Below are 52,865 nucleotides of genomic sequence, written 5' to 3' on the forward strand. Positions count from 1 at the left end.
ATTTTTTTAATCAGGTTTACATTTGAAATTACTTTTCTTTTTTTTAAGCTTGATTACTTTAAGTAATCTCTACACCCAACATAGGGCTGGCATTCACAACCCCCAAAGATCAAGAGTTTCACACCCTTCCAGTGAGCCAGCCAGGCACCCCAACATTTGAAATTACTTTTCATTTGCATTGATGACCCGTTTTCCAAGAGGTAATATTTAAACTGATAGGTAGGGGCGCCTGGGTGGCGCAGTCGGTTAAGCGTCCGACTTCAGCCAGGTCATGATCTCGCGGTCCGTGAGTTCGAGCCCCGCGTCAGGCTCTGGGCTGATGGCTCGGAGCCTGGAGCCTGTTTCCGATTCTGTGTCTCCCTCTCTCTCTGCCCCTCCCCCGTTCATGCTCTGTCTCTCTCTGTCCCAAAAATAAATAAACGTTGAAAAAAAAAAAATTTAAAAAAAAAAAACTGATAGGTAAAGGAATCTAGAAACACCTTGAGAAACAAAAACAGATAACTGAGTTTACTGACACCCCAGAACTTCTAATAAGATTTGGTAAAGACCTAATTCATTAAAATTTGAGTGTTATTTTAAATATTTTGTGTGGAGAGAGAGAGAGAGAGAGGGAGTGTATGTGAGTGAGTGAGTGAGTGAGTGTGAGTGTGAACGCACATACATATAATTGCTTTCAACATTAATTCATTTCTGATAATAAAAACTTAAGGAGAGGGGCGCCTGGGTGGCGCAGTCGGTTAAGCGTCCGACTTCAGCCAGGTCACGATCTCGCAGTCCGTGAGTTCGAGCCCCGCGTCGGGCTCTGGACTGATGGCTCAGAGCCTGGAGCCTGTTTCCGATTCTGTGTCTCCCTCTCTCTCTGCCCCTCCCCCGTTCATGCTCTGTCTCTCTCTGTCCCAAAAATAAATAAACGTTAAAAAAAAAAAAAAAAAAAAAAAAAAAAAACTTAAGGAGATAGATTACTTTTACAGTGTATTACCTTAAAAATCGTTTTTCTAATAAAATATTAACTAATGCACCCTGAGACAGTGTAATTTTTTTTGACCTGGCAGTCTATTTATAAAAAATTAATTACCCATTTACTGGGGCGCCTGGGTGGCTCAGTAGGTTAAGCGTCCGACTTCGGCTCAGGTCATGATCTCACAGTCCGTGAGTTCGAGCCCCGCATCAGGCTCTGTGCTGACAGCTCAGAGCCTGGAGCCTGCTTCAGATTCTGTGTCTCCCTCTCTCTCTCTGCCCCTCCCCTGCTCATGATCTGTCTCTCTCTGTCTCAAAAATAAATAAAAACATTAAAAATTTAAAAAGAAAATTTTAACAAAAGTTTTACACCAAAAACTAAAAAAAAGATGATGAAAGAAATAGAGGAAGATATAAATAAATGGTGACATATACCATGGATAGAGAAATACATCATGGGTTGCAAGATTTGATATTATTAAGATATCACGTGTGCCCTATCAAAATCCCAACAGGTTTTTTTTTTTTATAGAGAATGACAAGTTTATTTAAAAATCTATATGGAGGGGTGCCTGGGTGGTTCAGTCAGTTAAGCGTCCGACTTCAGCTCAGGTCACGATCTCGCGGTCCGTGAGTTCGAGCCCCACGTCGGGCTCTGTGCTGACAGCTCGGAGCCTGGAGCCTGTTTCAGATTCTGTGTCTCCCTCTCTCTCTGCCCCTCCCCTGCTCATGCTCTGTCTCTCTCTGTCTCAAAAATAAATAAAAACATTTAAAAAATTACCCATTTATAACACAATTTACGGTAACCATTAATAATTATCTTTAAAATGTTTATCTCAGAGGTAGTATCTTTGACTTTTGTTTTAGTCAGATGCTTTTAAATTGTTCCAGGCTAACTGTTCTTACCAAAATTCTTAGGCTCATTTTTTAGAATTGTCTTTATTTCTGTAGTCATCTAATCCATTCAACTTTTTCCAAGGAAATGTTTCATTTCTGAGCACATGTCAATATAAAAATCACTAATAGGTTCTTTGACTACACATTTTGTTTGATTTTTAGTTTAAACATTATCCTCTGGGAGTAAGAGTAAGGTGATGGGAAAAAACGGGTAAGGTTATAAAAGTCTGCTTGAAAATGAGATTTTAAATACATTGGTATTCATTATAAAGGAAAATCTATAAATCCTTGATTCTCATAAAAATCTCCCTTGCTCAGAGTGTCTCAAAAATGCATTTGGCGTTTGCCATAAACATCTCTGGAGAGCATTATAATCTTGAGGGGAAGCACTTCAGTAGACACAAAGGCTCTCCTTATCTTTTCATGAGTTAAGCAAGCTTCCCAGTGAGGGAAGAGAAAAAGAGCAAAACCCAACACCATCACTTGAAAAAAAGGAATTCTTTTCTCAGAAAAGAAATAGATAATCTGCGTCAAAACATGCTCTGTATGTTACCAAAAAAGTAATACTGAATATTGTCAAACTAACACTATATTTTCCATGTACATTTAAAAATACGTAAACTTAATAGAAAAAGTCTAGCGTAAACTGAGGACATTGACTATGAGGATGGAGGGCGGTCAGAAGGAATGTTAGCCTTATTTGCTGTGCTTATTTTTTTTATATAAAGGAGATTATAGTTTTGTACAGTTAAAAAATCATAATCAGCTGAGACTAGACTTCAGAATAAGAAATAAGAACTGTTCTTGCAGTTCAGTTTGTGACTGCCATACACCTTTCATTTCTAAGATGCGGACTCAGTGTTAAGGAGGTTGAGTGGAATTCATTTACTCTTTGGTAGCATATCTGATTTCCGAGGTAGCATGAGAGGGAAGTAAATGTCTGCAAAACTGTGTGATGTTTAGGACAGTGAAAAATTTTAATAAGAAAATGGAACGCTATGCAACCTTATGAAAATGATGCTGCAGCCCATAGCTTCACAACTACAGCCCGTGGGCTAAATCCCGTGCAGCACGGCGTAGTTTGTGCATTTTTAAATGATTGGAAAATCACAAGATAATTTGGTGACGTGAAAATTACATGAAATTTAGATTTCTGTATCCTTAAAGTTTTTTCAGAATACAGCCATATATGCTTTCATGCTACAACTGCAGTTGAGTAGGTGGAACAGACTGTATGGCTCGCAGAGTCTAAAACATTTCTCCTCTGGCCCTTTCTAAAAAAGTTTGCTGACTTCTACTTTACAAGAATACAGAATAAATGAAAATAATTATAGTGCAGCATACACTTATTTTGCTTCTTATAGTCTCCACTATATAAATTCCCAGCAGTAGCCTTGCTGGGTCACATCATATTTAAAAACTTAAATGCCCCCTTATTGTTTTTTTCTTCACCAATCTCACCTCTTTGGGGTTTTTTTAGTCAATCTGTGTTCATCCTGGGCATTGCTATCTCTCTGAGACTATTGTTTTTATTTGATGAAAGTATGATCGAGTTACTTGAGTGAATATCATGAATGATTACAAATTGGCATCTTAACACCTAATTTTTTTTTAAGAAACATGACAATGGACCAGATTGATTTTGATGAGGATCGAACCATTTAAACCTTTATTATTCAAAGGGTTAATGAAAAGACTTCATGGGCCACCAATCTGCTTCAGATAAACTGTTATATTACTTTTTTAAACTAAATACTTCCTGAATTTATACACCCTTGGCAAGTAAAAATATTTGGATATTTGGATAAATTCCAAAAGAAATTTCATATCAGAAAGTCTGTGAAACGTGAAAAAAGTAAGATGTTGAGTTTTCCCAAAGTAAATTGTAAGGTAAACATTTTAATCTTGGTCCCTTCGCTGTCTAAAGACTTAAAGACACGTCTATTGACAGCCATAGTCCTGCTGAGACTGTCTAACCCCTCCATCGCATGAGGGGTCAGCCACAGGCCCCAGCAACATTACCAACCACTGTACAGGGACAACCTAGCCACATTAGAATCAGTAAGGTTAGGTGTCAGGCATGGGAGCCCTGCTGCAGTTGTGGGGACCTATTTGCACTGAAGGCTTCTTAACGCAGAAATGACTGCCTACTCAAATTAGCTGCTCGATTTGCTGTCTCACCGTGCACTCCTTCCCTTTCTATTGCTCTACCTGGTTCCTGGAGCCTCCCTGGGGCTCGGACAGCTCCTGTCTTTACTTCACCCTTTTCTTGGTATGTTGCGGAGATGACAGGTAAGCCAAATAGTATTTCTAGAGTTTTTTTACAGTTTCTAGGCCATTGCCATCTTCCCGGTGTTACCATAGATTTGCTGCTTTACCCCGTTCCTGGCATTTCTCAAGGAGAGTGGCAAATTCAGTGCTTTATTTTTCTCTCTTGAATTAGGAGTCAGAAAAGCACACTTCTAAAAGTTTTTATGGTATGTCTAATATCTTTATCTTTTAGGTGTATTTGAAAATTCGTTTTAGCTAAAACAATTCCTGATGTGGCCACTAGAGGGTCCCCCAAATCAGAGCACTGTGTATGGAAATTAAAGAATTAGAAATTTAACAACAATCTAGAAAATATGTTCACTCACTTAAAAGTTGCAATCTCATAGACTGGTTTGACAGAGAAAAAGATCTACAGGAGATGCACAGAGCAAGAAGCAAAATGGAGTTGTGAAGGCATGACATTGGAAGTGGGTCAGAGCCATCACACCCAAGAAACCTCTTAGTTTCTTATTTGAGCTGAGGAGGGATGGAGGGATAGTGAGCACACTAGGAAGAGGAAATAAGTACTGTGTAACCCTGAAATGGTTGCAAATCAAGCACTATATGACTTGGGAATACCTTCAGAAATCTCATAGTAATTTAATGCCTTTTCAAAGAAAAGGGAGCTATATTCTTAGAGCCCTGAAAGACTTAGCAAAACAGAGCTGCTTACATTTTACACTCTGAGGCAAAATTACTTCCAGGCACACTTTTGTTTATTTTTCTTTTTTTGTTTTTGTTTTGTTTTTTAGTTATTTATTTTTAATTTACATCCAAGTTAGCATATAGTGCAACAATGATTTCAGGAGTAGATTCCTTAGTGCCCCTTACCCATTTGGCCGATCCCCCCTCCCACAACCCCCCCAGTAACCCTCTGTTCTCCATATTTAAGAGTCTCTTATGTTTTGTCCCCCTCCCTCTTTTTCTATTATTTTTGCTTCCCTTCCCTTATGTTCATCTGTTTTGTCTCTTAAAGTCCTCATATAAGTGAAGTCATATGATATTTGTCTTTCTCTGACTAATTTTGCTTAGCATAATACCCTCTAGTTCCCCCATGTAGTTGCAAATGGCAATATTTCATTCTTTTTGATTGCCAAGTAATACTCCATTGTATATGTATACCACATCTTTTTAAAAAAAAATTTTTTAATGTTTATTTATTATTGAGAGACAGAGCATGAGCATGGGAGGAGCAGAGAGAGGAGATGACAGAATTCGAAGCAGGCTTCAGGCTCCGAGTCATCAGCACAGAGCCTGACACAGAGCTCGAACCCACAAACCGCGAGATCACAATCTGAGCCGAAGCCAGATGCTTAACCCACTGAGCCACCCAGGCGCCTCTATACCACATCTTCTTTATCCATTCATCGATTGGTGGTAATTTGAGTTCTTTCCATACTTTGGCTATTGTTGATAGTGCTGCTCTAGACATTGGGGTGCATGTGGCCCTTTGAAACAGCACACCTGTATCCCTTGGATGAATACCTGGTAGTGCAATTGCTGGGTCCTAGGGTAGTTCTATTTTTAATTTTTTGAGGAACCTGCATACTGTTTTCCAGAGTGGCTGCACCAGTTTGCATTCCCACCAGCAGTGCAAAAGAGATCCTCTTTCTCCGCATCCTTGCCAACATCTGTCATTGCCTGAGTTGTTAATGTTAGCCATTCTGACCGGTGTGAGGTGGTATCTCATTGTGGTTTTGATTTGTATTTCCGTGATGATGAGTGATGTTGAGCATTTTTTCATGTGTCAGTTGGCCATCTGGATGTCTTCTTTGGAGAAGTGTCTATTCATGTCTTTTGCCCATTTCTTCATTAGGTTATTTGTTTTTTGGGTGTTGAGTTTGATAAGTTCTTTATAAATTTTGGATACTAACCTTTTATCTGATAATGTCATTTGCAAATATCTTCTCCCATTCTTTAGGTCACCTTTCAGTTTTGCTGATTGTTTCCTTCACCATGCAGAAGCTTTTTATTTTGATGAGGTCCCAATAGTTCATTTTTGCTTTTGTTTCCCTTGCCTCCAGAGACGTGTTGAGTAAGAAGCTGCTGTGGACAACGTCAAAGAGGTTTTTGCCTACTTTCTCCTCAAGGATTTTGATGACTTCCCAAGTTTTATTTTTCTATGTTCAATTGAAGCTAAACAGGTCAAATCCTAGAATTGTGACATCACCAGAGACAATCTTTTATGGTGCCCAGCCTGTTTTGTTTTTGCATCCTTCCCTCACCCCATTAGACATCTGGCACCCACTTAAAGGACCTGAAGTTTCTAGCTTGTGCTTCCTCTCCCAATCCCCTACTCGTATAATGGAGACAGTCCACGCATATATATTATTTTTGAAATAATATGTTTGGATTTTAAATACTGGCAATGAAAGACTTTCTCAAGGAATTTAGATAGAGTTTGGTAATATTGGTGATGGTGAAGAAGTGATACTCCCAGGGCATAGAAGTAATGGGCCCCAGTGCAAAATAAAAATGTATTCTTCATTCAAAAATAAGAATTACAAGACCGTGATGGTAAAGTGTTAAGCCAAGTGCAGTCCCCCCAGTTTTTTAAGTAAAGTTTTGCCCCCAGCGTGGGATGAACTTAACAACCCTAAGATCAAGAGACACGTGCTCTATCGACTGAGCCAGCCAGGTGCCCCATGTACAGGCCCTTGTAAGCACTGAGTCCTGTGAAATGGACTCACCCATGAAGCCAGCCTTCCATAGAAGCTACTGGATTCCAACTCTGTCTGATCTGAAGAGTCTACTCTGTTCACAAATATCCTCCTGCTCCCTGAAGGAGGAAGAGGTAATGTCTGACCCTAGCAAGAGTGCTATGGTATTTGGATTGACAGCTGTTGAAGAAAGGAAGATTTTTTTGGAAACATTTTTTAGAACAGTTTTAGGTTCACATCAAAATTGTGCTGAAGGTACAGAGATTTCCCACATACACCCTGCCCCCACACATCCATAGCCGCCCCCACTGTTAACATCCCCCACCAGAGTAGTATACTTGTTACAACTGATGAATACGTTGACACATGATCACCCAAAGTCCACAGTTTATGTGAGGTTTCACTCTTGGTGTTGTGCATTCTATGGGTTTGGACAAATGTATAATGACATGATCCATCATTATAGTCTCATACAGAATTTCACTGTTCTAAAAGTCTTCTGTGCTCTGCCTATGCATTTCCCCACTCATGCACCTGACAATTGGTGATCCTACTGTCTCCATACTTTTGACTTTTGCAGAATGCCATATATTGGAATCATACAGTATACAGCCTTTTTAGATTGGCTTAATTCCCTCAGTAATATGCATTGAAGTTTCCTCCATGTTTTTCATGGCTTGATAGTTACTGCTGAATAATATTCAACTCTCTGGATGTACCACAGTTTATTTATCCATTCACCTACTGGAGAACATCTTGGTTATCTCCCAAGTTTTAGCAATTGTGAATAAATTTGCTATAAACATTAGCATGCAGGTTTTGTGTGGACCTAAGTTTTATCCTAGGCCTCTTGCTATCACCCCTCCCTGGTACTGAGGACTGGCCTTGATTCCCAACTTGCTGGCCTGAACAGCTTGCTAGCCAGGATTATTCCAACCATCTAATGGCCTCCCAGACACTGATAGTCTATTATCTGAACTTCCATGTAATGTCTGTGAATACTTCTTTTTTTTTTTTAATGTTCATTTACTTAATGTCTGTATTTTTAAATGTTTTATTTATTGGGCGTGCTCACGCGAGTAGGGGAAAGGCAGATAGGGAGAGAATCTCAAGCAGGCTCTGTGCCACCAGTGCCGGAGCCCAAAGCGGGGCTCAAACTAACAAACCATGAGATCATGGCCTGAGCCAAAGCCGAGGTGGATGCTTAACTGACTCAGCCACCCAGGCAGTCCTGTCTATATTTCTATGGTTAAGACTTGAGGTTAGAAAATCTGAGCCAGGCTTAGGGAGAGAAAGAAGATACATGGCTCTCAGAGTTCTTGACTTGCAAGCAAGAGGAATGGACTCTAACTTAGGGGGAAGTAAATAGTGGCAAAGTATGTAATAACTCACAGATTCAAGTGAAAAAATATAGAATGAGGCCCTGGAGGTGAGAGAAACCTGAATAGTTTGGGGTCTAGAACTGTTCTCAGGGTTCTATTATCAGAATTAATCAACTTCAGTAGTTTTGGGCTTTGGATATTGGCACAGCTCTGGCTGGGGAAGCTTTGGGGCATCTTAATTGACAAGACTGTGTACAGTGGGGTCAAGCTAGTCCCCTGAAGAGAAACAAGTACTTTTACCAGAAGAAGAGGAGTCAATGTTCGGGAGCATTTCAACAATATATCCACTTTATTAATATTATGAAGAAGCCCCCACAAGATAACTTGCTGATCAAGTAAATTTTGTACAGGGTACTTTATTTCTTACTTACCTTTGACCTTGAAATGGATACATTTGGTCCAAATACTGTTTCTCCATACAAGCTATGTTCTCTAGCTAATTTTTTTTTTTAAGTTTATTCATTTATTCTGAGAGACACAGAGACAGTGCGATTTGGGGGGGGGGGGGGGGGGGGAGGGGGGAGATAGAGAATCCCAAGCAGGCTCCGTGCTGTCAGCACAGAGCCCAATGCAAGGCACAAACTCACTAAACAGATAATGACCTGAGCTGAAACCAAGGTTTGGATGCTTAAACAACTGAGCCACCCAGGCACCCCCCGCAGCTAATGTTTTTAAATTCAATTTTAGCTGGTTATATTAATTTACCTTGCATCTAATGCTTTTAATTGAGGCCTCAAGAATTTGATATATTAACCATACATTTGCCTGCCACATGCATTTAAATGATTCCCAAATACGTATGTGCACATTCTCTCCAGTCCCGTGCTACCAGTTACCTCCAGCATGATTTCACTTGGACATCCAGCCAAAAGTTGAAATTTAACATGTTGACAACCAAATTCTTTTACTGCTTGCCAATTTCCCCATTACTATTCATTGCAATAAAAGCTCAAGTAACTTCCATGCTCAGAGCAATTTTCTGGGCTCTCTGAGGAATTGAAGACATGTAAGACCTCCCTTTGAACTCTTAAGAGACCTCAAGTCTAATGCACTGGACTTGGCTGCATGGTGGATTCATGGTGGATTCTTCCTGAAGAAACTTAAATATACGGATGCTCAGGCCCCATCCTAGACCAACTAAATCAAGAGCACCTGAGGGGCATCTGGGTGGCTCAATTGGTTAAACATCCGATCCTTGATTTGGGCTCAGGTCATGATCTCACAGTTTGTGAGATCCAGCCACTGTACTGACAGTGCAGAGCCTGCTTGGGATTGTCTCTCTCTGCCTCTGTCTGCCCCTCCCCTGCTTGCACACTCTCTCTCTCTCTCTTTCTCTCAAAATAAATAAAGAAACATTTAAAAAAGAAAGAAAAGAACCTGAGCTAGAGATGTAATTATTGAATCTTCACGGTCTTAGCTTGGGCTGCTATAACAACATACCGTAGACTGGGGTAAACAGCTGATATTTATTTCTCAGAGTTCTGGAGGCTGGGAAGTCTAAGATCAAGGTGCCAGCAGACTTGGTTCTTGATGAGGACCCTCTTCTGGGCTAGCAGACCACAGCCATCTTACTAAGTGCTCACATGACCCCTTTTTGTGTGTGCATGTTGGGGGGGGGGGTCCCACTGTCATGACCCAACCTAAACCTGGTTACCTTGCAAAGGCTCCACCTTCAAATACCATTACTTTGGGGGTTAGGACTTCCATATATACATTTTAGGAGGAACACTGAACATTTGGTCCATAATATTTACTCTAGACCACACGTTGGCAGTCAATCACCAAATAAGCCAATATTTCCTCTGGAAAAAATCTCTTCCTTTTTCTTGACATTTATCATCCCCTATTCAAAGCCCTTACTACTTTAGAGAAACAATAATAACTATCACTACCTGAGGAACCAGGCTACAGATTTTACATATATCGTTGTATTTGCTCTAATCCTTATTAAAACTGTAGGGAAACACACAACGATACAGTTAGCAAGAGAGAAGGAGGATCAGGCTCCAAAACCAGCGATGGCCATCACCTTTATGCTCTACTTTCTCCATCCTTTCTTTTTTCCAGTCCATCTTGTACTAAATCCCCCAAATGATGTTCCTCAGAAACCTGCAGCGCTTTCCTACTCTGCTGAAGAACCTGTATTACCTGCGGCTGCTGAATTTGCTCTCTGGTTTTCAGTGTAGCTTTCAAGGGCATCAATCTTCAGACCCTTCCTCATACTGCTAATTGTATTAATTGTATTCTCCAAGCAAATTCCCTCAGGCCAGCTATACTGAACTTTTTATGGATGTAGGCTACTTGTTTGAAATAGAAGAGTAAGAAAAATTCATAACCTGAACTACCAGCCTCTGAGAATAAATGGAGTACATTATTAATACCAGCTCATTCATATATTACAGACTCATTGGTCCTACATGCAGATCCATATAATGCCTGCCTCCCACTCCAAGTACAGCCTAGGCCCCAAGTGATGTCTGACTTCTGTTTGGTAAAGGAATTCACTCTTATCAGGTGTTGCCATTTCATTCACTCACACCACAGGTCTTCTAATGAACATGGCCTCTGCTCTGCTCTGCTGGACACCACGCCCCCTGCTGGCACACCTAGGCTACTCCACTGTGCCCGAGTTTGTCAATATCTGGACACATTCAGCATAGCACACCCCTGATGTGCTAAAGCCCTTAAGGTGCCTTTAGTCTGTGTCCCTGGATAAGATGGAGAATGCCTCTCTTCTGTGCATTACATTCTTTTGTTGGAGAACTTCTGGGGTTCCAATGTTGCGCTTCATTTTAAGACTCTTCCGCCTGTCAATTTTTTGAGTCTAGTTGAGTTGGGATGAGGAGGCAATATGAGTGCCAGTCACTATGCTCGAGTTGGGATCATCTTTCCTCCAGAGACCACTGCTCTGTTACGGACTGGGCTCTTGTTCTTTGGCCTCTTCTCTTAAAATGCGTGTTTTCCGGGAGCATTCATTCCATGTTCCCCCAACCTCCACCCAGGTATACATCTGTCTGCCCACCACACCCACCTATCTGAGCTGGAAAACTTCTAGGCTTAATGAGAGTCCCCACTTACCTAATTTGCATATATTTTTTTAAGTTTTACTTTTATTTAAGTAGATCTCTATACCCAATGTGGGGCGCAAACTCACAACCCCAAGATCGAGAGTCACATGCTCTTCTGACTGAGCCAGCCAGGTGCCTCTACTTTTGAACATCTTATTGGTCCCATTTGAAATATTTTCTTACCCAATAATGATCTTCATTATGACCAAGAACCCACCAAGTCTAATTATTCCTTGTGCCCTGGTTTTGCACTATTCCTGGTGGTTTACAGTAACTGTTCTGTGGTAACTTTCTCACTGTTGTAGATGACTCCCTCCCTTTTAGACATTTCTTACTTCAATCTATTCACATACAGTTATTACATCAGTCTTCTGAAGATAATTCTTTGATAATGCCAGCAATCTTTAATTGCTCCCATTATTTATTATTTGTTTTTTTGAAATTTATAGTTTGAGAGAGAGAGAGAGAATCCCAAGCAGGCTTTGCACTGTCAGCACAGAACCCAATGCAGGGCTGGATCTCACAAACCATGAGATCATGACCTGACCCCAAACCAAGAGTCAGATGCTTAACCCACTGAGCCACTCAGTTGCCCCAAGGAAATTTCCTTCTAAGTCACTGAGAATTTTTATAAGTGAATTGAATTTTTACCAAATTCTATTGAAATGATCATATGATATATCTTCTCTAATCCATTATTGCAAAGGATTCCAATAGATTTCTTAATTAAAAAAAAATTTTGTACTCTGAAATTGTCTCCACTTTCTCACGATTTATTTCTTAACACATGAATTTAAATCTATTTCTTTCTCCTATTGCAAAATTTCCATTCTCATTGATACCAATATAATCACTCACTTGCTTTTTCCACATTACATGCAACAGTCTTAGAATCATAATATGAACAAAATAGTATCACCATCAATGTGATTACTGAAAAAAGTTTATGATTTTGTTTTTGCAGTTCCTTTTGTCCTAAGATATATAAAATTCACAATTGTTACTTAAAGCCTGAGTAAGCTGAAATTGACAGCTGTGAAATGTTTTCAGACTTTCATTGCACCCTTAGATTAAAAAAATTTTTTGATCATGTGCTACATTTGAGCTATTGGATATAAGAAACTATGGGCACACATTTATTGAGAACTTCCTATTTCACTGTTTCTCAAACTCATATTTGATGTATTTCATTAATGAAATGTCTGGGATAAATGATCCAGAATGACCCATATTTATGAATACTGAGACTTTAAAAAGTATGACCAGGAGACTGTTATGCTAAGTGAAATAAGTCATGCAGAGAAAGACAGATACCATATGTTTTCACTCTTATGTGGATCCTGAGAAACTTAATAGAAGACCATGGGGGAGGGGAAGGAAGGAAAAAAAAAAGAGAGGGAGAGAGCAAAACCATAAAAGACTCTTAAAAACTGAGAATAAACTGGGGGTTGATGGGAGGTGGGAGGCAGAGGAGGTGGGGGATGGGCACTGAGGATGTCACCTGTTGGGATGAGCACTGGGTGTTGTACGGAAACCAATTTGACAATAAATTTCATATTAAAAACTAAATAAATAAAATAAAAAGTATGACCAAATTTTCCACTGCTACCCCAACAATTTTCCCCAAATCATCCAATCAAAGAACATATACTATAATAGAGTCTTTCTAAGACCATTTTTCTGAGACTTCCCTTAGCTCCCCGTGGTGTGTGTTCCCTTTTGCTGCAATAAATGGTAAATGAAACTTCTCAATTCTTGGTATATTCTTGGTTTTAAACATTCTGACAGAAACTAAAAGATGTATCAACCAATGGCAATGGATTATATTTTGGTCCTGATTTTAGGAAAATTAATATCTATTAAGACAGAAGAAATTTGAACACTGGATATTTGGTATTAAGGAATTGCTTTTTTTTTTTTTTAAGGTTAAATAACGTTATTGTGGCCAGTGTTTTTCTTTTTTCCCCCAAAGACTAGTTGTTGTTGTTTTTTTCCTAGAGATACATGCTTAAATACCTACAAATGAAATAAATATTATGTCTGATATTTGCATCCCTGGGGGAAGAAGAGGTTAGAGCTATAGACAATCGAGACTGCCAAAATGTCACCAATTGTTAAAGGTTGTTAATGAGTAAGGTAATTATTCTACTCCTCTACATGATGGAAATTTTACAAAAGTCTTTAAAAAAAATAAATTTTTTTAGGAGTGTGCAATATTGTAAGATCAAAGAAAAAGCCATGGCATGGCACCCCAAGGTGAAGCATTAACTGTTCAGAAAGCTCGGGCTTTCTCTTTTATCCTCCACACCAGCATTGAGGCTGCTAAATAGGTGCTCCTAAGAGTCTCAGGCAGATTAATGTCTGAATTAAGTGAAATTGTATGTAGAACCCACACGTGCAGGGAGCTATGATTAACAGGCGCCTTTGACATCATCCCATCAGCTACTTCGTTCCCTCCCTACTCATCGAACTCCATCCCCGAGTCTCAGCACACATCCAAGATGGTGGGTCATGACAGTGAAACAGGTCAGCGATGCCTCCCAGAGCGTGAGTTGGCGCCGCGCTGCGCAGGCGCATTTCTGCTTCCCTCCCCGACCTTGGCGGATCGCGCCTGCGCGGTGGGGAGCTGCTCGCGGCTCCCGCTCGGCCTTGGGCTGGCTGCAGTCTCAGTTTGAGGGCGGCCGAAGTGGCTGGCTCGATTAAGATGAGGTTTCTGCTAGTTCTCCTGGTGGCGGCGTCGGCGGTGATCCGGAGCGATGCCTCGGCCAACCTGGGCGGCGTGCCTAGCAAAAGATTAAAGATGCAGTACGCCACGGGGCCGCTGCTCAAGTTCCAGATTTGGTGAGTATGTGCGCCGGGCCCCGGCAGTGCCGCCGCGCCTCTGCTCGGCCTCTGTCGCCAGGCGAGGCCCCGGCTCTGCGGCCTAGCGGGCTGAACCTCCCCCTTGGCCCGGAAGAACGGCGCCAGCAGCCTTCCGCAGCTTGCCTTCTCAGAGGGCCTTCCTGGGACTGTCAGGCTGCCCTTCTTTTCTCCAAGTATAACCGCTCACTTCGCTCAGTTCTTTTTTGCCTCCTAGAATGGTGGGAGTGGGGAAGGAGGGCAAGGGAAGGTTAAATACTGAAAGGCGAAGAGGTGGGGACAGTTGTCAGTACGGAGGACCGGTTGGCGGCGTCACGCCATGGCCACCCTGGCTGCTTGCGGAGGTGGGCACGAGTTGGCGCAGCGTCGGTGGAGGAGCTCCAGCGTTTGCCACCCGGTTCCCTTTTCCTCTCCCCTTTCTCGGGGTTCTGCCGGGCGCCGTCGCTGCGCCGCTGGGCGAAGGTTAATTCGGGTCGTTGGAGGAGACCCACGAGGGATAGACGCCTTTTCTGCTGGACCTTCCCCGGTCGACTGTTGAGTGAGGGAGTGGGGATTCTGACAGCTGGAGGGCGAGGAGAGGTCCTGGGAGGCTGATTCTCAGTTTGCAATTTCCAAAAGGTCTTTGAAAAGGAGCACGTTGCTCTTCTGACAACGGTCACTCCCAAACAACTCTTATCTTTCTCCCCCATTCCTCTACAGCCCCCTCCCTGGAGTTGCCTGACCTGGCATGTCTTTCTACCTTTCTATCTTATGCATTCAGATAAATAGAAAAACAAAACAAAACAAAAAAACAAAAGCAAAAACAAAACCCTGAACCAGAAAAAAAACCTGGCATTTGTCGACGTTGTTCTTTCTGTGATTTTGTTGTTACCTAGTTAAGTTAGAACTTGAGCGATAATGCATGTAATAAGGTAACTGGGTTGGGGGAGACTGAAAGGCTAAACTAAAATAGTAAAATTGTAGAAATTAGAATCCTGTATCACAAAAGATTGTATTTTCTTCAGGATAGGATGGTTAGGTAAGTAAATTTTCAGAGTCATGGTACTTTGGAGTGTTGGTGTTGGCCATAATGCAGTTAAAATTGGCTTTTTAAAACTTTATTAATGTAAGTGTATTAAAGGTTAGATTTTCTGCTTACCCAGCCGTTTTTTGTTTTTTGTTGTTTTTTTTTTTTTTGCTTAATCTTTAAAGAGTACGCAAATACTTAAAATTTTAAAATTCAGTTTAAGTGACCCATAGAGTCTGAAAGTGAGATGTTGAGACTTTATTTTGGAGTGAAAACTATAAAAACCTAGAAGTTTGTTGATTAAAAACAACAACAAACTCCTTGAACTGTTTACTGTGTGGCCAGCATATATCATTTTCTGTAACGTACTGTAAAAACTGTAAATGGAAGTTATGGCTTGACCATTCCAACTTTTTCCATAATTTTTAAAAATTAGAGAGTGGCAGTCATTTTTACTATCTGTAATTATTGTTAAGGATTAAGTGTGAAACTTTGGATGTAAGTAGTTTAAAAAAGAGTGCAGTTTCCAAGTTATGTAATTTTTCTCTTTCCTACTTTTGCATCTCTTGGTTTCACTTGTACTTTTCCAAAATACTCTTCTTTTACAATTGCTTCTGTTGGGATACTTGTCACAATAATTTTAAATTTTTTTTTAAATGTTTATTTTTGAGACAGAGAGAGACACAGCATGAGCAGGGAAGGGGCAGAGAGAGAGGGAGACACAGAATGTGAAGCAGGCTCCAGGCTCTGAGCTGTCAGCACAGAGCCCGACGCGGGGCTCGAACTCACGAACTGTGAGATCGTGACCTGAGCTGAAGTCGGACGCCCAACCGACTGAGCCGCCCACGCGCCCCTTTGTCACAATAATTTAACAAGTGCACCTTCCACTGAGGATGTTCATAGCAAAGTTTTCAAAATGTTCTGGGAAGGGCATCCAGTTCTTCCTCTCAACTTTTTAAAAATTTTAGGTACTTCATTTGAATTTGTGATGCATAATTTTTTTCATTCTTTTTCTTTCTTTTAAAGTACAAACTTGTCCCAAAAGTCTAATAAGAGTTTTCTTTTTCAGTAACCCAGAGCATGTTATGTATGGAAATCAGTTTTGTTTGGTTTTAGTCATACATGGGAAACAATTTTATTAGTATGCCCTCCATATACAGGTAAATTAGCTTGTTGTTTGTTACTTTTTCCCCAAGAGGTTAATCTGTGTATAGTAAATTGAATATTGGGTTTCTTGTTTTGGCAAAATCTCTTGGACATTCATTTGCAGTTTTGGGAGAGGAGAGGAAGCTAAAACGATTGAGGCTAAATCTGTGAAAATTCTTTGAATTCTTGAAATTTAAGTGCTGTAAAAGGCAATTTTTCACTAATTACCACTATTAACAAAGGAGAGAACTATTTTTACCTTACTTTCAATTGCTTTTGTCCTCCTTTATATTTATTATGAGTACTCTCTCTTTTAACTGTAGCTCAGTATATCATCCGTTAATTGTACCACTTTTATAATTGCTAAAGAACAAAACAGCACAACACATAAGTGAAATTAAAGGGAGAGAGATCAGTGTGCGGAATAGCTTAAAACAAAGTTTACTATTCTACATTCATGTACTTTTTCAGTAAATATTCATTCAAGACTTGTTTGTACCAGGGCTAAATATACCATGGTGAACAATATAGATGTGATCCCTCATGAAACTTCCAGAAATGCGCAGTATTACTTTATATACATAAGTCTTCAGTTTATGTTAATTGACGGAGTGACAGAATTAGATAAGTTTGATGACAACTGATTTCTTATTTTGGGAGAAAACTTATCTTGCTTATTTGGATGTTTAAACATTGAACGTAAAAAAAGAAAGTTCTCTAATCAGAGCTTAAAATAAAGTTCCCTTGTAACATTTTCCTTGTGACTTTTATGAATAAATGCATTCTGTATGTGAATGTATTCTGACAGGTACCGTTTGGCATGATGTTTTTATATGCATGCTTTATTTTTTTCATATTTGAGATTTAACATGTAGTCAGACCTACAACATCTAATCACTTGTAATTTAAAGAGCTTACTGGCTACAACTCTTTACAGTTAATACTTATCTGAGTATTTGACAACTGATTCACTAAGAATAGTAGATTAAATAAAGCTGAGATTTCAAAGTGTAAGCAGAGTGCAGCAGAATTTTATAATTTTGGTTAATTTAAGAATCCACTGCTATAATTTTAGGACAACCAACACAAAGTATTTTTTAGAGGTAAATGAAACAACTACTACAAGAACAGATTTGTATTTAAATTTATACCAACTCAGCCTTTGCTTTCATGGTATGGAGGCAAGAAAATAAAGCCCTAAGACTGATTTGGATGTTGATACTTACTAAGATTAGTAAAAGGCTGAATTGAAGAAATCGGAGAAATTGTGAGTCCTACAGATCGTGAGTTACCTTGGACCTAATATTTGCATATTCAACAAATATTTGAGCACCTCCTCTGTGCAGGCACTTTGTTGCTGAGAATTCGGTTTTCTCATAGACATCTTAGGCAAGAATGGAAGGCAGTCATTAATCCATGGACAACACATAAAATTCTAATTGTGCTAACTGCTATAAAGGAATAGTTGTGTGAGACAACTAGTCAGAGGATCAGGGAAGGTTTTCATGAGGAAACCTACTTTGAACTGAGATCTAAAGGGTAAGATTTATTGCCAGAGAGCTTTCAAGCAATGGGAATAACAGGTTCACTGGCTTTGTAGTAAAGAGAACATAATTGCTTGAAGCCAAGGCTGCTGACCTCAAAGACCAAAAAGAAGGTGGCACAAACCCAGGAAGGTCTGGCAGGCCATGTTAAGAAAAGCTCAGGATCATTGTGGAAAAGACATTATAGGGGACAAAGAATAAGTATGGGGAAACCATTTAAGGGGACTGTTGGGAGTTGCCCAGGTGAGAGATGATGGAGCTTGGAATACAATGGTGGTGGTAGAAATAGAATGTAAAGGGACAGGTTAAGATCTTTACGAGATGCAGTTTTTCATGATAAGTTACATATTTGGGGGGAAGGAGAGGATGCATGGAGTGAGAGGTGTCAAAGATGGCTCCTGAGTTCTGGCGTGGTACTGTGCCATTCACTAGAATGTTAAAGGAGACCAATTTCATGGGTGTGTGTGTGTGTGTGTGTGTGTGTGTGTGTGTGTGAGAGAGAGAGAGAGAGAGAGAGAGAAGGAAAGGGAGGAACCCTGAATTTTTAAAATACAATAATGGGAATATCCTACAAAGAAATTTCATCTCCCCAAAATAGCTATAGTAACTGAAACTAAAAACTTAAATACCAGTTACTGTATTTCACCAAACCTAAGATGTGATGGATTATAAGTTACACATTATTTTATATACCACTCAGAAGGAAAAAAAAATACTGCCGTTTAAACTGGGACACAGTAATGATTATAAGATAAATCCTGATTTTTAAAAAGATGCTAAATAGGAGAAGTGTACTTCTTGGAATCAGTGAAATAAATGAGTAAGTTGATCCAGATAGTAGAGAACTAATGGAGTGTGATTAGAGAAAAACGAAATGCTGGCTGCCACACCTACCACTATAATAGATTTTTAAAGTTTTCCATAATTATGTAGAACTTAGTCACCATTTTGTTTTTGTTTTTGTTTTACTATTTAAACAACAAACAACTGCAGTATCTAAATGAATAATGTACACATAATAGTTGTCTCTACTTAATGAGCAAAGAAAGGGGCACTTGGCTGGCTCAGTCAGTAGAGCATGTGACTCTTGATCTCAGGGTGGTGAGTTCAAACTCCACATTGGATGTGGAGCCTGTTTAAAATAATAATAATAATAATGAACAAAGTACTTCAGTCCAAAGCTTTTAAAAGTAGGTAAAATATGAGTGGTTTTAAAGGTTTTATCTCCTCTTACAGAAAATGGAAACATTGTTTCCTTACCATTTGCCATTAAGGTAAGTGGTGGAAATTAAATTGAATGTGTCATTTGGAAACACCAAGTTAACCTTATAAATTTTGAATAGTATAGTTACTGGGAAACTGCATTTATTGGACTAATGCTTTGGAGGCCTAGGTTCTAAGTTGATCTGCCTCTTATCTTCTGAATGACTTTCTGGAAATTACTGAATCTCTTTAGCTCTCAATTTTTTCATCTCTAACATGAAGTTATTGGTTGCATGCCAAGTAACGTTTAAAATTCTGTTATTCTGTTTTATATGTTAGGAAGCTTCATGGCAAAAAAATGAAAGCATACATATGTGTTTCATTTCTGCCTTTGTCACTGAAGAGTGTAGTTGGAACTTCCTGGTTCATCTGATTGTCACCTTTTCTGCTTTCCAAAAAGGGAAATCAAATCCTGTTTTCACATGACTTACCTTGATGGGGGTGCAGCCTGGGATTGGTGAGGAAGAAATCTTGCCACGTGGGTTTTGCAAGAACTGCTCATAATCAGCTCCTTGTTTTTTATGCCCCTTTTTTTCATGCCACCGTTTTCCCCTTTTGTCCAGTATTTAGGGAGATAAGAATTAGTTTTTTACAATAATGTTTGAAAACCTATAGTCTGGTGGGAGAGACAGACATGTTAAACAGTATTACAGTAGAGCTTTCTGTTCAGTGTTCTAAAAGAGGTCATAATAGAGGGCTTTAAAAACCTAGTGGAAAGAAGGATTATCTATTCAAGGAGAGTTGGAAGGCTTTGAGAGGAGGATATGAAATCTAGAGGGGTATGGGGAAACCACCAGGAGATGTAGAGAAAGAGCTTTATAGAAGTAAGGAAGATCATATGTAAATGGAGCCTGAGTCAGCACAAAGCGGGGAGAGGGGACAGGAAATAAAGGAGGCAGATAATCAATTAAAAAGTCTTAGTACAGTGTAAATGCTACCATTTATCAAGTTTTATTATTGTAATATATTATTTTCATCGTCTTTTATTGTGATGAGAACTTTGGTAAGTAAATCTTTGAAAACTTGAAGACTTTGATCTTTTACAAAATGAAATTAACTTTCTGGCTATAAACATAATACATGTTTCTTGTAAAAATAATAAGTGTAGGGGAGGAAGAATTCTTCCTCTACCCTTCTAGGTTCTTTTGGCTGGTCTCTTCATCAAAATGACTTAAAAGATGAACAGGAGAAAAACATTTAATTACATGCTTATGAGAGCCCCATAAAAAATATGAGATGCAAGAACAAGTGGGGCAATTGAGGCTTATACAGTATCCTCAGCTAAGCCTGGGGCTTCAAAGGCGGGGAGAGACACAGGACAATAAGAAGAGCAGATGTTTGGTAATTAGATGTTTGCCTTGCCACAGATAAAAAGTTACCTCTGATAACAGCTTTCTGTCTGGTTCAGGCACCTTATCTAAATTCTTTCAGGTAGTTAAGGGAGCAGTAAGTTGGGGTTTTTTTTGTTTTTTGTTTTGTTTTGTTTTGTTTTGTTTTGTTTTGTTTTGTTTTGAGTCTGCCTGGTCTAGATTACCTTCAGCTCAAAATAAGCCACATGCCAAAGTGGCATATTTTGGGATCACATAATTTGCTCTCCCCTCAGAAGTACATATAAGAAAGCAAAAAACACTTGTAGCTCTCTATTAATATTTGAAGAGACTCAAGACGACTCTGCACACAATACTGTATTATGTAATTCTACAAAAAATGAGTTCATAGTCATAGGCTTTTTTTTTTTTTTAATTTGCCTTCTCCTTCATCACTTATCATTTGCTGTCAGTAAATAGGGAGATGCATCAGCAGGCACAGTATTACATAAGATGAGTGTTCTTTAAATTATCTAACTAGTGCCTTATTGGTTAACACGTAGGTTGATCCCAGTTTTTCACAAAATTACTTTGCTAAGATGAATATCCTTGAATATATTGTGCACTGGTCCAATAATTTCTATAACCTAAATCCACAGAAATAAAGTATTATGATTATGTTAAAGGGTATCACATTTAAATTTTGACATAGTTAAACTAGCTAATATTCCTGCTAGAAGAGCTTGAAGTAGTAGGTTGGATTTTTTTTTTTTTTTTAATTCAATTTAGTTAACATACAGTGTAGTTTTGGCTTCAGGAGTAGAACCCAGTGATTCATCTCTTACAGATGACACCCAGTGCTCCTCCTGAAAAGTGCCCTCCTTAATGCCTGTCACCCATTTAAGCCACCCCGCAATCCCCCCATTCCAGCAAGTAGATTGGGTTTTTTAAAATTTCTAGCTTATTGCACTTTAATTTTTTTTAATGTTTATTTATTTTTGAGAGAGAGAGAGAAAGACACAGTGTGAGCAGGGGAGGGGCAGAGAGAGAGGGAGACACAGAATCCTAAACAGCTCCAGGCTCTGAGCTGTCAGCAGAGCTGGATACGAACTGTGAGATCATGACCTGAGCCGAAGTTGGATGTTGACCTGACTGAACTACTCAGGTGCCCCTAGTTTATCGCACTTTAATCAGAGAATATGACATTTGCTATTTCTACTTCCTAGGCATTCTTTGTGACCTAACATGGTCATTGGTTACAAATGTTCTTTGGGCTATCGGGGATTTTTTTACTATTGAAAATGAAACCTGATGTAGCTGTGAAATCTGTTAATGATAATATTCAGATCTTCTGTAATTTTTGTTGATTATTTATCTTCTATCACTTATTCAGTTTTCTACCCATTATATATATATATATATATATATATATATATATATTTTTTTTTTTTTTTTTTTTTGGGGGGGGGCCTCAAAATATTTAATTCTGCTTTTTGGTTTTGGGATTTCTTATAGTGCTTCCTTACCTCTTCTCATCCTTCTGCTTCTTGCAGAAGAATATTTTTGGATATAGGCTCTTATTTTGAATCTTTTCTATTTGCTATTTCTGCTTTTTTGTTTTATGACACTTTTCTCGTAGTCCCTTAGGTGTTTTTGTTTTGTTTTGTTTTTTTCTGTTTGTCCTCCCTGTTTCTCAAAAGAGAAACAGCTTCAGATATTACCAGTTGTTGAAGTGTATCTTCTCCAGTAGACTATTAACGAGTTCACTTTTTCTTCTTTATTAGAATGTTGCCAGCCAAAAAAGGCATCATTTTTGTCTGCCTTGGTTTCTATCTCTTATTGTGTGTCTTCAGTTAATATTTATTGAAAAAGTGAGTACAGCCTTTTATAGTCAGTCCACTGTGGTTGGCCCTGAGATAACCTGACTGCCCCTCTCCCCCTCTCCCTGCCTTTATATTCCTAACTGGAATGTAGATTGATATCACCTAATAGTGTTCATTTCTAGTAGGTTTTTAACTGGTTAGCCTCTGTTCCAGCAGCTGTTGGGCATAGAATGTAATGTAAAACTTCAGTTTTGAACGTATCCTTATCAGTAATGTTCTTGGTCTGGCCTCTATGCCTCTACTGGTGGGGCTAAACTTCCAGAATTCATTATACTACTGCAAGTCTTCTTTCTGCTGCTCTGATATCCACCACACCCTTTTTGATTATTACAACTTATTGTCCTGTTGGTGGTTTTCTTTCTATGATTCCTGGCTTTTTTATTGAGTTTATTCTGCTGTGATGTGAAATCAGTCTACAACCAGCAGGTTAATGCACAGGTCAAATAGGAAAGCAATAAAGCAGCCCAGAGACTTCTTTAGTTTGGCCATTGAACTAGCACAGAACACGATATATTTTTTTGCCAGTTTCTCTGACAACTGATAAAAAATAAACTGAGGGTGTATTTTGTGGCATGTGAATCATATCTCTAATTAAAAAATGTATTGAAAAGAATAAAAGTTTGATATATATAAAGTATTTTAAGATGCAACAAAGAATTTCTATTTATTTATTGAGTGCTTTTTATTGAGTGACTACATACTGTATAAATCAGTTTATAAAAAGTGTTTTCCAGAGTAAACAGAAAATTCCTTCCCCAGGAAGAGCTGAGGAACTAAGCAGTTTATAAATTCTTGGTGGAATAGTCTGCAGCAGCAGAATTCCTGAAATGTTACGTCAATGGTATAGAGAAACTAGAAGCTAATGACCTCAAGAATAAAACAAAAGAAGGAAGAGAACAGAAAAAGATAATTAATCACATTTTAGGTTTGTCAAATCTTTGGAATAAACTCAGTAAAGAAGCCAGGAATCTTAGAAGTCACGTTAGTCATATTTTGTGTGTGCGTTTTTACTGTGGTGGCCACTGTAGTGTTCTAAGAGTAAGGTAGCCGGAAGGGAAATCACTTGATTTCGTACAATACTGATCCTTAATCTGATACTTCTTTGGTGCCGCTTCTGCCTCATCTTAAAAAACTGAACAAGTTCTGGGCCACATTTTGGTCTTCAGAGTGTATAAGCACTCCTGTTTGCAATTTTTTAAAAACATTTATGACTTTAGTCTGTTTTTCACTCCCTGAATACCTCGTTTCTTGTGTAGTTCCTAGAACACCTTGCAGATTTCATTCCTTAAAGCACTTAGAGCAGGTGATGCACCAGACACGTGTTTATATTATAGCACTTCATCTACTAAATAGAACAAGGAGAAATAAAGATTACATACATGTAAAGACACAGCTTTCAATGATCAGTGAGCTGTTGGACTGAGCAATGCTATAGACAAATCAGAGAGCACAGTATTTACAAAATATCTTCCTGATTTTATTGGTGCACTGTGGGAGAAATTTAGTTGAAATTCTTGGGATGCAAGTAGCAGAAACCTTTTTGAACTGGTTTGAACAATATGTTTGAAAATGCATTTTAAAATTGTTAGAAGAATAGTCCGTGAACCTAAAGGCAAGGATGCAGCAGGGCCTCAAGACACGCTAGAATAGAAAACTGGAAAGTCTGAGATGTCATTCAATCTTCCCTGGCTCACGGGTCCTTTTTTCTCAAGAAAAGGTACTTTATTTTTCTCTGGTTCTCTGAAGACTGACTTATCAGTCCTTTGGAAAGATTAAATGTGTTAAATGTTCACCTTTGGGGAGATAGTCACTTTTTAAATCCCATTTCTTTGTTTTTAGTCAGGGAATTCAAGCCTTCCTCTGACAGGTTTGCATTTTTCTGGACTGTCAACAATGGCAGGCGTTGGTTTCATTATGTAAACAGGATCCAGTCCTATGTATGGGTGAGAAGACTGTTGGAGAGGAGGTTATTTTTTTTTTTAATTTAATGTTTATTTATTTTTGAGAGAGAAACAGAGCATAAGTGGGGGAGGAGCAGAGAGCAAGGGAGACACAGAATCCAAAGCAGGTTCCAGGCTCTGAGCTGTCAGCACAGAGCCCAATGCGGGTTCAAACTCACAAGCCATGAGATCATGACCTGAGCCCAAGTCTGACCCCCCAACTCTCACCCCCCGACTGAGCCACCCAGGTGTCCCGAGGAGATTATTGTAAATAAAAGGGGAAGGTTTATTCAAGAGATGCTAAAAATAGAAAGAAATCATCAGTATTTATTTCATAAATATCTGAGATTTTGCCCTGTTTCATTTTTAAAATATTTTTTAAAGTTCATTTAATTTTGAGAGAGAGTGTATGCACAAGCAAGCTGGAAAGGGGCAGAGAGAGAAGGAGAGAACAACAATCCCAAGCAGGCTCCATGCTGTCAGTGCAGAGCCCGACACAGGGCTCAAACCCACAAACCATGGGATCATGACCTGAGCTGAAATCAAGTGATGGACTCAAGTTTGATATAAGCAAGCATTTGACTACAGTTAGGGGCAGACATAATACAGAAAGGGGAAAAGTGGGGTGGTTGCCATCATGAGTCAGGACACTGTAAACATGATAGACTTAGTAAGCACAGAATCTATTTGAAGTAGCACAGACAAGGCATTTTCCTTTATTTCCTAAATATCCTTTCTGTCCATTACATGTAGATCATCTCATTTGTATGCAAGTTTTTTCTTTTAGAAAAGTACCGTGAAAACATATTTTAAATTAGGCAATTGCACAAGTCGACTCTGTATAGTGATTACTAGAGATTTGCAAAGTGATTAGGAATTAACGTTAAGATTTCAAAGTTTAAGTCTACTTCTTAGGGACTTTTGGTCCTGGGGCAGGAGGAAGAGACATCGGCGGCAGCATACATTTAGCATGTTCACATATTTATGTATTAGAGGTTTACTGAAAGTCAAAGTCTTACTCATGGATGCAGAAAGAATGGAATAAGTTGAAAGAGCTGGGTGTGGTAGTAGAAGTGGAATGAGAACTGGCTCCTTACCATGTATGCCTTTAATTTAACATTTTGCCCACCTCGATAAACACTAGTTATATTTTGTTTTGGAAAATATCTGTCAGCAGTGGAGATAGCTATTTCAAAACAGAAAAATTCTTTGGGGGAAAACAGTTATACAGGGAAAAGTTTCTTTAGTTTTTCTTCACAATTCTGGACACAAATATAGGGAGGAAAGTTTACTTAGATGGAAGGAAACTCATCTAAAAAATATGTTGTGTCAATTTTGTAAACTGCTTCATTTTTCAGAAATAAAATAGGTACAGGTTTTTTTTGTTGTTGTTGTTGAGGTATAATTGACATAATGTGTTAGTTTCAGTTGTTCAACATAAAGATTCCTTATTTGTATGTATTGCAGAATGATTACCGCAGTAAGTCTAGTTAAAGCAGTCACCATATGTAGTTATAATTTTTTTTCTTGTGATGACAACTTATACGATCCTCTCTCCTAGCTACTTTCAAATATTCCGTACACTAATACTAGCTATAGTCACTATGCTGTACATTACATCCTCATGACTTCAGCATTTTATAACTGGAAATTTGAAGAAAGGTACAATTTTAAAGTCTGTTTTGGGTTTCAAGAATATGAGCTGATTCTATCTGGATTTTGATCTGGAGGTCTGAGACTATGCCGAAGACTTGAGACTGGAGGAACCAAGGATAGAATTAGGCTTCTGAGCACAGTAGCCAGAAAAGTAGGTGACTAGGAGGAATCTGACCAGAGGTGTTGCCTGCATGTAAATACACCTCTCTAGCTAGGCCTCTTTGGGCTTCCCTTGGCAAAGGATTGGAACTCCAGAGCAAACACGAGGGACTTCTTGGGGCCCACAGATTTTTAGCTCTCCCAGAGGGAGAATCTATAGGTCTTCCTCATGGAAGAACCTCAGAGATCTCTGTCACCAGGAGTTCGCCTGTATGGGTATTTGCTAGTGGCATTGTCACCAAAGGGAATTATTTCCTGGACTTAGGGAAAGATCGCTCTTGCATCACCTAAATGTTCTATTGGGGTCTAGAGGAAGGGGCTAGGATCTTAAATCACAAAGTCTGTGTTCTAGTCTCTCAGCCCTGACTAAGAGCAGGGACCGTATCTGTGTCCCTCATCACTACATACCCAGTGCCTAATATAGTGCGTGACTTGTAGTAGGCATTCAATAAGTATTTGAGTGAGTGAATTAATAAGTATATGGATGTATAACTGTGGAAAAGTCACTTCATCTCTCTGAGCTTCCGCTTTTCCCCTTCGTCTATTAAAAAAGAAGTTTGAACTCAATTAACTTTGTCTCTAGCTCTCAAAATATTTCATTAAAAGTTAAGAGAATATCATTTTAGATAATTAACTCCATTGTAAATATTGATGCAAACTTGAGAGCCATTGACATCAGGGGGCATATCTTGGTTTCAAGGTAGTTAGGCATATAGGTGAGCTAGATTATTTTTGTAATATTCTCAAAACAAAAGCACCATTAAAAATTTCTTGTAGAGAAAGCAGTTGTGACAAAATACTACTATGTGGTGAATTTAACAACAGTAATAATAAAATATTAGATAAGGTAATTGTTTAGTAAACATAAAGTATGTTTACTAAGTTCTTTTAAGTATAGCTGTGGAAATTTGTCTCCCTTTGCAAAAATTTCATACTTTTTAGGGACTTAATTTCTTGTGAAATTTTTATTCTGAAGGTAGAGGAAGTATTAATTGTAAAGCAAACAGGTGAATTTCTGTTTGTTTGTTTTTCCTGAAAAATGACTTTTCTTAAATTGAGATCTAGTGTTTGGACTGTTATGCCCTGTCACATATCAACCTGACGCCTGTGGTGATGGTTGGTATGTTTTTCCTTGATAACAGTGTGATTGACAAAGCTGGCACCTTACATTTTACTTTACTGTCACTTAATTACTGATTCTGCTTCCTCTGTACTTTCATTGCTTTATATTTGTGTGTTCCTTAACTTAGAATTTAATGTACCTAAATGCTTAACAATCCTACCTGAGTTTGTAAGCTCTTCTGTTGATTTGGCGGTACCGCCTCCTGTTTTTCTCTCAGCTTTATTGAACTATGATTGACAAATAGAAATTATGTATAATTAAGGTGATAATTTCATATACATGTATATTGTGAAATGATTACCACAATAAGGTTAGTTAACACATCCATCACTTCATATAACTACCTTTATTAGGTGAGAACATATATTTATTCCCTTAGCAGCTTACAAGTATACAATACAGTCTTGTTAACTATAGTCACGTTGCTGTAAATTAGATCCCTAGAATTTATTTGTTTTGCGACTGGAAGTTTGTATCCTCCGACCAACATCTCCCCATTTTACCTATTCCACAGCCCCTGGCAACCACCAGCCTCCATGTCTATGAGCTTGGCTTTTTTAGATTCTGTGCAAAAATGAGATTATACAATTTGTGTTTCTCTTTCTGACTTACTTCACTTAGCATAATGCCCTCAAGTTTCATCCATGTTGTTGCGAATGGTAGAAGTTTTTTTTTTTTTTTCTGAATAGTATTCCCCTGTGTATTTATACCACATTTTCTTATCCATTCATCTGTCCATGGACACTTAAGTTGTTTTCATGTCTTGACTATTTTTTTTTAAGTTTATTTATTTTGTGTGTGTGTGTGTGTGTGTGTGTGTGTGTGTGTGAGAGAGAGAGAGAGAGAGAGAGAGAGGAAATTCCAAGCAGGCTCTGCACTGTCAGCACAGAGTCTGGCGTGGGGCTCAATCTCACTCATGAACTGTGAGATCGTGACCCAGGCTGAAATCAAGAGTCGGATGTTTTAACCAACTGAGCCACCCAGGCGCCCCCATGTCTTGACTATTGTAAGTAATGCTAAAATGAATATGGCGGTGCAGATACCTCTTAAAGATAGTAGTACCTTTGGATATATGCCTAGAAGCGGAATTGCTAGGCCATATGGTAGTTCTGTGTTTAATTTTTTGAAGAACTTCCATACTGTTTTCCATAGTGGCAGCACCATTTACATTCCCATCAACAGTGCACAAGGATTCCCTTTTGTCCACCTCCTTCCCAACACTTATTATCTTTTGTCTTTTTGATAATAGGCATCCTAAATACTAGGCATCCTAAATAATAGGCATCCTAACAAGTGTGGGGTTCATTTGCATTTCCCTGTTGATTAGTGATGTAGAGCACTTTTTAATTTATCTGTTGGCCATTAAAAAAAAATGTGTTTTTATTTTTTTATTTTTAGAGAGAGAGAGAAGGTGCACTTGAGTGTGGGAGGGGCAGAGAGAGGAGAGGGAGAATACCAAGCCCTTTCATGGGGCTCGATCTCACAAACTGTGAGATGACCTGAGCCGAAATCAAGAGTCCAACACTTAACTGACTGAACTACTCAGGTGCCCCTTGTTGGCCATTTTTATGTTGTCTTTGGTTCCCCATTTTTAATCAGATTATTGACTTTTGGCTATTGAGTTGTATGAGTTCCTTATATATTTTGGATATTAACCTCCTTTTTCAGATACCCGATTTGCAAATATTTTCTCCCATTCTGTAGGTTGCTTATTCATTTTGTTGATAGTTTCCTTTGCTGTGCAGAAGCTTTTTAGTTTGAAATAGGCCCCCACTTACTTATTTTTTGCTTTTTATACCTTTGCTTTTAGGGTCAAATCCAGAAAATCATTGCCAAGACCAATGTCAAGGTGCTTACCAACTATGTTTTCTTCTAGGAGGTCTGTGGTTTCAGGTCTTATGTTCAAGTCCTTAATCCATTTTGAGTTGATTTTCATGTATGATGGAAGATAGTGATTTCATTCTTTTCATGTTGCTGACAGTTTTCCTAATACCATTTGTTGAAGAGACTACCCTTTTTTCAGTGTTGGCTCCTTTATTGTAAATTAATTGACCATTTTTGTGTGGGTTTATTTCCGGGCTCTTGATTTTGTCCCATTGATCTATGTGTCTGTTTTTGTGCTACTACTTACATAGTTGATTACTATAGCTTTGTAATACAGTTTGAAATAAGGAAACATAGTGCCTCCAGCTTTGTTCTTTCTTCTCAAGATTGCTTTGGCTATTCTGTTTTTTTGCTTTTTTTTTTTTTTTTTTGATTCCATACAAATTTTAGGATTGTTCTATTTCTGGAATTTTTATACAGTTGCATTGGATCTGTAGATTGCTTTTGGTATATGGACATTTTAACAATATGAATTTTTTTTAATTTTTTTTTTTAACGTTTATTTTTGAGACAGAGAGAGACAGAGCATGAACAGGGGAGGGTCAGAGGGAGGGAGACACAGAATCTGAAACAGGCTCCAGGCTCTGAGCTGTCAGCACAGAGCCCGACGCGGGGCTCGAACTCACGGACCGCGAGATCGTGACCTGAGCTGAAGTCGGCCGCTTAACTGACTAAGCTACCCAGGCGCCCCAACAATATGAATTTTGAACCCTGAAAATGAGATGTCTTTTATTGTGTCTTTAATTTTTTTCATCAATGTCATAAAGTTTTCCTTTTGCCTGTATATGCACTCTGGTGGCCTTTTTCCCTTTTTTTGCTGGGGAAGCCTGTCGTATATCCACAGTTTAGTGTTCAGAAATTTTAATGGCGATATTGGATGCTGTTGACTTAATTGCTAGAGTAATGATATAGATTGCTGTCATATTGTTGAAAATTATCTTCCCAATCTTTGTTTTTCTTTGTAAAGTAGAAGCAACTGTAGAGTAAGAAGGGATTTAAGAGTTCTTTAAGTTACTTTTATTGTGATTGAGCAGGCATGTTTGCCCAGTTAGGGGCAGAGTAGGAATAAGAGCCAAAGTTTCATGTCTCATGCCTTGGTATTTTGTAAGCTTTCTGTGCCCCAGTTTTGCAAGTCTCTATTTTAGATGTGTAAGAGTTGTTTTCATTTCAGTGTTTATACTTAATGATAGCTCCCCAAAAAGCAAGGTGATTTGAGAGCTCAAAATATGCTAACATATGTGAATAGATACTTGCTGCTGCCCAACAGTAACCCAAGTCTGTAATGTTTAATGTTCTAATAGACGGATATACATGGGGGAAGGTAACTTAAATATGTGAAATTTGTGAAAAAACCTCCATGTTGCCATCCTCCAACATCAATCATTATTACTTTGTCACTGTTCATTAGAAACACTTTTAATCCTGGCAATTTTTAGACTTTGTCTAAATGCAAAATAAGTGTAGGCATATTCTGAAGCACTTAATGGAAGCACTTTTATTTTTCTACAGTGTTTCCTGAGGTTATAGGCGGGTGTTTGAGGAGTACATGCGGGTTATAAGCCAGCGGTACCCAGACATCCGCATTGAAGGAGAAAATTACCTCCCTCAACCCATATATAGGTAAGTAAATTTCAGTAACTTAAAAGTAATTTTTTTAATGAATTTTTTTTTCACTTCGGTGAGTAAACTTCTGTGAATTGGTTCAATTAATTGGTTATTATAACTTCTTAGTTGGTTATAATGTACAGAGAAACTCTTTTACAAATAGCAAGTTTATTTGATCCAAATTTAGAAGAATTTTACTGAAAGAAGGAAAAGAGGAGGATTTTTTCAGAGGTGGCAATCTTTTAAAGATGTGTTTTCTTATATAATTTTTATTTTGGAAATAAATGAAGAACACCCAAATTTTTATACAAAGTCAATGGTGTAAAATTCCGTGCTGTTAATAGGATTTTTAAAGGCTAATGCTGTATAATTTTACAAGTTAATTTTTTATTCATTTAAAGGATATTTAGTTTTGTTTTAAAACTCCACAATGAACTTTAGTTACTGTCTTTTTCACTAGTTGTAATTAGTAAGTTCCAGATTTGGTGTCTAGAAAATGTCTGTATACATATACTTGAGTTACGAAGTTTTTGAAATTAGGTGAGAAATTGTGGCTTCTGATGAATTTATATATATTTTTTTCTTTTGATAGACACATAGCATCTTTCCTGTCAGTCTTCAAACTAGTATTAATAGGCTTAATAATTGTTGGCAAGGATCCTTTTGCTTTCTTTGGCATGCAAGCTCCTAGCATCTGGCAGTGGGGCCAAGAAAATAAGGTATGTAACTTAATGGTTTGGTAGCTGTAGGTTTTTAGGTTGTCAATGGAAATATTTTACTGGATTGTTGTGTACTTGTTGCTGATTCACCTGTCCACGTGTATTATTTCAGCTTCAATCATTTTTTAAACTTTGGGCCAGACACTTAACCGTTTTTGGACTTAGTTTTTTGTTTGTATTTGTTTTTTCTTTTCTTGGCCTTCGTTTTTATGTTTATGTATTAAGAATGATTAGCTCTTATCTTTTTACTATTTTTTTTTTTAAAGTTTATTTATTTTGATGGCGGGAGAGGGGAAGGGTCAGGGACAAAGAGAGGGACAGAGAAAATCCCAAGCAGGCTCCGCACTGTCAGCACAGAGCCCCACACAGGGTTCTAACTCAAGAACTGTGAGATCATGACCTCAGCTGAAATCAAGAGTGGGACGCTTAACAGGTTGAGCTACCCAGGCGCCACATCTTTTTACTATTTGAAGGATAGTGAGGTGTGACTTTAGTAGAACCTGGGCACAAAATAATTTAATACCTGATATTGATTATATAGATTAGGTCAAATCATATACAAAAAACATAATATACATAGAATGCAAGGCTTTTATACCAAACAATATGGGTATTAATGGGTTTATTCACATTAAAAATGGGATTTCTGCTGATTTGTTCTTATTAAAATTTTCTGTTTTTATTACTTGTCCTTTGACTCTTCTGTTCAATCAGTATAAATAGACATACAAATCTTGTGCTGTCTCTTCTCCTTTGTAGGGTCTTGCTGTAGCATACATTCTTTTTAGATATCTTTCATTTGTTTCACTTAAAATCATCTTTTTCTGGAGGGTCTTTCTGCTATGAGAAATACAGTTTTATTTCTCTCGTGGATGAGATTGCTTCTTAGGTTTCCTTCTGAGAAGTATTCTGGTTTCTGGTCTTGTTCTTTAGTTCTAGGCTGAAACTACTTTTAGTGGACTCCTACATAGCTATGCTTTTTTTTTTTTTTTTTTTCCTTAGGAAAAAACTTATTTCCAGTAACAGGCAAGGCTTCTTAAAATAAACATCATCAGGCGCTACCTCTCACTGAACTGTGTCTCTACCCTGTTATTAGTAAGATTGCTATGCATAAGATTAAGAATTAGAAGTTAAGTACTCATGACGTTTTGTGTTACATTTATTAATTCTATTGATTCCATCTTTAGTGCATTTTACTTCTGAAGACATATAACATTATTGATCTATGGAAGAGGAATATACTTGAAAGCTGTAGTTTTCATGCAACTTCCTTGTGTATTGTTTGCATGAAAATAGACATTTCCAAATGCGAGAGTAACCTTTAAGAAATTAAAGCCTACCTAGTTCAAGTGGGACTGGGAGGAGAGCTCTTTCTCTTTTGCTATGAGCATTTTTATTAACTTTTTTTGAAACAACTTGCTGTGAATTGATATCTTCACTACATCCTGCTTTTTAGTCAGGTGATTTTATTAAAACTTTTCTGTCCACCAAGGAACTTCTCTTTGGAAAGGGTATAGGTACGCATTCAAAAGGGAAGTGAATGTAATTCAATATGCAAGTGCTTTCTCTTACCAATTTTTTTATTTGACTCAAAATGATTTGTTTGGAACGTGGACAGGTTGTATTGAATACGTGGAGTTGCTCTTTATTGCATCACTAGTCTCTTGTGAATTCATACCTTACATTATAAAAATGGTGAAATAAACCCTTCTTATGCTGGTATTCGTTTGTTTAACTTATTAAGGCTATTACGAGATCTTGAGAAATTCTGTCTCTGCATTATGAATATATATTCTTAAGTGTGTATACGGCTGTGAATGAATGTATATTCTTCAGTGTGTATACGGCTGTGAATGAATGCGTTTTTCTTATTCTGTATATGTTATCTGAACATATAGAAGAGCAATAATAGTCTGTATAGAAACTTTTAAAGTAGATTTAAAAACAATCATTACCAAATAAAAATGAGTCTGTATATTTAAAAGATTACTGTGTCTTCAGTTGTAATATTGTTTTGTCTTTAAAATAACTTTGCCTGTTGTACTTAATTATATTTTCTTTTAGGTCTATGCATGTATGATGGTTTTCTTCTTGAGCAACATGATTGAGAACCAGTGTATGTCAACAGGTGCATTTGAGATAACTTTGAATGGTGGGTTCTGAATAATTTGCATTTTGTAACACATTTTATTTTTTATTTTTTTTATTATTTTTTTTTAATGTTTATTTATTTTTGAGACAATGCGAGAGACAGAGTGCAAGCAGCGGAGGGGCAGACAGAGGGAGACACAGAATCTGAAGCGGGCTCCAGGCTCTGAGCTGTCAGCCCAGAGCCCAACGCAGGTCTCGAACTCACGAACTGTGAGATCATGACCTGAGCCAAAGTCGGACGCTTAACCGACTGAGCCACTCAGGCGCCCCGAATTTTGTAACACATTTTAAATGATTTATAATGACCTTTAGGCTTTTCTGTTTTCCATAATATGCAAAATTATCACTTTCTATGGTCCTCATCTCCCCTGGCTTGAGAATTATATCCATATGATGACTCATGAATGTACTCAACAGAGTTCTAGATCTTTCTTCTAGGTGCTATACTTGGGAATCTTAAACTACTACTCCCAATCTGTTGATTGCCTCTGCTTCCTGCAATTCTTGTGTACTCCTATTTGCTCTTTCCATGGCATTTCTTGTTTATTTATAATGGCACCATTATCATTCTACCCAGTTACCGATGTCAGAATCCTAGGATAACCTCAGTTTCTCCCTTACTCTCCATATCTGATGGATTACTAAGTCTGATTCTTAATTCTGCCGTCTACATTTCTCAAAAATCTACTTCTCTTTATCTTTATTACCACCACTCTAGTCCACGCCATAATTATTTTGTTACCCTCTAATACATTCTCTAAACCAGAGGTTGTCATATATGACCTATGAGCTAACAGTAGTTTTTACACTTTTTTAATGGTTCCAGAACATCAAAAGAATATTTTAGGGCACAAGGAAATTAAATGAAATTCAAAATTTAGTGTTTATTACCTAAAGTTTTGAGTTCCGTCAAAAAATTTGTGGAAATTTAGTTCTCTGGTTACCTTTGTGATTTCTTGGATTTTGCCTCTTGATCTGTAAAGCCTAAAACATTTATTATCTGGCTTCTTACAAAAAAATCTGCTGATACCTGTTCCAAACAGTGGGGTGATTTTTTTTTTTTTTTTTTTTAATTTTTTTTTTTTTCAACGTTTATTTATTTTTTTTTTGGGACAGAGAGAGACAGAGCATGAACAGGGGAGGGGCAGAGAGAGAGGGAGACACAGAATCGGAAACAGGCTCCAGGCTCTGAGCCATCAGCCCAGAGCCTGACGCGGGGCTCGAACTCACGGACCGCGAGATCGTGACCTGGCTGAAGTCGGACGCTTAACCGACTGCGCCACCCAGGCGCCCCTTTCTTTTTTTTAATGCACATCATTTTCGTCTCATTGCTTTACTGCCTCAAGTTCATTCAGTGGCTTTACTTTGTCCTCAAGATAAAGACCAGAACATTTAACATAGCCAAAAGGTCCTGCATGATGTAGACTAGGGATTAGCAAACCATGGCCATGTGCACTCTCTGTCCTGCTGCCTGTTTTTTTTTTTTTTTTTTTCAACGTTTTTTATTTATTTTTGGGACAGAGAGAGACAGAGCATGAACGGGGGAGGGGCAGAGAGAGAGGGAGACACAGAATCGGAAACAGGTTCCAGGCTCTGAGCCATCAGCCCAGAGCCTGACGCGGGGCTCAAACTCACGGACCGCGAGATCGTGACCTGGCTGAAGTCGGACGCTTAACCGACTGCGCCACCCAGGCGCCCCATGCTGCCTGTTTTTTAAATAAGATTTTATTGGAACACAACCATGCCCTTGTTTTGCCTGTTGCTTCTTTCAGACTACAATTAGAGTTGAGTAGCTGTGATAGACTATATGTCTTTGCAAGCCGAAAATGCTTGCTTCCTGGCTCTTTATAGTTTGTTGACTCTGATCTAGTCCCCATTCACCTATCCAGCCTCTCTTGTACCACCACTCTTCTCCTGTATTTCAGCTCTTACTTTTAATGATACCTTTCAATTTTAATAATACCTCTCACTTTTAATAATAATTGCAAAGGCTCCTTTGTAGCCTCCCCTGTGTCCCTCAGCATCTTCTGCTTTTAATTCTTAATACACAGTTGTGATTTGTAGCTATTTTGTATAGTCCTTTCTGTATTTCCCCTACTGGAATGTAAACTATACAATGGTGTAATTACAGAAGTGTAATTCTGTGGTTCACTTCTGTATCCTCAGCTGTATATATAGACAATAAATATTTGTAGAATGAACACTTATTATAGACTCATCTTTAATTTTAGGGGGTGGTACTGTTTATTTTTATAGATGTGCCTGTGTGGTCCAAGCTGGAATCTGGTCACCTCCCATCCATGCAACAGCTTGTTCAAATTCTTGACAATGAAATGAAGCTCAATGTGCATATGGATTCAATCCCACATCACCGATCATAGCCCCACCTATCAGCACTGAAAACTCTTTTGTAAGTAGTTTAAAAATACAATAACTATTTATAGGTATCATTCTCATCACAAATCAGCAAGGTACTAGATATTCTAGTGTCTATTATCACTTGAGTTCCCAACTTAAGATTTAATAGATGGATGTTTTCTTTATTAAAATTGATTAAGTGATCAAGAGCATTTTGGACCTGCCAAAACAAGGTAAGGTTGTGCTAATAATTTTATCTTCAAGGCTTAAAAGCTGGGCCTGTAACGTCATTTTTTGGACTCTGAACTCCTACTAATGGTCAGAATTGGTATATTACGCTAGAATATTTATATACATATCTTCCCTTTACCTGCAACTAACTAGTTGCTAAGAGTGTGCAGATTCTTTTAACATGGTCAAGATAGAAAAGTTATAAGCAAATGTGTGTGAACACAGAGAGGTGAATATTAGTTAACTTTTGCTTAGCAGAGATGTTCTCTGTTCTCTTCTTATTAATAAGTTGATTTTATAAGAGTGAAGTTTGAAATAAAATACTCTTTTTTGTCTATGTCTTTCAGACATTAAGGGATTTTTTGCAAGAGCAGCGTGACTGACATTATGAAGGCCTGTACTGAAGACAGCAAGCTGTTAGTACAGACCAGATGCTTTCTTGGCAGGCTCGTTGTACCTCTTGGAAAACCTCAATGCAAGACAGTTTTTCAGTGCTGGCACATTTTGGAATTCTGCACATTCGTGGAGTGCAATAATACTGTATAGCTTTTTTTTCTTCCCCAAATTCACTCAGTTAATAGTTTTTAAAAAATGTAGACATTACTACTTGTACCTTTTTTTTCCTTAGTCATACTCGGAAAAGTAGAAAATTGAGTTACAATTTGACTTTTTTTCAAAGATGTCTGTTAAATCTGTTGTGATTTTATATGAATTTTCCTTTTTTATAGTTTAAAATTGATCTTTTTGGGAATACAGCTGAAGTTCCCAAAAACTTTATAAGAGTTTATCAGGCATCTTTAATTTGGTCATGTCCAATTTATATAGTTTTCAAAACACTGCAGATTGTGAACAGTGCATTATATGAGATAATGGGGGGAAATCCTATATCTAGAGTACTCTACCAATTTGTGTGTGTATGTGCGTGTGTGATTACCAGAGAATTACTAAAAGACCAACTGCTTTTTAAATACTGTTATGTAGTTCAAGTGTCTTGCCTTGACCAATCTAATGAGTTGATTAACTGGGCCTTTATACCTAACTCAATAAAAAACTAAGCGGATGGAAGTTAAATAAAAAGTTTGAATTTATTGCCCAGCGTACCTATTAACCTTATGTTTAAAATTGTCTTCCTCAATTTTTGTTATTTCATAAGGAACACACTTTAGATTCACACACAGTAATAAGTCATTTACCATTTTTAGGATAACTGAAACTCACTCATTTCAAAGTTCAGTTGAACCTCTTTACAACATTAATTTTAGGTGAATGGAGACTACTTGCCTAATAATTTAACTTGTTTACCATCATGTATCAGATTTTATTATATTTAAGGAACAAAATTGAAAAGTTTTTTATTCAGTGAATTTCATATCTTTCCAGAGTTCTAAAAAGATAGTTTTTTTTTTAACAAAAAACGTAAACTGATGGACCGTATGTAAGAGTAATTTAGTGGAAATAGGATCATAATGTAGAAAAATAGTTCTATAGCAACAGTCTTAACATATTTTAGCTTCCATATGGGAATAGGAATGATAGGTCTACATTTGTTACTAGAAATAAAGTGATTTGAGGAAAAATTATGAGCTAATTCAACATTTGGTCTACCGAACACTTAGCACAACCTTATACTTCATTTATCACTGGATATTTGTTGAACTGATGTCTGGTAATCATCATGATTTTATAGCCTCAAGGTGGAATATACTGTAATCTCTAGCTAACAGGAAGTTAGTCTGATAATTCACTTCAGGAAATTGATTTAATGGCTTATCCTTTTAATTAAGACTGCAGAACTGTTAACCTAAGTTCCTATAATGGCAAGAGTCAATACAATTTAAGCTTGGAAGTTACTAAGAGGTTATTATTCAGGTGTAATATTTTATCTTTGCCTAGGGCTTAAAACCTTGTTAACTTAATTAGTACTAGCCCAGAGTTCCTGTCTCCTGTAAAGTGAACACAGTGCTCAGTGTGTTTAGGGTCTTTCCTCAGCTGATGGCCATTCCACTAGTGACAAGTTAACCTTTTGGCATTTAGACCTTCCAAACTCAAGCCTTGGGTATTCCCATGTATCTGACAGGTTAACCTTGAAGAACCTATGATTAAATTTTAACTTTTTTTCATGTTTGTCTTGGGTGAATAACTTGTCTTTTGAAGAATAGCTTTAAGTGGCTTAGATGCTGATAAAACTCAGTGTCTTATTTTGTCAACACTCATCTCAATATTGTTTTATCTTTGACCATATTTAAATCTAGGATTTAATAGTCTAGTGAAAAAATTAGTGGGAAGCATGAATATTGGAAAGGGGGAAAGTTAAAAAGAAAGTATTTAGAATTAGTTTATTATATTTCTAACATTTCAGAATTTATTAGTTGCTTACAAACTGGTGTGGCTGTGTTGTTTATAAATGTTTATGTACTATGTTAATTAGAAGACCATAGAACATTACAGCAGCTTGGCTAATGTTATTGGTGTGTTTACCACAGTTGCTCTTGTGGACGAAATTACTTGTTAGATTAATAAAAAAAAAAAATCTGTTGGCAAAATATGGCTTTATACCTCAGTATCAAGATATACAAAACATATACTTCAGAATATAAATACATTTTTTATGGCATTAACATTAGTGACAGCAGTTGGTCAGCCTTTACCATTATCAAAATCCAGCAGGAGTCCAATGATGATTCTTTCTTATTTTGAATGTTATTAGTTTGGGACCTTGATTGGTTGGTATTTTATCACTGTCATAATTTTAAATAATTCAGATTTTAAAACTAGTCTGCAGATTTCTAAAGCATGATTTGATGATATTCAATATTAAGGCTTAAAAAAAAATCTCTTGAGAGAAACGCGAGGGATTGTAAAGTTTAGTGGCTTACTACGATAGCATTGTGAAAATAAACTTACATTGAGCTGATGTGAAAGGAACCACTCTTTTGTGGAATTAAATCTATGCTAGGACACTTCACATAACAACTGTATTTAGGAAATTTTATTTTGTAAAAATTGTTGGTATCAAATAGCATGTTCTCTTTCTAATGCTTTTTTAACCCAGCCAGTGCTAACACTTCACCTCCTCCCTCTCCGTCTGGTACTCAAGTCTTCCTGCTCTTGGATTGTAAACTGCTTCTCAAGCCTTATGGTCCCTTTGTGTTTCAGTGTTGCTGAACTGACAACAGGTCTGTAGCGTGATTCTGTGCTGGGTTGGAGCAGAGAGCAGCAGTTTATGTCATTGTCCATCATTACCCCCAACCTCCAGAACTTCTGAGAAAGTAAAAGTGACATTCCCAAATCTGGAGAAAAATAATATGAGGACGTCCCCTCTTGACTGATAGAGGCGATTTAATGATCTCACAAGAGGAAACAAAGTGCAGATATTTTTAAAAAATTCTGGTGAGCCTCTCCATTCCATGGTCCTGGGCTCTTTTTCCCTAGGCTTCAGAAAAGCGAATAGATATGGACTTAGTTCCGAACTGTATCCTGAAGAAAAATATAAACTGGTCTCAGAGTGGGAAGAGTGTTAAGTTGCCTGCTCTCTATCAAAGCTTTTTAGAATGTTTTCTGTTGCCTGTGTTGAGCTTGAGCGAAATAAAAAGGAACATGATAACTATGTAAATATACTGCAGCATTAGTTTCAAAACTTTTTGTGTGCCTAAGAATCATTGGGACAAATTCCTGGATGCCATCCATAGAGATTCGAATTCAGTTGATCTGAGATGGGACCCAATAATTTGCATTTCAGACAGGCTTCCCGATAATGCTGGTGCTGTCTGTCTGTAGTCCACACTGAGGAGCACTGCACCATAGAGCAGAATGCAGAAGGCTTATGACTGAACCTGCAAGAAAGTGTACCACATGGAACAGAAGAAAATGTTGTCCATTTGCTTCATGTTTATAGAGTGACTCAATAAGAATTCAGTAAAATGGGAACTCAAAGAGGAAACAGAATGCGAGGAGCGGGAGATTGTGTTTCCAAGAAACATTGAGGACTCAGTTGTCCCAAGTAATCTGTTTTATCTATGTGGCAAAGTTGTGTAGTTATCCTTTGTTGGGATCGTATTTTAAAACTTTTTAGGGGCACCTGGGTGGCCTCAGTTGGTTAAGCATCCAACTTCGGCTCAGATCATGATCTTGCGGTTCATGAGTTCAAGCCCCTCATTGGGCTCTGTGTGACAGCTCAGCGCGTGGTGCCTGCTTCGGATTCTGTGTGTCTCTCTCTCTGCCCTTCCTCTGCTCACGTTCTGTCTCAAAAATAAATAAACATTAAGAATTTTTTTTAAACTTTTTAGATAGATGTTTTAAAAGGAAATGTTAAATCTTTGGGTCTGTAATTGATTTTAATTGCCAGATTTTCTTAGTGCAAAAGAGGCAACATGCCTGCATTATGCTTACATTTAATAGTGACTACTGATCTTGATTTTTACATAAAACAAATCTATTTAAATTCTTAAAATTCTGAGTAGAGAAAATGCATACTTTTAGTTTTATTGTAGTAATCAGAATAGAACTCTTAAAATCACGAGGGAAACCCAATCTGAATTAAGCCCCTCCACCAAAGCAAAGGATTTACTGGTTCATGTAAATGAAAAATCCAGTGTAGAGTTGGCCTCAGGGATTCAGATGTGATTATCAGAACTCTCTAATTTGGTCTCATTTCTCCATGAGCCTTCACCAAAACTGGGGAGAAGATTTTGTGGGATTGGGGAGGATGAGGGAGGAATGAGAGCACAGATAAAGTCTCAGAAGATTGCTCTGGTGCAGCTGGGGTCACGTTCCTATCTTTGAATTTTGAAGCCACTCTAAAAATATTGTCCTCTGTTAACCCTTCCTTTCCTCTAATTAGTGACTTTTCTCCCTCCACTCAACCTCCTTCCTATTCAGGATTATAATTGCTTAAGACAAGTTTATGACTTTGTAGGTATAAGCTGCTCAGATTAAGTGCTTAGCTGTTTGGGAATTAATCTGGAATGGATAGAGCCAGCATTGGGTCGCTTGGCTTGGTTAATAAAGGTATTAGAGTCTCAGCAGCAGGTTGCTCGCTCTATTCCCTCAGGCCACTGGCAATGCTCATTTACTTTGTGTACTAGCAACTCTTAGCAGAGAAAAAAACAACTACTGCTCCTTTGTTTATTGTTACTCTTGAGTTGCTAAGAGCACATCTGTTTGCAGGTGAGTGTGCTGATGACATTTTCCCTTAAACATTCTTTTTCGAACTGTTAGAAAATCTACAGGATTTCATCTCTTAATAGGTCACAGAATTTAGAGATGAGACACTAAATGGTGTAAAAATGTATGTTTAAACAATAGGCTACCTATTGTGATTCTCCCAGTAAAATTCTGTAATGTACAGATATGTGGAAATTTGGTATTGTGAAAGATTTTCAGATCTACCTTAATACTTCAAAGGAAGATGAAGAGAGGTTAAGTATCTCGGCCATGGTTCTTTAGCTTGAGATAGTGCTGCAACGAAAAGAAAAGGAACAACCCCCCTCCGCCCCCCAAGCTCCATCTTCGGTGAGGCCTGGGGAAGGACGAGAAAAAGCAAAGAGGGCTTTGTTAGAAATTGCCCCAGGTCAGAAGAGAAGAGACAGTAACAAAGCAAACTTCAAAATGTAATCTCCCTTTCGCTTCACAACTGTTTCTTTACTTTTACTTCAGCTAGGATGCACCGGAATTTTCCAAATCACCCAAACCAATAAAAAGGCCAGGGAGTGCAGGAGACACCAGGAGGAAAGACAAGTTTGCATGACAAATTCTTACCCTCACATAAACAGATGCAAGCCACAGATTGATTCAGCCTGTTTCCCCACCTTCCCTAAAAGTGGATTTATGAATTGCGGTTTTTCTGACCACTTACCCTCTTCACTGCTTATGTGATAATTGCAAAGCATATGGAGAGATTTCCATTTACGTGTCCTAGGCAAGGAGGTTACCTCCTCCATAAGATGAGTTTAAAAACACCACGCCTGCCTCTGAGCTGGAGTTTGGATCGTATGTTCTCTTCAAGTTCTTGGATTTTTAATTCACGAAAGATTCTGCATTCCATGAGAATTCTCCATTCTCAGTGCTTCTGCTGAGGAACAGGTCTGCCTGGGACCGGGGCTTGATGTGACCCATTGCAAAACAATTTTGTTGACCTCTTTTAGTTTAAAATCCATGTGAAAGATTTCGTTTCACTCCAAGTTGTTGATGTTGGTTTTAACAAGAATATTTATTTTTAACTTCCTAAAGCTTCAAGCAAAATTCATCCCCTTAAAAAATTGTGTTTCTCCTGAGGCTGTGTGTAACTCCTCCATGGCATCTCATTTCTCTTGGGGGAGCGTGTGTGTGTGTGTACACATCATCCTAAGAAATAGAGTGAGCTACGTTAGAGGCTCGTTTCCTTTAAACTTCTATAAACTTTCTGTCCAGTCTGTAGTAAAGCGCCATGCTTAAGAATTACTATAGTGACTGAAGGAGTAGGTTCCAGGAAATTTGTACCCAGAAGACGCATGTGGAAAGATCCTGAGAAGCACAACTCCGAGTTATAAAATGTTGAAGAGAGTTACGATACCAAAAAGCTAAGTAAATACCATACAGAGTAACGTAATGACAAACATGCTGGAGGAAAAGCCTCTGAAAGCCTTGAGGGAGGCAAAAATGGTAGCCCAATAAGTGCTGCCTGTGAATGAGTAGGTGGATGAATGAATGGGTTTTGTTAAGGCAGTGGTTCTCGACTGTGGGGGTTTTATTCTCTAGGGGACGTTGGTGAGGAGATACTTTTGATGACCGACACGACTGGGAGGCAGGGTGTGCTGCTCCCGGCAGCCGTGAGCAGAGCCAGAGATGCCGCAGATTAACCCACAGTGTCCAAGGCAAGCTTCCACCACAACAGAGAATCTGGTCCAAAATGTCAGTAGGGCCGGTGTTGAGAACTCTGGGTTACAGTTAGGAGAGTGGGACAAGGGTGCTGGGAAATGCGAAGAAAAAGACTGAGCGACAGACTAGTCAGGAGACACACGCTTGGGGACATCCGGCTCGTGCAGAGTGACTCAGAATGGAGCCTCAACCACAGCCTCCAGCTGGGACCTGGGAGGGGAAGTGCCTTAGCTCAGCCAGCCCCTTGGGGTGGGGGAGGACAGCCCTTTTCTAACCGAGCCTGAAAGGGATTTGCTGTCAGCGAGGCCTAGTGTGCTCTCAGAGCATCCCCTTTGCCTCTTTGAGATGTTTTGTGTTTACATTTAAAATTACCTTCACAGAGGAAGCCTTTCATTTCAATAATGAAATAAAGACTAAATTGGAGGTGACAAACATTTTCATGGGAAAGAGTGTCAAATGTAACAAGCCAACGAAGAAATTGCCCTTATTAAATCCTTTTTCTTTTTGAATAGGAAAAAATGTCACAGAACTTTGCTTACTGTTGGTAGTGGCCCACCCCGGAGGACAGAAGGGGGTACAAAAAGGCTTCAGTGTTTCCCATGGAAGTTCCTGTTTCCTTGGAATGTGTGCTAAAGCGAAGCTTTGAAATACATAACCTAAGGAGGTGGGGGGGTGGGGGTGCCCGTGGGCGGGGAGATTGACTTTGGGGAGGTTTCCCCCTCCTCCTTCCTGAAGTATTTGCATTAATTAGTTGGATGGTAAAAAGTGATAACATTCCATACCACTGGAGTCCAGAAATGTTTTCCAATAATTACAATGTAGTTTAATCATCTGGGCCTCTACCTTTCCTTAGGCTGACTGAGGCGGGGGAAGTAGCTTTAGAGTCTACACTGAGAGCCAAGCAAATCCGCACTTGTAAGTCAATCCTATTCTTGGAATTTTCCTGCTTCAGAATAACACTTCCATTTAGTCCCTTAAAAGCTTTTTTTGGAGGGGTTTCTGTGTGTTTGGTAACGGGAAGGATAAAAGTTGTGAAGATGTGTGACACAATTTCTACATTCAGAGAGCTTAGAACAGAAGACACACAAAAATGTTAAACATGGCAAATCCTGATACAAGAAGCCTCACAAGAGGGCCCCGGGAGCAGAGACGGATGGGGCATTGGATTTAAGCCCTTGAAGATAGAATTTTCAATACATGGGTGTGAGGGGGGATGGCACAGAAGGAACAGCATTTTAGAGATCAGAAAGCACAGAGGCACAGGGTCTTTGTGGCTAATTCCTGTAGGGGAAGGGGTCCAGAGCATAGCATATGGAGGAGGGGCAGGGGACGAGGGATGATACAGTGGGAAATAGGCTGGAAAGGTGGGTTGGGGAAAGATGATTGAGGGCATTAAGAGCTGAGGAATTGGGCTGTGTTCTATGGATGATAGCCACAGAAGGTTTTTGTGTGGGTGAGCAGTGAGATCAGATCTGGATTTTAAGAAGTGAGTCTGGCTGTATTCCCACCAACAGTGCAAAAGTATTTCTCTTTCTCCACAAACTGATGCAGCCACTCTGGAAAACAAAAGTAGAACTACCAGGGCACCTGGGTGGCTCAGTCAGTTAAATGACCAACTTTGGCACAGGTCATGATCTTACTGTTGGTGAACTCACCAAAGCCCGCATCAGTTCTGTGCTGACAGCTCAGAGCCTAGAGCCTGCTTCAGATTCTGTGTCTCCCTCTCTCTCTGCCCCTCTCCCGCTCATGCTCTCTTTCTCTCTCTCAAAAATAAACATTAAAAAAAGTAGAACTACCCTACAACCTAACAATTTCACTACTAGGTATTTATCCAAAGGATACAAAAATTCTGATTCGAAGGGGCACGTGGACCCCAATATCTGTAGTAGCACTATTAACAATAGCCAAATTATGGAAATTATCGACTGATGACTGGATAAAGAGGTTATGGTGACTGGATAAAGAGGGCTGGATATATACTGATGTGTGTGTGTATATATATATATACGTATATACACACACACACACACACACACACACACAAAATGGAATATTGCTCAGCGATCAAAAAGAATGAAATCTTGCCATTTACAACAACATGGATGGAACTAGAGTGTAGTCTGCTAAGTGAAATAAGTCAGAGAAAGACCAATATGATTTCACTCATGTGGAATTTAAGAAATAAAACAGATGAACATAGGGGAAGGGAAGGAAAAATAAGAAAAACAGAGGGGAGGCAAACCATAAGAGACTCTTAAATACAGAGAGCAAGCTGAGGGTTGCTGGAGGGAAGATAGGTGGGGAGATGGGTTAAATGGGCGATAGGCATTACAAGAGGGCACCAGTTGGGATGAGCACTGGGTGTTCTGTGTAAGAGATGAATCACTAAATTCTACTCCTAAAACCAATATTACACTGTATGTTAACTAACTTGAATTTAGATAAATTTTTTAAAAAAGGGATTCTGGCTGTAGTGAGGATATGGGATGGGAATGGAGGGGAGGCTGGGAAGGAGAAAGAAATATCCAGAGGCTCTAACAAAAACATTATTCTGGCATTCTCTTAGCATCTCTTTAGACTTCTTTGACCTTGGAAATCTATACTGTAATTTATTCAATTAAAAAAACCAGTGTGAGCTTTTGTGGTTACAGTCCCTTTGTATTTGAGTTTTCTTTTACTTTAGGGTTCCCTATCACGCTGAAACTAGACTTCCTCAGAATTCTCCTCCTTTAAATCTAAAGTTTCATGTTTACAATACAGCTTTTAACCCTTGGGTATCATTTACATTCCTCTCGGTATCTATTTTCTGCTCATTGCCTAAGGAGCCTCCCTTCTTGCCCTGAGAGCATGAAATTCACCGTAATTAAAGTGCCTGGTGGTTTAGTGTGATTGTTCTTTCTTGTTTTTCTGAGACATCATCCTTGCCCTCTGTGGCCCAGCCCAGGGTATAATCTTAACATCTACAGTCCATGTCATGTGAGTACTGATTTCAGGAAGGACACTGAGCCTAGACCTTCACTTGGGGGGTTAATTTTTCTTATTAATTCCAAGGAAAATTGTATGATGGAAAGTAAACTGATTACTCCCTTGAACTGAATGAGAACTCCATGTCAATACAAGTATGAACAGGACCAGAAGTGTTATCTTGATGAAGTCTGAAATCTTGCTAGGACTCTGCTGGGCTGCCTGATACATTTAGGATCCTCACTCCCACCCCAATCAAAATGGCATAATGTACTTGTTTTTTTCCTGGAGAGTAGTGGGTGGTGACTGAAGATTTCTCAAGTGTCCCTCATGGTGGGGTTGTGACTCTCCATCTTTTTCTCTTCTCAGAAATTCATTTAATTGGGATTACCTGGAACTGAACCTTCCTGAATAAACTAGAGAAAGATGAAATATGTGAAATGACTATTTTCAGAAATTGGACAGCAGGCAGTGCAGGACCTTGATCCCTAAGAGGGAAATAACAAGGAACTACATACAATGGTGTAGGCTTTCTCTTGGAGGCTGTACTGACATAGTCTGCTATAACAAAATATCATAGGCTGAGTGGCTTAAAAAACAGAAATTTATGTTCTTACAGTTATGAAATTAGAAGGCCAAAATCGAAGTGCAATCAGGGTTGGTTCCTGGTGAGGCCTCCCTTCTGGCTTGTGGATGGCTGTCTTCTCACTGTGTCCTCACATGATCTCTCTTCTGTGGCCACATGGAAAGAGAGAAAGAGAACCCTGTGTCTCTTCTTAGGACACCAGCCTGGGCACCTGGGTGACTCAGTCAGTTGAGCATCCAACTCTTGATTTCAGCTCAGGGTTGTGGTATCAAGCCCCATGTCAGACTGTAATGAGCATGGAGCCTGCTTGAGATTCTCTCTCTGTCTCCCTCTGTCACTCTCTCTCTCTTTAAGCCGGGGGGGGGGGGGGGGAACCAGTCCTATAGGATTAGGACCCCACTCCTATGACCTCATTTAGTTACCTTACCAAAGGCCCTGTCTCTAAATATAGTCACATTAAGGATTAGGGCTTCAGTATATTGGAGGGAACACAATTGAGTTGGTAACAGAGGCACTTTCCAGACCAACGTGCAGAGATCCCAAGCAGAGCGCAGTCATTTTACTAAGCTGAGGAGGCAGATTGGAGTTCAACGAAGTGGCTAGAATTTTAGGAAAGAAACCACAGAGGTGGGAGCTATGTGAAGAAAGACCTCCAGAAGTCTCCATAGTTCTCTTGAGTGTAATGCTGAAACCCAATGAGGCTGTACAAAGAATGGAGGGTTGTAGGAGCACGATTCCCAGAGCTCAGAAAGGCTGAGAATCATTCATGTGTTGAGCTGCTAGAATGGAGATTTATACATGTAGGACATTCAGTCAAGACTCCAGAAGGTTACACCTTGGCAGTAGGGCTGAACTAGCCCAGAGTAAAGACTGCCCTCAGCTCACACCAATAAGCTTAATAACAAGCCTTGAAAGGCTCACCATGATCCAAAATTAACCTAATTGCCTTACAGAATGCTCCTAACGCCCTGTAAAGGAAACAATAAAATTTAACAATCCCCAATATAGAGTTTGTGATGCTGATTTAACAAAAAATTACTGCGCGTGGAAAGACTCAGGAAAATGTGAGTCATAGCCAGGAGAAAAAACTGATGAATGGAAGCTACCCAGAAATGACTAACATGATGGAATTAGCAGACAAAGATTTTCATACAGTTTTGTTTTGTTTTGTTTACCATTTATTTATTTTTGAGAGACAGAAACAGAACGAGCAGGGGAGGGGCAGAGAGAGAGAGAGGGAGACACAGAATCTGAAGCAGGCTCCAGGCCCTGAGCTGTCAGCACAGAGCCAGATGCGGGGCTCGAACCCGCGAACCATGAAATCATGACCTGAGCTGAAGTCAAATGCTTAACCGATTGAGTCACTCAGACACCCCAATGCCGTTTTTATACATATGTTCAAATATTTAAAAACATGAATACAATCACAAGAGAAATTGGATGTATAAAAAAGGAACCAAATAGAACTTCTAGCAGCAGAACAATGCAATATCTTACATGAATAATTCACTGGAGAAGCTTATAAGAAGATTAGACACTGATGAAAAGGTCAGTGAATTTGACACAACAAAAGAAACTAAACTGAAGGAAGAGACAAAAGACTGAACATCAGTGACCTGTGGGACAATATTATGAGAGAGAATTTTTGAGTAACCAAAGTCTTGGGGCAGAGAGAAGAAAATATTTGAGAAATAATGGTGAAAAATGTTCCCAAAAGTCTGTGTTTTGTTGAAATATAATTCACGTGCCACACAATTCACTTATTTAAACTATACAAGTTGATGTCATTTAGTATATTTACAGGCTTGTGCAACTATCATTGCAACCTAATTTTAGATCATTTTTGTCCTCCCTAAATCCCCTCCAATCACAGTCGGTTTTAGAGTAATTTCATCACCTTCAAGAGAACCTCCAATACGATGATAATTAGAACTGGCTGGAGCAGACATCCTTGAATATTCCTGATTTTGGTGGAAAGCGTCTAGTCTTTCACCTTTAAGTCTGATACTAGCTGTGAAGTACCTAGCGATGTCCTCTATCAAGGTGAGGAAGTGCCTGTTTTTTCTGCAGTTATTAAAATGATCATATTTTCTCTTTATTCTATGTTATTGTCTGTTACATTGATTTTCAGATGTTAAGCCAACCTTATATTCTTCGAATAAATTTCATTTGGGCACGATGTATAATCTTTTTTATATGCTGCTGGATTCGGTTTGCTAGCATTGGTTGAGAATTTTTACATCGTATTTCCAAGCCACATAGATCTTTAGTTTCTTTTCTTGTGCAATTTTTGTCCAATTGGCTATCAGGGTAATACTGGCCTCATAAAATGGGTTAGAAAGTGTCTATTCCTCTTCTGTTTTTTGGAACAACTTGTGAAGAATTCGTATTCTTCTCTGCATGTTTGGTAAAAATTTACCAGTGCTGCTCTCTTTTCTTTGGGCCTGAGCTTTGTAGAAAGTTAAAAATTACTGATTTGATCTCTTTACTTATTATAAACCAAGTCCCATTTTCCATTTCCTTTTTAAAATTTTTTTTTAATGTTTATTTATTTTTGAGAGACAGAGAGAGACAGAGTGCAGTTGGGGGAGGTGCAGAGAGAGAGGGAGACAGAATCCAAAGCAGGCTCCAGGCTCCATACTGTCAGCACAGAGCCTGATGTGGGACTCAAACTCTTGAATTGCAAGATCATGACCTGAGCCGAAGTCAGACGCTTAACTGACTGAACCACCCAGGCATGCCTCTTTTATGTCAGTTTCAGTATTTTGTGTATTCCTGGCAATTTCTCCATTTCATTTAAACTACCTGATGTTAGTATACAGTTGTTCGTAGTTTTCCCTTATAATCCTTTTTATTTCTGTAAGTTTGGTAAATGTCCTCTCTTCTGTTTGAAGTAGTTTGAGCCTTCTCTCTTTTCCCTTGGCTAGTCTAGCTAAAGTTTTGTCAATTTTGTCTGTCTTTTCAAAGAACCAAATTTTGGTTTCATTGATTTTTTTTTTTTCTACTGCTTTTCTACCTTGTGGAAACCAGTAATAAAGAGAAAAGTCTTTAAAACAGCCAGTGGAAAACAACACATTGATTATAGAGGAAGAGGTAGCCTTGCAATACAGGAGATAATATAATAGCACTACACTTAAAATGGATGCATTGATTCTTTTTAAAAGTTGATTAAACAAACAAAAAATCACATTTTCTTTGAGTCTGAGGTTGTCAGTTTGATGTCTGCATGAGACCGTATGCTTTACCAGGAAAAACGCTTCTTCTGTCCCTGAATTCCTAGACAACCACTGTGTCCCTGAGTTCTTCATAGTAGAGGTGGTGATTTTTCTTTCCGGCACAAAGGGAAAGAACAGAACTAATAGGTCCTGCTGATACTACCCACAGTGTAGGCACAAGTCTGTGCTGATCATGATGCTTGTAAGGAAATTTTTTTATCGCTTAGTTTAGCCCTAACCCAGTCATTATCAACCTTGGCTGTTCTTTAGAATCAGCTGGGAAGCATTAAAAAAAGGCTGAAGCCCATCCACATACCAGACCAATTTAAATTTAGAATCTAGTGGTGGAACCAGGCCCTCTGGTTTTGTGCGTGCATGTGTGTGTATAAATATAAAAAATATGTGTATATATGGGGCGCCTGGGTGGCGCAGTCGGTTAAGCGTCCGACTTCAGCCAGGTCACGATCTCGCGGTCCGTGAGTTCGAGCCCCGCGTCGGGCTCTGGGCTGATGGCTCAGAGCCTGGAGCCTGCTTCCGATTCTGTGTCTCCCTCTCTCTCTGCCCCTCGCCCGTTCATGCTCTGTCTCTCTCTGTCCCAAAAATAAATAAACGTTGAAAAAAAAAAATTAAAAAAAAAAAATTTGTGTATATAAAATATGTATGTATAGGTATTTGTATGTTGTGGGGATTTTTTAGTGTTTTTATTTACTTTTGAGAGAGAGAGAGAGAGACACAGTGTGGGCAGGGGAGGGGCAGAGAGAGAGAGGGAGACACAGAATCCGAAGCAGGTTCCAGGCTCCCAGTCGTCAGCATAGAGCCCGATGAAGGGCTCGAACTCACAAACTGTGAGATCATGACTTGAGCCGAAGCTGGACACTTAACCGACTGAGCCACCCAGGTGCCCTGTTTGTTTGTTTGTTTATTTATTTATTTATTTATTTTATTTTTTCTTATCACATGGATCTTTTAAAATATATAACAAAGTGGAAAGAATAGTAATCTTCAAACAGGTGGTATGTTAAAGAAGAGTGAGTTTATGTATTTTTTTAAATGGATAAAGGTGGGCATCATATTGCCATAGCATTTAGATTCCATCAGTCTCATTTTAGAAAGTAATGTTTTACTTCAAAATGTCCAGGTTTACAGTACATTATAAATTATTCTTCACAACCACTTAAACTTATTATGTATGAGTCCTTATAGATACCAAATGAAAATTGTGCAAGGGAGAACATGTATTAGAAACATTTTTTTAAGGGCAGGAGAAGGGAAGAGTTAGAAGATCACCAATCTGGATGGATTGCTTTCTTCCTTCTGGAGGCCCAAGGGCCATTCACTAGGATATAATTTATTTCAAACCTTGTCTTTATAGTTCAGTGAAGCAGAAATGGACCCGTGCTTTACAACTTCGTCTGTTTTATGATTGATGAACAGTAAGCACTACAGAAACTTAAATGTGTGCTTGCAGAATTGTGTGGGTGTTTCGGACATGGCACTTTCTATATATAATCTGTGGGCAACGGAGAAACACGTATGTCTTTGTGGCACAAAGTTACTTTTACTATTGTTAAAATGTATTAATATAGCTTATTTTAATAGTAATAATCAAATCATTCTCTTCTAACGGCATCTTTCACTTCCCGTTAGTACTTTAAATTATCTTGTGGGGCACCTGAGTGGCTCAGTCAGTTAAGCATCTGACTCTTGTTTTCGGCTCAGGTCATGATCCCACGGTTTGTGAGATCAAGCTCCATGTCGGGCTCTGCACTGACAGCGTGGAACCTGCTTGGGATTCTCTCTCTATCTCTCTCTTTGCTCCCACCCCCCCCACACACACACACAAAATAAATAAAAACACTTTTAAAAATCTTAAAAAAAATAAAATTATCTCACCTAACTGATCTATTTCTAGTTCTGTTAATCCTCAGAAGAGAGGTGAGATCCTTTCCTGGTTTGGGAAGGACCATGCGAATGGACTGCTGGGATCTGTGCACGTTTAATTCTGGGTCTTTGTAACAATCACGGTGGCTCCTTCCCATCACTGAGCACAGCTTACCAGCAGGCCGGATAGCTGTACCCACGTTCTGTCTAGTGGTCACTACAGCCGTGGGAAGTTGATTCTGTTCTTTTCAGTTTATAGCTGAGAGAAGTGAGGCTTAGAGAGGTTAAGGATCTAGCCCAAGGGCACAGAGCTACTTGTGGGGAGGTGGGACTTGCCCCTGGATTGTCTAACTGATGATTTCTACTTCAGCACACACCTCTCTGGGCTCTGGCTCTTGGTGAAGAGCTTCCAGGTGAGTAACAGAAGGAAGAACATTGGATGGGATCTAAAGATCAGGGCTCGCTTTCTAGTTCCAATGCCTGGTTAGCTGTGAGCCCTAAGTAAGTCACTTAGCATCTTGCAGGCTGTGTTGTTCAAAATTTGCAGCATCATGTGAGATTTAAACTGTAATCAGTACAAGAGTAAGACAGAGGATTCATTTGTCCTCTTTCCTAGTTCTTATTTTGTTGTAGAATACCGTCTTTTGATCACAGAGGAGTTCATAAAACATAATTTGATTTTGTGGAATTGGGACTGAGATTGTTTTCCCCCGTCTCTGTTGAATGGCACAGTGAATGGATTGTCAAAGCATGCAAGTGCATGGGTGTGTGTAGCATCCCTGCCTGATCTTGGCATTGGGCAAATGAATCAGGTGGTATGGGCACAGGAAAATGTAGCACATCTTTTTAGATAGAAAAAATATCGCCTGCGTGCATTCCAGACAGTCCACGAATTGAATGAACTTGAGTAGAGAATGCCTAAATTGTTCACGTTGAGCTCTGAATCTGGTCTCTGTCTCTGGAGAGTCGTGTAAGGGTTGAGTTAAAGAAAAAACAAGAATACCATTTGTATTAAAGGGACATCACTTATTCTGATGAGGAGAGAAGAAATTTCTAAGTTCCAGCTTACATGGCCTGATTCCCTACTCTAATTTCAAGAGCCCAGCTAAAGCTTCTGCTGACTCAAAGAATTGTTGCTTCTCCTAAAAAAAATTGCTTCAAATGCCTTCTGTGTTTGCTCACCTGCTTCTGGTTAGTCTTGTAAAAAAGTGAAAAAGATCAACTTTGGATATTAAAAATATATATAAAGAATAATT

The 52,865-nt window shown here is 38.7% G+C and overlaps 1 protein-coding gene across 1 annotated transcript; it reads left to right on the forward strand.

Moving 5' to 3' along the window:
* The first annotated feature begins 13,881 nt into the window (after positions 1-13,881).
* SELENOT (selenoprotein T) lies at positions 13,882-37,230 on the forward strand. The gene is made up of 6 exons (XM_030330580.2): positions 13,882-14,115; positions 30,554-30,664; positions 31,242-31,368; positions 33,433-33,520; positions 35,776-35,929; positions 36,456-37,230. Exons 1-5 carry the CDS (start codon positions 13,979-13,981, stop codon positions 35,898-35,900), a joined length of 588 nt encoding a protein of 195 aa, XP_030186440.1. The 5' UTR covers positions 13,882-13,978; the 3' UTR covers positions 35,901-35,929; positions 36,456-37,230.
* The last annotated feature ends 15,635 nt before the right edge of the window (positions 37,231-52,865 follow it).

Source organism: Lynx canadensis, chromosome C2 (assembly GCF_007474595.2).
Source record: "Lynx canadensis isolate LIC74 chromosome C2, mLynCan4.pri.v2, whole genome shotgun sequence".
Classification (NCBI taxonomy): domain Eukaryota; kingdom Metazoa; phylum Chordata; class Mammalia; order Carnivora; family Felidae; genus Lynx; species Lynx canadensis.